Source organism: Gymnogyps californianus, chromosome 10 (genome assembly GCF_018139145.2).
Source record: "Gymnogyps californianus isolate 813 chromosome 10, ASM1813914v2, whole genome shotgun sequence".
NCBI lineage: Eukaryota > Metazoa > Chordata > Aves > Accipitriformes > Cathartidae > Gymnogyps > Gymnogyps californianus.
In genome coordinates this window covers 4,225,230-4,297,318 of record NC_059480.1, presented here as the reverse complement: position 1 = coordinate 4,297,318, position 72,089 = coordinate 4,225,230, and the positions used below count along the sequence as shown (strand labels likewise).

General features: G+C 42.1%; 1 long non-coding RNA gene across 4 annotated transcripts; it reads right to left on the bottom strand.

The window, feature by feature from the left end:
• Positions 1 to 12,796: 12,796 nt before the first annotated feature.
• LOC127020110 (uncharacterized) lies at positions 12,797 to 66,541 on the bottom strand. 4 transcript variants are annotated; one of them, XR_007767013.1, is made up of 4 exons: positions 66,259 to 66,541; positions 61,072 to 61,195; positions 60,357 to 60,536; positions 58,949 to 59,895 (listed from the first exon to the last, which is right to left on the bottom strand). It is a non-coding gene; the product is annotated as an uncharacterized LOC127020110 (long non-coding RNA). The 4 variants fall into 4 exon arrangements; XR_007767014.1 differs by having other exon boundaries at positions 61,080 to 61,195; XR_007767012.1 differs by lacking the exons at positions 58,949 to 59,895; positions 60,357 to 60,536 and adding an exon at positions 12,797 to 13,304.
• Between the last annotated feature and the right edge of the window lie 5,548 nt (positions 66,542 to 72,089).

Genomic DNA, 72,089 nt, shown 5'->3' with positions numbered 1-72,089 from the left:
TAACAACCTCTGACTAGTGGAGATTCATTGCACAGCAATCACTGAAGAGAAAGGGGACCTCGCTGACGCAGTATATTGCAAGGACAATAGAAGGAGGTCTCAAGTGTGAGCCTCACTGAGTGACAAAGTACTCTGGAATTAAAAATGAAGGAACCTTATCCAGGAAAAAAAAAATCCAGTGCACATTAGTCAGCCCTAAAAAAAAAATAAATGGAAGTACTCATGTGTTTAAGGTTAAACGAAATGTGTTCTTAGTCACTTTGCTGGTTTTTGGAACCACAATTCAGAGAAGCATCTAATCTTTGTTAGAGCTTCTTTGTCATAAAATAAAGACTAGTTGCTATTTAGATTTTCCATTTTCCCCAAATTCTTTGCTTCTCATAGCCAGTCTGTCACTCCTCACAGTGGCCTTGGAGAGTTGAGACCTCTGCTGCTGATGGGCTTATTCTGACAGCACTGCAGGGATTTACCAGCCATCCTTACTATTCACACTGATACTTGCTGACAGAAGTATATGGTGCTTCGAAGCAGTACTTACTTTTTAATCACTTTTGCCATCTTCTCTGTGTTGGCTCCAGGGAACAGTGTAATCACCCCTTATTAAGACCCACACAGGGCAGCTAAAAAATATTATAAATGAAAGAAGGAGGAGATCTTTATCCCCGCTAAAGTCCTTGCAATGCCATATAACCCCATTCAGAGCTCACTCGTAAGCTAGAAGCTCCAAAGTTTCTGGGATCAAAGCCCACTACTGAACCTCAACGTTTCCCACAGACCACTGCAGACAAATATCACCAAATATAAAACTAGAAATGCTGTAAATGTGATATGATTCTACATATCAGCTGTAGGGCACATACTGTGGCCCTGTGGATGGCAAGTTTTGGAAGCCAGGTCAGAGAAAATTAAACAAAACCTATTTATTAGACAGGGCTAGGAGGACTGTGCTGCACATGGAACTAAACACAGCTCTGTCTGAGCCTCAAGGTAGGAGTTTCTTCAGGTATTACAGCAAGTCTCAAAAAAATTCATCATCAGAAACAGTTCTAACTATTTCCAGCCAAATGCCTGTAACCTTGGCAAAAAACAATTACTGAGCAGGCTATTGATCTAGTCAGTAAATAAATACACTTATGTCATCAGTAAGCTAGAACCCTCCTGGGTATAAAACCAAAATCTTAAGGACTACTAGTTATCTGACATATGATTTTAATTAGGATTTATTGATTAAAGGTTTTTAAAAACAAATGGACTTTCTTGATAAAAGGCCTAGCGCAGGATTTCTGCAAAGTTAAATAATGTCTGACTTGCTATATAAAAACCTGTGACCCACATCCTAATCACTTCACTAAGGAAGTTTGCTTTTTATTTCAACAGAACAATGCATGCAACATTTATTCTAAATACCATGAATGTTTAACGCGGAGGGACAAGGCCTCAGCTAACGGAACCATACAGGGAGGTGATTCTCAATGCCTGGTCTCGGCCATCTAACCATGGTTATCGCAGTGAAATTAAAAAGAAAGAAAGAAAAAAGCACAAGATCTTCTTAAATGCTAATTCTTCTAACAATCTAGACAGAAGATTAACTGTAACATCTCCTTGGAGCCTACTATAGTTTAGTGCCTGCCTACAGTGGGGCTTCGGCACAAGCTTAAGCGCTCTCTAGAAAGAATCCCACAATTACCAGGAGGTCAAGGTCACAGGGCATACAGGTTGTTTATGTCTCTGGGCTGCTTCAGCTCTGAGCTGAAGTCAGACTGAGATTGTTTCTCCATGCTCACGGTCAACCTCAGCCATTGAGCAGACTCATTTTAGTCTGTGGATAAGAAAGAAGCCCTTTGGGTACTGCAGATGGCAATGAGAACTGCCTATGGACAAGAAGCCCCATCAGAACAAGCTCCCCACCATTTACATTATTTTCCATAAAGTGATTGTTCAAATCAAACTTCAACTCAAGGCCAACTAAATGCAAGCATATTTCTCCTGCTGTAAATTGTAACCACCCACTTTTACGTAGCCAAGAATCTGGCCCTACTTCACTAGCAGCCTGGGCAATTTTCCATGCAACAGGTGAAAGCCACAGCATCTGCTGCTCCCCCTTCCCAATTACCTGAGCAACATATAACATGATATATGTTATACATATATCATATATATATATAACATACAGATCTCCCAATCTAAGTAACAGATTGTTAATCTGTTAGTATTACATGATAGGTAAGAAGAAAAAAAAATTACCCTCTGGGGAGGAGATATTTCCTTTAAATGTAACCATTTGTGTCAATCTTTTATCCACCTGAGTTAGGAAGAATTAGCATTTCCTGAGATGCCTGTGGGGAGCTTCGTGACTCTGCCTTTCAAGTAAAACTAATCCTCTTTCTTTGTTGCACACAAAAAGCATATGACCACCCAAATCTCTCTGTGCAGCTCTATTAGAACTACTTACTCCAGAAAATGTCATTGATATTTGATTTGTTTGAAGTATTTCAGGCAAAAAAAGAACAAAACCCCAAACCCCTCCAGAGGTCTCCTGGTACTTGAGTGACATAAATGTTCACCAGACCATAGGAGAGTCTAGTCTAGTTTGTTTAAATTCAATTATGTCATTGTCTGCAACAGAATTCACAAGGGACTAATAAAATGAATGGCATACCTGTATAAGGGAGAAGAGGGACTGAATGGCCCACTGGCAATGCTTTGCAACAAGAAATGGGGCTGTATGAGGTTTTGTACTTGGCTGATTACTTTGCCTTTGCCAAGTGTGACCCCATGTCTAAATGTCACCAGGAGAGAGCGAAAACTTAAATACTGTCATTTTAATTTCCTTCCCACTGGGTAATTACAAATGAGACTGGAGGCTGTTTTATTGTCTGTCTCTCAGTTCAGCTAAAACTGCGTAAACATTCATGACAGTCTCTCACATGGGTAGCTCTGCTGCAGCAGCAAAGGGGCTCTGCCCCTCTATACCAGGGAGCAGAACTGCAGGGCAGCTTCGGAGTTGGGGGCAGTGACCCCACTACAGCTCCAGAGAGTAACAGCCAACTGGCTGAACGCAGGTATGTCTGTTCAGTGTGAAGTCCAAAACTGCTTTAAAAGTAGAAAAATGATTCTCTTTCAGAACAAAACAGAAGCTTTGATGTCTCCCACAGCAGAGAAAACCCAATAAATTTCACATACAAACCACTTCGTTCTTTTTTCAATTTTGAAGATGAAAGCACATCCCAAGACTTACCTGAGACCTGGTTTCTGGATGTCAAAATCTGAGACAAGCCCAGTAAAATAGGGGCTCCAATGCTTAATGGAGGTTAGACAACCCAAGGCTGGGCTTGGGATTTCAGAGGTTTGGCCTCCATCCATCTGCTTCTCCCAGTGCAGCACCATGCCCAGCTATTGTGGTATGACCCTACAAGTTCAGACGGGAGAGCCAGGGCAGTCCTGTTCTGGGGTCAGGAGTGCTACAGCCTCGAGGAACACCAGGTCCTGGGGCCAGGCAGGCATGTGGGGACCAGCAAGAGTCTGTCACAAGCTCCATAGCCTCCTAGAAATTCACTGAAAGGCATGTATTCCTACAAAACAATTTCAGTTTTGACAAACAGGCACTTTCTAGTTAAAAAGCTGTTTCATCGAACAACACCCATCTGGCCGTACCCACTGCAACATGCAGGCAGGCAGGCTTCAACTTCGGCTCAAGGCATACAGGCTGACTTGAAAATACCAGCAGTGATAACAAGTCACTGAGAGATAAACCCAGCCAGAGACTTCCAAGATAAACAATCTCTGCATAGCAGCGGGCAATTCCCAGCCTGCCCCAGAGCCTGCTGGCCGGGCATGCTGGCAATCAGCTGCCTTTCCAGGAGAGCACTGTAATCACAAGCAGCTGCATAGTTTAAAAATGACAATAATCCTGTTGATGCCAATAATATCTTCTTAATTGCTAGAAGCTGGTGTTTGGGTGCCTGGATGCTTTTCTCTTGCACAGGTTTGCCCTTTTAAACAATTTAAATCTATTTGCTTCAGAGGGAAAACAAACAGCAAATTATAGTGCTGGGGTAATGTTTGCTAATTAGCCGTGCCAATGAAATACACCTTTGAATGGTGTAGGCTTCCAAACTGTTATATAAACCAGCAGCTAACTTATTTATTAGCTCTGAAAAGGAGCCGAGGATCAAAACACAATGATTATTCTCTTCAGTCCCCAGGGGCCAACTGCTGTGCAGTTGCTGAAAGATAATAAACACAGCCCTGAACTAGAAATGGGAATGGGATTGGGAAGGAGTGGCCTCAAACCCAGCCCTAACAGACTAAATTTAGCCCCATGAATTTGCACAAATAGCTTTTCAACTTCCTTGCAAACCATAGCAGCTGCCACTGTCTTCCTCAAATCTATCCTGTAGGAAATGTTGGGGCATAATTATTTCAGCAGAATCTCCTGGACCTGCTGCTCTCACATCTATTAATTCTGGGCCTTGCTCAGATACAACGGTGCTCCTTTTGGCTTGTAACCACAACTGATAACAGAATATAAAAAACGGTAATGAACAAACCCAGGGCAAATACTTGCATGCCCAAGCAAAATGAACTGCCCTGCTCCACGCAGGAAGTGCAGGAGCATAGCTCACTGTGGCTCCAGGGTGGGCCCTCTCACTCCCTGCAGGAAGATGCAGAGGAGGCCAAGCAGCCATAGAAGATGCCTTCTGCTCTGCACATCTCCCTCCCCTCCTTAGCTACATCTGATCCCCTTGGTCCTCCGCAGATTATGCCTTCTCCCACTTCCTCCTAGCCCCCTCCCTGGCTCTCCGACTGGCCAAACTCCTACAGGTACACGCACACCTCTTGGCCTCTCCCACAGCTCTCGCACTGAGGACCTGGACCCACGTCCATCCCCTCCCTCTTCCACAAGAGCTCCAGCCTGACCCAGTCCCCTATGCACACTGTAAGACCCTGTGAATGCCCAGTCAGAGGCCGGGCCAAGCCCGTGTCCCCAGAGGCAAGGAGCGGGGTGCAGCTGGGGGACACTCCCTCCTGGCCTGTGCCGCATTTTTGTTCCCACTGCCCAGGTGCCCCCAGACAGCTGCTGCCCACCTTGGGAAAATGCAATGAAATTTATTCATAGATTTATTTGTCATAAAAAAGGTAACATGGAAAGCAGCTGGACTCACAGCCCCACCACAGAGCAAGAGTGTTTTGGGACAAACCTGGCTCTGACCCATGGAGCAGGGGTAGCCAGGCAGGGCAGCAGCACGCTGCTGGCAGAGGGGACAGCAGCGCTGGGAATGGCAGGACACTTGATAGCACAGACATGCCAGGGCTTGGGGAAGGGAGAGGTACATCTGCTGCACCTGAGCATGGTGGGAAGCATAAAGGACCTTTGGGACACAGACTGGAGTAGATGGAGTTTAGAGAATTAGAGCCTGTGAAGGAAACGAGGGGAAAAAAAAGCAGGGAAGATGAAGTTTGCAAATGGTTACGTAAACACCTGTATTTTAGGGGCTGCCCTGAGGTTCTTCCTAATACCAATATTTGGGGAACGTAGAACATGGAAACTAAGACGTAAGCCTGTGTGCTGATGACATGAGCAGACACCTAGAGTCCATTCTCCTATTTGGCTTCTGTTTACCCCAGAAAGTCACGAATACTTTAGATTATCTTGCAAAGAAAACCTAAATGAGGTGTGACATTCCAATTAAAAAATCACTAAGCAGTGTGATTTTGGGTGTGAGAAGTGGGACAGAAGACAGGCAAAAAAAGAGTTGGCTGAGGAACGTGAGTCACGACAAAACACAGAGCAGCCTTGGTAGGCTGGGTGGCAACAACCCAGCCAAGCCCAGCAGAGCAACCTTGTGATATTCCCACAGCGATTCTCTGCTGCTGGCAGAGGAAGATAAAACATTGCTGCTGGCTTAAACTGGCTGTGAGACTCCTGTCCTTCTCGGTGTGCATCCCATGAGCGCAGAAGGGGGAACTCCTGCTCCCCCCTGCAATCAATCACCTAAATCATGATCTACCCCAAAATGAACAAGAACATAAGAGGTGACCATAATGCATTACATTAAGAGCAGAGAACAGGGAAAAAAAGAACAATGATTTTTTTACTTGATTCTGAAATAAGAACAGAATAGTTCTTTGATTATTACTAGTGGTGGGATTTCTATTTGAATGATTTCCCTCCTCTCTGTTATGGGCAAGAGGCAGGGGGGGAAAGAGGAAAAAAGATAATAATAATAAAAAAACCCAGCACAGGCTGATCTAGCCATCTCAAAAGCTCTAAGTAATCAGATGGCCATCTTTCTGTACAGATGTGATCAGTGAGGAGAAATCAAATGTCTTTACCTTTCTTTTTCTCTTTAAATTGTAGGGCTTTTTTCCTTTGTTGTATATGAGTGGTTTCCCCCCCTTTAAATCACATATTTATGGGTTTTGCCAAATACCTAAAAGACCCAGTCTTAAAAAAGAAAGTTTGGATATTCAGGGTGATTAATAACACAAAGTTCCACAGGCTTTGCTACAGAACAGTTGCATTACAAAAAGCTATTAAAAAGAAAAATTTTCCCTGAAGTACTAGAGCATCTTTAGAACAAACCTTTTTTCATCAGTCTTTCTGTAAGTTACACAACATCTTTACTATTTTCTCCCCTTGTTAGTCTCTGTGTTGAACTAGAGGGTAGAAGCTCAGTTAGACAGATTTTAGTATGAGTGAAAGAGCACGAAGATGCCTGGGTAACATCAAGGGGAAGTCTGATGCTGTATGCAAATAATGAGCTTTCTTCTATTTTAGCTTGCAATAAAGAGAATGTTACAGAATTTCTGTTCACACTTAGAATGGTAAATGTGAAGACTATGGACTCAAATTCACCCCTGGGCAAAGGAGACAAGCACAGAGTCTGTGCCCACATGAGCCTAAGTTTAGGGGCATGGGTGACATTCGAATCATGTAGAAGCCAGAAACAGCCCTATGTGAGTTGCATTTTTGTTCAACCTTTGATTTTTAAAGTTTTCATTTATTCTCTATCAACATCATCCTGTTTCCAATAATATACTAATTAGGCAACGTGACTGACAGCGGTCCTTGCATTGCCTTCTAATGGAAATAGGCTGAATATGGGGGCACAATGCCTGACTGAGGCACACTTTCAGGGTAATCCAATGGCTGCAGCCGTTTGCCTGAGCAACACATTCATGTCCCCAGCTCCCTAAATGACAGGATTTTACAGAAAAGGTGGAACCTGGGTGCAGAAATGATGTCCAAGGAGACAGATGTCACTGCAGACCTACCCACCCAAACAAGGAGTTAAACAAAACCTTCCTCTCTATGGCACCAGTCTTGCTCCCAGGCAGGTCTGACGGAGGCTGCAAAAGACCTGAAGAAATATTTAGTCCCAGCTTTTTTTTTTTTTTGCCCTTTTTTTTTTTTGAAAGTACAAATTAAACACCAAACCACACTTTGATGTTGAGTGAACTTTCCATTTGTTTAATGATTTGAAAGTTTGTTCAATCCCCCCATTTGCTGCTTGTTAACCAAGAGCAGCACTACTATTTACTTTTACAGCTGCCAGCCAAACTGGCCTTAATAACTACCTGCCATGGTCCTGTCTCCCTCCCTCCCATCAGAGGCTGTTCCTTATCAAGAACACTCTTTCATCAAGTGCATTATTGGCTAAAAATAACAAACATACTTAACAGCCTGTTTTCTACAAAACAGACATCTTTTTTCAATATATGAATTTTTCCATCTGTCTGTTTTAAGTGGCATCTTTTTTCCTTCCACCCTCTTTACTTTGTATCCCTCACAAATTTCCTGCCAGCATTTAGTGGCTGAGGAACACATGTTGCACCAGTGAATGGGAAGGACACAAAGTCCAGTTTATTCCTTAAATGACATAGTCTGTTCAGAACTGATTCTGCCGACGTACCCACTTGCCAAATCCAGGCGCTCCAGCTAAGCGATCAGACTGAGGGACCCACATGCATTCAGCCAGATTGTGGATGAAAGTTCATTACATTCTACCACCACAAAATCCAGGGTTAAGGTATATTTTCATTATCTGCTTGGTTTCCTATATTAGCCTTAATGTGAATGTGCTTCATTGCAAGCACAGGTGAAAAAAGACTTGGAGTCTGAAAGGTTTGAGCCCTGCCTTCCAGTGTTACCAGCTTTTTTACTCTTATCAGGATGATTTAAAGAAACCTAAGGATGAATGGATGGTCATCCAGACCTGCAAGGTCCCAGCTGTGCCATCAGGTGATATAAACACTCCCCAAAAGACCTATTTTAAGAGCTGTTGGGAGGTTTGCCATATTCTAATCAAACTGCTTCTTTATTCCTTTAGAAAACTCCAGCTTCCTTCTAGCCTCAAATTACAAAATTGCTGCAGCAGCCTGCAGAGGCTTTAAAAAGAAAATTGTACCTTTGGATGGAGGAGGAGGAGATAAAGGAAGAAACTGTTTCCATGGGATAGCTTGGCCTTAAACACTTATCAAATGTTTTGGTTAGGCTGGGACATCGTTCTTTTCTTTTAAAAAGCAAGGATGAAATCCTGGCTTTGCCAAGGTCACTGAGTGGTTTACCATTAGGATTCAGAGGGGCTTGGACTCAGCCAGTCACGAGATCTTTTCAAAGAGATCACTACATGAAGTTTGATTGAAAAAAGAAAAATGAAACTTAAAACTTAGCTGGAAGGTATGGGCCTCCCTGACAACCCTTGCACACAATCAGCCGTGCCTCCATCGCTATCCCTGCCCTTCAGTTTTCAATGAAGAGAACTTTCAGCACTGTTCACCAATACCATAACTGTAAGTCAACCTCCTTTATTTTCAGGTATTTTGTATTTGTTTTGTCGCAAAAAAAAGTAAAAGGTGTCTTTTCACCCAGATGAGCATTCACTTCACAGATTACTTGAGTTCAAAATGAGATTTAAAATAGCTCTCAGCTGTAGAACCTATATAAAATTCTCCCATCTTAGGGATCTCAGGGAAGGGAAATACCCTGCTGGAGCAGTTTTACATTTTTATTCAAAGGAATCTGAAATACATTTTTCAGCTTTCCAGAAGTATTTTCTGCCGCTGCTGCCAATGCTTTCCACGACTCAATGCAATTACTTGTTAATAAAAACATGTTTTAAAATGCTGGCAGAAAAATTGATACCATTTCCATTCTCTGCCTTAAAACAAATGAAACGTAGGAAGGAATTGAGCTGTCTCATTTCTGAAATGGGAAGCAGATATTTTTTAAAGTTCAGATCATTACCAAGTGTAATTTTCATATAACAAGTTTAACTCTGACCTTGTGCTATTACTTCTCTGGTGCTAACTTTGTAGGGAATGTATTACTTACAAAACCTAAAAAAGGGAATACCGTTTCAAAATCTTCTGGCCTTCTCACTGATCAAAGTGAACAATATCTCTAGTTTGTCATCATGGAATCAATTTGTGTGAAAACAATAAGTTGTGCCTACTGCAATGAGGCTCTGTAATAAGAGAATATGAACCACATGAGCTGACTCCAGCCATTTGTGTTTAACCAGCTACAAGCCCTCTTAACAAATGCCTGCATTGTTCCACCCTATGAATGTTGAAGCTGTGTTTCACCTTCGTTCACACCCATTTATCTGTACTTAATGGGATCAAGCAGCCTGCAAGTGAGCAAAAAGTCAGTCTTCCCCAGTGGCTGTTAGGGGGCAAACTGCTAGGGAAGCAGCACTGGTCATTCTTCTCTTTCCCACCTTTTTTCCCCCCCAGTGCATCAGGCCTAACTGAAGTTAAACAAAAAACAGACCAGACTGATCTGAAGCTTTCAATTTTCAGTTATTCTTGATGCCATTAAACCTAGAAAAAGCTGTTTACTTTGATGCGGCATCTGTCTTTTCCTTGGAATAGGGAGAGCCGGGTTAAGTTCCTGCCTCTGCTTGAGGGAAAAGGAGGACACATCTACCAGGAACCTCTCCAGACGGTTTCAGGATTGATGTCATGCAGGGACGAGAGGCAAGGCCCTCCTCAGTTATGATAGTACTGACGCAGGAAAGTAAAGAGAATGACTTTCTAGCCTAATGCTTAAGACTCTCAGCAGTGCTATGGGATAGTGCTGCTCCATTTTAACATTTAATTTCTTCTAGTGAATGAAATAGTATCTACAAATGATTGAAAATATAACCAGGTCAGAATACCTTATGGTTTGGTCTCTAGTTTATGTGAAATAACCGTTGAGATTCACTCGGAGAAGGGAACTGAACTTGGATCTCTCACTTCTGAAGGGAGTGCCTGGATAAGAAGTCATCTGAAACACCATTTCTGGGCCTGATCACCCCAACTGGGGAAAGACTTATTCAATCTGCAACAGATGTGGAGAAGGGCTCTTAGAATAACATGGGCTGTGGAGAGGTTAGCTGATAAGTACATGAATAAGGCTCATGTAACCTTGCAAAGCCAAGACTGAAATTGCTGCCAGTAAATTCAACAGAGGGGCTGGGAAAGAAGGAGGGTAAACATAAGGGAAGGACAAGAGCTATCTATGCTAAAGGACAAAACTGACAAAGAATAAATAAGTGTGAATAAACCACAGATAAATTCAAGCTTGAAACTAGATTCTTCTTTAATCACCTCCGAGATAACAGAAGGAGGAGAAAATGGTAACAGCTTTGCCACTAGGAACCTATTTAGTTTTAAGATGAGGCCTGATAAGCTTATAGATGGGATTAGAGGGGATTGATGGCAGTAGCAGAGGGCTAGACACGATGACCCAGAAGATCCACCATAGATGCCTGTTTCTGGGTCACAGCAGCACCACTGGAGAGATTTTAGAGGTGTAAGCTCTGGCAAGAGAGTTCGCTTGTTTGTTTTCCTACAGAGAGCCTGGTTGACATTAGATATGGGCCAGCATTTAAAGAAAACCTTTGAATCTAGTACCCGCAGTACAACACCTATGCCCAGATTTTCAAAAGGAGAGAACTAATTTGAAAATTTGATCCCTTTTCAAGGCCTATAAAGATCTGTACCATTTCTGTACCAGAAATCTGAGTCCTTATGTTTGCTTTGCATCAATTTCCCTAAAAATAGGGACAGAAATGATTTTTTTGTCTGTCTTCATAGAGTTGTCAACTCTGTGGTACAGCGACTAATTCCTGCTCAATCTAGAGTCTACATATAGTGGGACTCTGACCTCTCATGGGTCTGTTAGCTACTACTGTTATTCTAATATAAAACATATATATGTGCATATGCATTTAACTATATATACTAATAACTATTTCCCTTTCATAGGTACTCTTCTCATAGGGACAGAGTACTTCCAAAACAATTAAAAAGTAAATTCAAATAAATTGTGTAAGTCATAGAAGAAATGAAAAGGTTTTTCTTGAGCAGAGAATACATGGTGGGTCCCCTTGTTCAGTTCCACCTCTATGTGTAGTCTAAGTATTGTAATAATGTCAGCACATAGACCTGCATGATTACCAGCTGCTGCACTGGCCTCCAGCTCGCCCTCCTGCCACATTAGCCTTCAGCTGATGTCAGGAAGTGGTTTTATGATGGTCAAGAGAATTCTGGCCACTGCAGTTAAAATGTTTTTGTCTCAGTGATATTTTTTTTTTCCCCAGTGTGCTCTGCCAGGTTTGATCTGTCATTTTTTTTTTTTGCTTTACCTTGTAAGCTTTCAATTATTAATGTGCAGAGCTTAAATTAGGAATCGGAAAAACCTCTTAATATTAAGCATTTCCAGGAAAGAATTTATAAAAACCTGCAATGCTCTACATGGATGGTTCAGAAGAGAAGTAATCAACCAACTCCGTAAATGTCAAGGGGAGGATTAGCCTTTACTTCTGATGAATCCAATTCAGCAGCCACATTAAAAGGTGCCTTTGCATGTGGAACTAAAAGGACTATTTCCTGCTCTAACAAAGTCTTTGACTTTCCTGTTAGTAGCTGCAAGTTTACCTCATGCAAAGATCTGACTAAGTATTGTAAAACAAAACAACAACAAGCCTTCCCCCGCCCCACACCCAACCCAAAAGCAAAACCAAACCTACCTTGATCTAAAATGTTGAAACATCTTTGAAGACCATCTACCCCCTTGCTGAAGTTGATAGAAGAGGGTTTTGGCTGAGTATTTCAGATTACCAATTACAGAAAGAGGATTTTTACTTTGATTATTTGTTTGGATTACAAGATTAGAACACTGACTTTGAAAAGTTATTCAGACAGAGCCTAACTCTGAACATCACTTAACTTGGTGTGGATATTTTTTGCTGTTCAGTAACGTGAAGGGCTAAAGCAAAGCTTGATTACCTTAGATGATCCACGGAAGTACGAGTAGTAAGCAAATACAGACAATAAGCCACATTTGGTCAAAAGCCTCCCTAGTACGTCTACACTAACCTGTCTGGTAAGGGTTTGACAAAGGAACTGAAGTCAACCAAAGGACGTCCCTGGAGCAGTAGGCACTGAAATACTGTCTTGGTTCAAGAGCACAATACAGTACATAAGTTACTGTAGTAAATGCGGTCTGTAGGACTGCTCACAGATAATCCACAAGACATTTCTAATTATTTCAGTGGACTTTGGAGCCAGCCGTAAGTCTGGTAAGATTCACTGTACCCCTTTAAAGATAGCAGCCTGCACATTTGGCTTTGTGGCCACATGAGCCAACTTCATAGGCAGAAGACAGTAAGAAGCAGTGCAGTCGGTAGCTGGCTACCCTTGCATGCACTAGCATGTGCACTGTAGAAAAAAAGCTCCTTTGTAGGTTGAAGTACTTGATTTACCACTTCTTTCAGATATGGATTTAATGCACAGAGCAAATTTTTTAAAATATTAGAGAATTTCTTGAGAAAAATATTAGTCTATTTGAGTATAATTACACAATCTTACCACGTGTCAGTGGGCTGATCTGCAAAGATGAGCTGGGAGCCACAGGCATCAACAAAGCAGCAGAGCAGTGCCATCCCCAACCTGGTGCAGTCCTGTTGTGCCCAAGCAAGAAGGGCAGAGTGGGTTGGATGCTGGTAACAAGGGTCAGCCAAGAGTCCCATGAGCATCAGATAAGTCCATAGTGATGAGGTAGGTCCAAAGTCACCTGCACCACATCAGAGCTGATCTTGCAGACAAGTAGCCAAAACCCAGGGCAGCAGAAGAGGACGCAGAGCCTAGCGGTGCACTCAGTGTGTATTTGCAACATGACAGCAGGGCAGTAAAGGCCTTCAGATGCTTTTTCTCAGGATGGTGAGTATATTAGTGCTTTCCTTATTTCAGCCTTCTGGTGGCATCCATGGTGGAAATTAATTGAACTTCAGCAGAAAGGCTTGGGCATTCTGGAAAAAAAAACCCAACAAGTGTATGAACTTAAAATGGCTTTGTTTCCTTTTTAAACATAATTTCTTTTTAAAAACACCAGTAAGTTAATATTACAGCATCTTTTTTCAGTCAGGATGATACAACAGCTCTGGCATTTACAGGAAGCAGAGACACAAGAAACAAGCTCCTGTTTCCTGTTCACATGTAAAACCAAAGGAAAGGAAAATATGCAATTATGAGAGACGTATAAACTACTTCAGAGACATTTCCATGGGAAGCTCTTGAAAACCCAATCTTCTTTTGTAGTGCAGATATTTCAACACATGCAAACAGTATTAAGCCCTTCATTTGCCCTATAAACAGTGAGACAGTAATTTTACACTCTGTCAAATGTAGGAGCAAACAAAACCGAACTGCTCGTTGAACCAATAGAGGAATGGATTTGCAAGCATCACCACTGATTTTTGGCCTCTTTTTTGTGTCCTCAAGCGATCCAAAACTGTCAGACATTAATACAAGATAATTTCTTGCCAAGCTATTGAAGTAAAACATAAGGAAATCAGAGCTTTTGTTCTTGTATCTGTGGGATAGCAGAAACATGTGCAAGATTCTTTGGAAGACTAAAACTGCAGTTTATTGAAGTTAATGGGCACCATTAACCTGGGCTCCACAAAAGCCAACACACTACAGAAATCCCTAACTCCAGGAACAGGGAAGCACATATGAGAAATAAGCATGGAAGCACATTCACATGCATCTACAGCGGATGCACCGACACCAATTGCTACTTCATTTTTAACACAGTTCTGAACTGTTCCATTCTCTGGTTCGGTAAATGCCTCTCCTCCAGATCCTCCACCAATCTTGACTACTGTGTGGGAAGATTGTTTAAGCAAATTAAACATGATGTGGGTTAGTTTTCCCAACAATTGATTAGCCTTTTTATTTACAGCCATTACTACTTTTTTGCACCACCTGTGTGAGCCCTGAAAAGTGAGGACTGCTTTCTCCTGGCAGCATGACTCCCATGAAAAGCTTCATTCCTTTCCTAGCATTAGCTACCATTTACCCACAAGACAGAGGCTTAGCAAAGAAGGGGTTAATTTTCCAGGACTATTTTTGTTTAAAGCAAGTCAGTCAAATGTAGAACTAACCTCTGACAGAATCTGAGTAGACTCGTAATGCATGAAATTTAAATAGAGAAATTTCTCTTTAAAAAAAATCCCTTGAATCAAGAGAGATCATTGTCAGAAACCATAACTAACGTAGCAAAATGGAAGAGCATCATAGAGAGTGAATAGTCCTTGGCAGCTGTTTAATGGTGCTCCTCTGCTGTAGCACTCAAGGCTGACCAGCACTGATTTTGCTCCTGATGTATCACTCCCTTTGGTCGGTCAGGGCTCAGCCACTGAGCCCCCTTAGCCTGAGGCAGAGCTAATTGTGAGTCATTCACTGGCTCCCAGAAAACAGGCCAGAAAGTTAAATTTTGTTAAAATATTCAGCCTTAGCATGGAAGATCCTTTGAGGTAAAGTTCCTCCTTTTCTGCCCCTCTCATTCCCCCTTTCAAAATGAAAGCCACAGAGAAACAGAAGGCTAAATGTACTTTAGGACACCCAGATCTAAATATGGTTAAATTAACTCTGGAGCACAGCAGGCAGCGACGCGCAGCCGCAGTAGGCCTAAACGGGGAGTTTGCAGCCTGTCGTGCAACACCTTGCCTGCGTCCTGCACACCCTCAGTCCCCATCCCTGTTCCAGGACAGTGTCCATGTGGCTTCTATGTCTGGAAGGGTGGTGAATGGAAAGAAGTTTCTTTTCTCTGGACTCTTCCTTTTAATTTATATCTTTATAACCTGTTTCTAACGTTTCCAGCCCCACTGGTTTCTCAGCCCAGATCCTGTGAGCAGGATCTAATGTTTTATTCTACATGTGCCGGGTGACTGCAACCCCAGAATGCATGAGTGTTTCCCCACTCAAGACTTGCTTTGTTAGAATAGTTTCCTCCCAGGGTTCTAACACCTTTCTTGGATTTTTTTTTTTTTTTTTTTTTTTTTTTTAAAATTCATCAGGAGGATGGCTGAAACATGAGTCCTCTACCCCCTCCCTGCTCCCAGCCATCAGGTCACAGACCTCCCTTCCCATCTTGCAACAAACAGGCCCCAGTCCCTGAGGGGAAAGGACCTGTGTTTAGGAAGCATTGGTGGTAGAGGGAATAGGTGTTTCCCCACCACTTTTGTCCTCTACTGCAAATCTCAGAGCCGACAAATGGGCCAACTCGCCACCAAGGTGAAGGAGCTTTTAGGCTACCTGAGGTCTTGCTGGTTCTCAATGCGCAGGCGCCTGTTTAGGTGGATCCACAGCAGGGGCATGGCCCACTTCTGCTGGGTGTTCTCATATCCCCATCACCGCTGCGCTGGAGAGGAGTAAGGTTTCGGCAGCGTCTAAGATTCGTTTCCAACTCACTGTTTGGACTTTCCCATGTATATCCTGGGCTTAAGTCCACTAATAATCTGTTCAACGCCTTCCTCTTGTCTCTCTCTCCCTCTGTATCCCTCCTTCTCTCTCTTTTAACCTTTATCAGAAGTTGCCTTGCTAGCCTTCATGCAACATAAAAACTTCATACATCTTATCTAATGAAGTGAATTCCATGGCACTCGTCAGACCAGCTGCAGCAGGAGCCCTGATCCTGAACAGAGAAACGGCTCTGAGCAGCACCGCACAGAATCACAAACCAAGGCCCAGGGCTGCAGCAGCCTCTGCTCACTCACACCCATCACAGCAATACTCAGCTCTGAAATGGAGAGTGGCTGCCTGGAATGACACCGCACTCGGCTGTGGTCCACTTGTGGAGGACCCAGAGTAGAGACTGCGCCAACCTCCCACTTCGGTGAGTAAGAGTTAAATGCTCCGAGGACATTGCAAACTTGTTCCATCCTCTACGGATATTAACAACCACAGTGGTTAATCCTAACTGCCAAAGGAGTTAGGCTGTCAGTACTTTGGGGATTTAGAAGGGACTGGGTGCCAAAATTCTTCAGGCTCCCTCAAAACAGTGAGTCAGTGTAAGTTACACATCCTACAGAGCATAGTTCAGGCAGACAGACGTGGAGCCAGTGGCAGTTCATGGAGCACGTCTGCTTTGCAGGGCTGTCTCCCTTCACCCCTTTACTCTGCTCCTGTTTTCACAGGTGAAGCCAGCCTGTGCACTGGGAATACTGGCAACAACAAAGGCATTTGGGAGAGCAAGGTGGCTTGCTTAGTCAAAAAGACAATTTGAGTTCACAATGTTTTAGAGGCCAGCCAAAAAATGCCCTTTTTTCCCTCATCTGTTTTTTAAGGAGGAATTTCTATTTGCTGGTAAGGTTTTTTATATCACCTCATAGAACATGAGAAAGAGGAGTGCTTCTGGGTAGCATCTGGTATAAAAAGAAAGAAATCGGCAAAAGACGGCACTGAGGCTGCCACCATGGGCAGAATGGAGGGAATGCAAGAGAGTAAGAGAACAAAAAGAGAACATAGTAAGAAATGCAGATGAGAAATTTAAGTTTGATGCTATGTAAAAGGAGGAGATATGAGAGAAATCCATTGAAAGGAGGGGGTGGGATGATGTGGTCTGTTTGGTAGCTACTGGAAGATGCAAGAAGAGGAGAGGGAATTGGGACAAGCAGGAACTCTAGCTTTCAGCAACTGCTGTAGAGGAAGAAAAAACATCAATGGAGAAAAAGGAGACGCAGCTGCACTGGCATCATATTTCCTTCCCAGACTGGAAGAGCAGCCTTCAAAGTTATTGAGTAAATTTATATTAATAAAAACGTCATAAGCTTTTCTATTTTTATATTGCCAGTTATATTTTCGACTCATGACATCAAAGATTTTTTCAAAGGCAATGAAGAAAGTTATTAAAGAAATATTTAAAGACAATGAATTAACAGTAAAAGACATTTTCAAAAACTGCCTATGGGAAGTAGTCAAATTTGAATCAGAGCAGCCTTTCAGCTGAGTTTGGATTACAGCAAGCAATTTCTTAGAGCTGCTTTTTGTCCAATACATTCAAAGACTGTATGTGAATCAGGCATTTGCCAGCTCAGACCTGGGCTTTGCTTTGCAAAAGAGAACACACCTTGCCAGCACCACTTTTGCAAGGAGTTAGGCACCTAGCCACAGTACAAGAATCTGAGAACAAAATCACTCCTTGCGTACTGTTATATTTTAGCTTTTATCACCACTACAAAAGCTTATGAGTTTAACTACCCTTTATCAGCAAACACCAGTCTTTCCGATCAAGAATTGTACCTTAACCGACAGACTTTGTCACTCTCGTTTGTTGGTACCTTAATATAAAAGTATCCCACTGATTCCCACATTGGACATCTCCCCGAGTTCTTTTACTTAATGTAAGTATCGGCATCTGGTCCTAAATCAGATGACAGCACACCATAGCCTACAAATTGTAACTGTCACTGCTCAGTCAACTGCTTTTATTTATTTTCATAAGTTGTGCTTTAAAACCTAGATGCCATGAGTTATTCTCATGTCTTCATTGCTTCATTGAAAATTGAGGTTTCATACTTAGAGTATTAGATCTGTACTCCTTTGCTCCATTCTTAGCCTTATATATCTGCACAACCTGAAAATGACCATCTGTGTCAACCTGCTTTGTGGGATGTATCTTTGCTTGTCAACTCTCTAGTCTTTATGCTTGTTTATAAAGCTCAGTATAGCTCATTAAACTCAGTGGCACCTGATGTCCACTTCAAACACAATGAGGTATTCTGGTGCAACACAGTTTGTTCAGAGGCCTGCAGGAGCTGGATTAAAGAGCACGCCTGAGGTGACAGTATGGTTTTTGTTGCTAACCCCGTCCTGATTCAAATCACAGTGGCAATGTTACTGACCATACATTCATCCTTTCTTTAGCAGACTAAGCTAGAGGGCAGGGTGAAAACCAAACCTGGTGCATGTCTTGACTCAGTTCTGGGAATCCAAGATGCAAAAGGGAAGCCTGAGCTTTGCTACCTACAAATCCTAGTTGTTTTGATACCTAGGAAACTTTGCAGAAAAAAAAGCATGGTTGACTTCTTGGCCTAACATGATGCTGCCACTAAGACAGAAAGGATATACATAGGATGACATAGGATAGTAGAGCGAGCTGTTAGTCTTCTTAATCTGCACTACAGTGTGTAACAGACCTGAGTCTCCTTTCATTTGCATTAGCACATATGTATTTCTACTCAGTGAGGACACGAGATGAGTTTTAGTTTGCTCATGCACTTAGGCCTGCCTGAAAGGCAGAGCAGCTGTAGCCTCAAAGCCAAGGCTGCCACCTCAGGCATACTTTGTTCAGCAAGCATTGGCAGTCTGCCTTCATCTCCCATTTCCCAAAAGGAGCATAAAGTCTTTGTTTTATCTTCAAGGAGGTGAAACTGCAATAAACATAACATCAGGATGAGGGACATGCCAATGGAGCCTTTTGGGCTGAAGTTGGACACTGAACAATTAGGTTCATTAGAATTTTATAAAGGAATATTAATGGAGCCAGTAGGAAAAATAAAAGGTATTTCATTGTCTCTGGCTTGATGACCCAGTCCTCATCAGTAGTGATTTCTGTGCCAGAGAGGTACTTGATACCATAGTACTGACAATACCGCATGCACTTACATCTGTGTAACAGAATGAAGGTGTGTGTGTCAGGGCTATTCTGCTCATGATGCAAAGCAGCATGAGCAGCTGCACAAGCTCTGCAGCCTCTTTAGAGAGCTGGTTTCAAGCTCGCTTCTCAGGAGTGACAGATCCATGGGAGTTTCTAAGATGTGAAAAAGTAGAGATTTAACATGTCCAAAAAGTTCTGACAGAATATAGTTAAACACCTTTAAGTATCTGAATACACTAAAAATCTGCTATAAGACCTTGTAACTCAGAGACAATGTACTATGAACACAGTGGGTTTTCATGCAAATCCTTAGAACGTTACTTCTCAGTTTATGCATCATTACAGACAGCTTAAAAAGGTTTTACAGAAATATATTTCAGTCTTGAGATGCTAGTAGTCAACTATTCAAAGAATGATGAGATAGGAGAACTCTTGGCCGCTGTAGTATCATTTAGAGATGACATAAATGACACTGTGAACCTTAGAAGGTTTTGGAAGTTAGATAGTTGGCCTTACCAAGGTAGGGGAGAAATCTGCTATGATAAGCACAGGTTTTGCCAACATTTGCTTTATTTCATACAGAAAGGCAGTTGCTGCTATTTCAGATTAGACAAATCTATTTGCATTAAATGCAACAAACTACATTTTTGAGTGGGGAAAAACCCACATAGAAAATTGGGATACTATTTTTAAAGTATCAAATATATACAAATGAAGGGGGTAATCCCAGCTCTTAAGGGCCCACAGAGTAAAGATGGCATTACTGAATGAGACCAAAGGTCCCCCTAGCCCAGTACGCTGGGCAAATGCTAAGGCATGTGACAGCAGATGGGGACACTTTCCCCAGCATTTCCTCCAACCTTCCAGTCCAAGTGAGCAATAACATTGCCAATAGCCCACTCCTGCTTTCCCACTGGTGTGTTATTCTGTATGAATGGTAGCTATAAAAGCATCTGAAGGTACTAGGGCACTGAATTGTCTTAGAAAACAAGGACAGGATTAATGCACTCATGATGGATGAAGTGATTCCCCCCCCCCCCCCAGTGGTATTTCAGCAGCACCTGCCAACTGATCTGGAAGTACAGATAACTCACGTGCCAAACAGTAGCCTTCTGACAGCATCATATTTTTCTTCAAAGCTTATACAGCTTTCTAAGAACTAGCTCACTTAAGAGCAGAGTAGGGTAGTATTTAGCAGTTTCTGATTATGTGTTCTCCCTGTGGTATTCCATTATCCACACCTTCTTTACCCACTTTCGACGGAAGTGCTATTGGTTCTATTTTCCCTCCCCAGCAAGGAATACACTCTTTCTTCATATAATCAACCAGTGGTCCAAGTGCTAATGAAGCTCTCTGCCTTGGTTATGACTGTGGGGGTTCATGGTATTTTATTCCCCCCCCACTGTCACTACAGCACTTGTCCACTTCATGCTAAACCTTGTTGCTGATCTTCTGGAATATGCCTGGTCCACCACTTGTGTTTTATTCATGGCTTCTGGAAAGAACCTGATGCAGAACTTTGGTCAACAGAGTTATTAATATAGAAAGGTAGATGGTAAGATTGAAAGCCAGTCTGAATTTATCAAAATGGAAGGTGAAACAGAAAGATTTCCCAGCAAAATGACACTGACATTTATATTAAAGGGGGGAACAAAGCCCAGATCTCACATTTAAAAATAATGCCACCTGTGTAAAACCTAAAGCTCATTTTTTACAGGCAGTGGGAAAGCTTCACGGCAACTCCCCTTTTCCCTTTGTTAATTGTGCAGCCTTTCATCATAAAGGATTTACTTTTTTGCCTTTTCACATTCTTTAGAAGTGATATTGAATAGTGGCTACGCAAAAGGCAATGCAGCAAGAATTAAGTGACTTGAAGAGATCTCAACACAGGTAGCAGAGCATCACATTTAATTCCTTTGGTGCTTATTTTAATAACATTTATCACGATGAACTCTTAAGTCATTACAGAGCATGAAACATGCAGTGCCGTGCTTTGCCATTTAACATATAATTTATCTCCTCATTGCTGTGACAAAGACATTATTACTTTTTTTTTTAATAACTTCTTATCAGGCAGGTTCAGTCACATACCGTTGGTTTTATTTCAAAACTCTGCACAACAGTCATAATCAGGAACTGATGCCTAATTTTTTTTTCTTCATTAATACAAAAAAACCCCAGGCCACACGTCAGAGTCACTAATCAACAAAGTAACCTGCAGGTGAAAGGTGGGGAAAGGAGATCTCACTTATGAAAGACCTTGTTCCCAGGCTTTTTGTCTCTCCTTGTCTGGTTGAATGCTTCACAGATCTACAGGGTAAAGGAGAAGGGATATTTCTTTAGATGTTAAGGTCAGAAGGGGTACTCCTCTGACACACTATGTAAAAGACAAAGAACTTAGTATGTCATTTCTGTATCAGACCTATCCATTTGTGATTGAACTACAATGCGTTGCTCAGCTAGACATCTCATCTTGATCTGAAGTGACTGGAGTACTTATTTCATGCCTAAATAAATCACTAATTTCTCTCATTGTTGCAAGTGGTGCAAGTACTGTCTCACTTTACTTTCATTTCCAGCTACTGGACTTTGTAGGGGGGGGAACAAAGAGCCCTCAGTCAGAAATCTCCTAATGCGTAGGTACTTGCAAGCTTCCTGCCTCTAAGCCTACCCTGGCAAGTGACAAAGACTGATGTCCTTTAATGTCTCACTGAAAAGTTTCTTTGAAAGTCCTCTGCAGAGGAAAGTGGAGGGTACTGCTTAATGTTTCTTAAAACACTGTAATCCCAAGATCACTGTTTTTTAATATTGCTTTTACTGTGACTCACCCAGAGTAAGCACCAAATATGCTAGAAAAAGATCTGTACCTCAGCAGGTTTTCAATCCACTTATACAGGGGGAAACAGTGGTGGCAGCAAGAAACAATCAGACCAGAAAATGAAAGATGAGCAGGAGTCACAGCTCATCAGCTGCTTAGACTTCAAGCATTTTGTAGGCATTGTAAGACAGGTGAGATTTGAGGAGCATAACAAATACAAACACAAGTTCGGAGTGCTGTTATTATTACTAGCATGCTTGTTCACAGATTGCCTCTTTCCTAATTTTGATGATCACGTTTGCAACAAAGTACAGGCTGAAAAGAACAACATGAACTACATGAGCATACTGACATGTCCTAAAACCAGTGGTAATGGTTCAGGAAAACGAGTCAGGTGGCCAGTTCAGCAATGTGCTCAGTGAGCAGTGGCATTCATAAAAACATACCATGCACATAAAAAATAATCAAGAAACAACAGTCAAAATGGTCACCATGCACTTCATGTAATTTAACTGCCCAGCTGCAACCCAGAACGTCTATTCACATGATGGAAAGTTTGCAAGTGCCTTAAGGACAAGGAGCCAGAGTCTGACTGCAAAGCAGGGTGGATTAGGATAACTGGGGCTAGACTAGACTAGACAGAATGGGGTTCCTCTCTACATCCTCATGAAGTTTTAAAGTATTTTGAAAATAATGAGAAAGCTCTTCTTGATATCAGCTGCCCTGATTTTAGCCCTAGGTAGTGTAAAAGCATCTAGATTTTGATAACACGAAGTAGACAATTTGTTAGATAAACCAAAAGACATCACCTTGCTGTTCTCTATAGCTAATTTGGTGAAATGCAACTTAAAGGGCTTACTCCATGTATCAGTTTTGGATTTGCATCAGAGCTGAATTACAAGGCCTACAGAACTTCATTAATCTATTGGCTCACTCACTCATTTAGGAACTGAGTTATTAATGATCAGTTCACAGATTAATTTGCTGAGACAGTTATCTTGACACAATAGTTATGAATGTAGGGCAACTATTACACTGCCTTTCTTCTGAGGAACCTCTAGCACCCAAAATGCACAACTGGCCTTGCACTGTCTCTGCCCTATGGCAAGGGGCACACCAGCGGGGCTCAGCTGCTCTCCGGGGGTCTGCAGTGGGGAGAGCCCTTTCTGTTCTGCCCCTGTTCCCTGTGCAGACTGAGATGTCCTGTACACACAGACTCCTCTCTCCTGCTTGGATCCCTGCAGCGGGTACATGGTGGTTCCCACTGCCTCCAGCCCAGGGCAGACCAGCTGGCTCTGCGGCAGGGAACAGGAGTGCACACTGCGGATGGCTTTGAACAACACCTGCCCCTACCTGGCCTGAGACACAGGGACTTGGGAACTCCTGCTCAGCTGCCAACAGCTCTACAGATATCAGCCCCAAATCCAGCAATCTTACCCCCTTTAGGTAAATCTCAGAAAACAAGGGAGCCATCAGGAGTGTCAGTGGGAGGGAAAAGCATAAATTCTGGATTGAAACTGGTCTGAAATAATTTGCTCAGACAATACATCAAGTCTTTGACAAAGCCAAGCCAAATGCTCTCTCTTTCTGATGTGAAAGACCTGAAACAGGACCTCTCATTTACCCCTGCCCCTACTTCTGCCCTCAGCATATGCATGTTCTAGATACAGGACCCAGGATGCTGCAGTTGTATAGCCCATATGGGACAGGGCTGCTTTCAATGAGCCATGTATTATCCATCTTTCAGCCACTGAGTAGAATGCTGGAAACAGCACCCTTTCTGGAACCACCCTGCTAGCAACAGCAGAAAAGTCATTCTTTCATGTGGTCTGCTTGCACTGGGGAAAGGAGGAGAGGCAGGTACTTCACAAACCAAGCTTTTTGCTTCTATTCCTTTTAGATAGTGCCTTACATCTAAATGCTACTTATGCAGAAGAAAGAAGAATGACAATTCTCCATGTGTGCGGCACCAGGCTTGCGCTGACGTGTGCTTCCACCGCTGCCCACACCTAGCATGAGAGTAAGAAAGCCCAGACTTGACTGGAGTGACCCTGGTAAAGGTCGGGTGTTTGCTAAGGCACAAAAAGCTGATGAACAAAAAGATCACCTGGAAGGCGAGTGACAGAAGTAACGGGCATGTTGTCATGAGTGCCCAGCAGCTGAGCTACACCATAGCACAGTGCCTGAGGCCGTGGCTACGGGACACAGCGCATGTCCTGCTCCAGGGCTCAGTGGCTGTACACAGCCCAGAAAAGCAGCAGTAGAAATAATTCTTAAAAAACATTCAATGTGTGGAAATCACATTTATTCCTCCTCCACCTTCAAACACAATAGGCTCTAAGCACCCCCTGCTTTATCAGCTTTTAACCCCCCCCACCAGACAGATATTTAAGAAATATAAATTTCTTATTTATATAATTCCTTCTATTGGCAACTAAGTGGTTGAAAAAAATAAATCTCCAATATTAGTTTCCTTTTTGCACACTTGTTCTCACTCAAGGGTACTTAGGAAACTATTCTATTTGTCACAGTACAGTAACCCAGCACTTTGGGAATCATAATGTATCATTTCACAGTTTTGGTGGATAAATAGCTATAATTTTCATTAGTCCTCCTTGAGTAAGCTTTCCTATTGAAACAAGAGATAAGGCAGAATGTGAGGTTCTCCATCACTAAAACTATGGCTTTGTATCGCTAACTGGTAAGAATGATAAAGTGACAGAAATGATAATAAAGCAAATCAATATATTACCCTGTATGCACGTATTATATACAGCAGAGGAAGGGCTTCATTTATAACAGATGCTCATGGTGACTTTGTAGCCTATTCTACCAGCTGCTCTCTGTGGAGGTCTTAAAAAGACGAGGCCCCACCTCGTGTCTGTGGGGACAGCCCTGTGGGTTGCCACCAGGAGGGGCGGCCTGCCTGTCGCAAATTTATTACAGAAGAAGGAGCTGAACTCTCCTTCCTGTGGATGTGAGTGATGTCCATGTGTCAGAGGTGCAGTTACACAAGAAACGAAGAATCCGATACTCAGCTGCAGGAAGGAGCAAAATGCTATTAAGCTTGTGTGCTGTGAACATAGGCAAATACCTCTCTGTCAAAGAAGGACCAATGTTCTTTTCTCTAAAACAGCAACAATGGTGGAAAAATTTCGGTATCTCAATGGCAGGAAAAAACTTAGAATGTCTCCATGAGCACAGTTTTTCTCAGTTAAAAAGAGCATTGAAGTACACAGAAGTGACATGGGAATTAAACATTGAGTAAAAACGTGAGGGGCTTGTAAGTTACTTTCCATTATGGTTGTTTACCATTTTAATATGATTTAGCCCTGCTTTCAGGGGGCAGGTGGATCAGGCAACCTAAGTTATTCCATCCCTCTCTGAACCAGTATTGGAGGTTTACTTATCATTTTCTATGGCATCCTTTACCAATCCAGAAAACATCCATTTATGCCTATACCATGCTGGTAACACCTATCAACCATCTGCTAGCCCTACACAAAACCACCTTGATGCTAAATGTAACCCAAACCCTACAAACGCAGCAAACGTGAAAAAAGTTGTTAAGTAAAGGCATTTTCTTTCCAGACACGTCTGAAAGCACAGAAAATGGATCCTTCCCCCAGCTGGAGCAGATTTCATCTCAAGCATTTGATATCTGATAGAACACTGAAATTGACAAATTATCATGGAATAATTTTTACCGCTAAATATATCTTTATAGATTTCTCAAGTCTCGCTGTGTTTCTAAGGGCATTAATGCGATCTCTTAATATCTCAGCTCTCTCTAAACAGAAGGCAGAAGCCCTTGATTAAGTAATTAGTTATGTCAGTAGGCAGAAATCATCAGCAAAATCATACCTTCCTTTGATATAAAAGAAACAAAAAACTCAGAGAACAGATTTGTAGTACAAATAAAAAAATCCATTTATCATTCATCAATAATTCACCTTGGCACTTTGTATCCCTCTTGTGCAGGGGGTAAATGGCTTACAGCCCTCCCAGCACAGAAAGTATTCCTAAACTGGGATAGAGGCCCATAAGCAGATGGCACCTCCACGCACAGACATGCTGCGACTTTCATTGATTCTCCTGTGGGACAGGAGACCATATGACTCTCTCTCCCTGCAGAGAGTGACAATCTAGAAACTTCGCGAGACTGTGTCATTGTGTTTACCTAATTAACTTATCCTTGGCTAGAAGGGAAGATGTGGTCTGGCCTCAAAATCTGTTATAACTTCTCACAGAACCCAGAAAATGCATTGATCTGTCAAACCACATTCACAGAAAGGGGGATCACTGAATGTTTCCTTCTGCTAAGGAATTCACTGAGAAGAAATATAGCTAACCTTTGTGGGTTTTTTCCATTCGCTTATAAAAAGCACAATAACCACATCTTAAAGGCTGAATCATTGCAAGAGCAATCTTGAGAACTAATAACATGAAAGCCAGTATTGATGAGACTGGGGTGAGCGAACAGCTATGCAGCTGCTTTTCCCGTAAATACAGGGAGTGGGAAGCCTGCTCATTTCCTTGTGGGCCAAAAAAGATGCTCAGGGGATGTAAATTCCACCAATTTCAAATCAGAGCCAGATCACATTGGTTTACAATCCCTTCCTCTGCTTTCAGAGTGATTACTGTAGCAGTATCATATCACTTTTTATGTAATGTCAGTTTTATTTCCAACTACTGTACATAATAACACTTGATAATTCATTACATACTATTTTGACTCAGTGCGTACACTCTCGCACTGTGAATATAGCACATACTTGCAGAAGCAGATCTCCACCTTCCCCTCTATGTGCTTTTCTTACTTGGCATTATATAGGCTATGACTACGTTGCTCTCTAAACACACATCATTCAGTTCCTGACCCTACACATTGATGATGGATTTGTGCTTTAACATGGCTGCTTCTAAATAAAGCTTTGGTTTGTCTGAGATAGGCTATATCTAGTAGGTAGATGATCTGTGCTTTGCCATTACTCTTTTGAAGTCAAAGAAAACCTACTTAGTATCAGGGTTACATACAGCGGGACACTGAACGGGTTTATAAATCTGATCATGTTGCTCACACAGCATCGTTAAGGAGAAAGTAATATAATAATAATAGGCAAGCATGCTGATCCAAACCTCACTGATATTTCTAAATGTGTGGCCTATTTAGTGGTTTTCAATCTTGTCTTTACTATTATCACCATCTGACAAGAGAGAATAGACCTTTCTCCTATTCAGCAAGCGAACCAGCCTGCCATGCCCTGCAGCCAGCTGATGAAACCTTAGAGCCAGTAATAAACTTCGTGGTCTAGTAAACCTCTGCGGCTCACCTTGACAAAGGAATCCTTGGTGAAGCATTATGGCCTGTGCCATAGGGGAAGTTGAAACTAAATGTTAATGACTCCATCTGGCCTTAAAACTTTGCATTGGGTGGGTTTCCTTTTCCTTTTTTTGGACTAACACTGCTCAGATGAATGGAACTCCTTCAAGCAGCCTTTTATAGAGGTCATGGTGAGATGTTCAAGAGTACCTCGGGTTCTGCAAAGACCCCTTTTTCTACTGTAAAGGTTATCAACACAGTAAAAAAAAAAAAGACTGAAATAAATGTTTGTGTAAATTCTACACATAAGGTATTTTCAGTATGGTTGTGGAATAGCTTTAGAATTGGTTTCAAAGGAACATAAAACGGCTTTGTAATTACAAAATAGATTTGGAATGATTGAAGTCAAGTACATGTTCTGAAAAGCATCCTAAAAATGTCTTGGCATTACAGAGCCTTGGATGTTTGTCTTATGTTCTATCTTGGGAGCAGATAAAATCTGCTTTTTTTCTAGACATTAATGTTTGTTATAAAGTGTAATGAGAGAGTTAGCTGGATGTAGCAGAGGAAGTGTCCTTATGCTCATAAAAAAATGTTCTGAGCAGCAGGCTACCTTCCTAGTTAAAGAGCTGCTGGGCAGGTAGTGCCACAGCAACTGAGGGGAAGCAAGTGCACAGGAATACAGCCTTGGGATTCAGGGAGGCAAAGAAGCAATCCCTTTGCTATGTAGCCCCTTGGGTTGTGCAGCAGGCCTGGGGATACGATCTCAGCCTGTGGTGCTGCTCACCAGTGCCAGGAGTGCACAGAGGCAAACACAGAGCAAGTGGGTAGCGAGGGGCTACTTACCAAGAGCAAACATGGCATGTCATGCCAGAGTGCTGCCTCTGCCTGCTCTAAGTACCTGGCGAAGCTGCCTCAGGCACACAACCTGCGACTACAAAGCGAGTCTGAAGAAAGGAGTAGATGGGAACCAGGTGAATGAAGAGCCATGAAAAGGAATGAAGAAGGTATTTGTGTCACCTAAATTCTGTGATCTGAATGGCTCTCAGGTAGTGCCTGTCCCTCCATCAACTCCAGAGGGAACATCCGCTGCTAACTGTAACTGCACCAAACTGTACTTCAGTTAGATGTCTAAAGCTAATGGTATAAACACCCTCTTCATCTCACTCCTACCCTGAGTGGCCTAAATTATGTTGCTGTAGCAAATAACAAGGCAGTTGCAATGCAATCACTTCCTCACTCCTCACAATTCTGCAGATCTACGCCTTTGCTCCTCACTAATTAATTCCTGCCCTCGTTCGGCCAACGAGTTCTTTTTTCCACTCAGGAAGAATTTGTAATATCCATGTCTTGGTCATCTGAACTGAATTACTTTAGACAGCTAATAGGACAACTGGGAAATTCCAAGCTCCACGCCATGAAATATTTCCATCTGTTTCAGGGAAGACAGCCCATTCATTGGATCTTGGTCTCAGTGATTTTATTAGTCAGACTCTGGGGGGCACTAGGATCTCATGATGAAAGACATGGGATAGAATCACTGCTGTTTCCCACACTCGTATTTGTAGCTATTTGGATTTTGAATGTAAAATCAGAGCCAACAATGATTAAGTTTCAGATGAGCCTCATCACGCTTCAGAATTCCCCTACTTCCACTTTTACAAACTCTCTCTGGACCTCTTCAGCTGGGAAACCAGCACAGAGGTCTCATGGGAAAATGCTTATCTTCAGTTCTGAAACTGAATATGCAACATGGAACTCTAATGTGTTAAATACTTTAAAAGTCCTACACCCTCGGCTGGCATCGCAGGAGTATGGACAGGGGCTGATGTACTGAATCTCAGAGCTGCTCCCTCTGTACTGCTTTCCCCTTCCCCCTGCCCTTCACAGTATATTAGTTCAGCTCTTGATCCCAAAATAAACCTAGAGAACACAGGGACATGAGCAGGTTGCTGGTTTTTTCCCCATGGCTTCTGCTCATCAGTGACTTGACTTTTCTCAGAAGCACAGGGTGGGGTTCATGTTCTCTTATAATCTTTGTCTTGCTCTTCTCTGTAATCATCTCAGCTTACAAGGACAAAACAGTATCCAAAACAATTATTAATTGCAATGAGAAAATTGCTCCTAAAGAGAACTAAAGATAATAATGGCAGGAAAAGTATGATTTGAGGTACAGCAGGGAAGCCTTCTAGGATGTTCCAGTTCCAGTTGCCTGGAACACCCACATAGTCATTCGCTCTGTTCAAACAGTTATGAGGAACCACTACCACAAAAATAGCAATAATAAATAAATCCAATTACAAAATTCACATTTCAGCCCACTACTTATATGAATTATATGATATCATCTCCTCTCCCTGCTTGTCTGATATGGTTAGCCAAAATGGCAAGAATAGCAAATATTATTATCAAACATGTGACTTGCAATTTAAGCAATAAAACCATCTCCATGTAACTCTCTATCATGTAAGGCAAAAATATCCCAGAATTTGTGGAATTTTTCTATACACTGAATATTTCAAATGACAATTGCCTGCTAGCAGTCTCCAGACCAAACAATTACACTGAAATATGTTTAAATAAACCATTCTTCTGCTTAAATGTACAGATTTTCAAAGAACACTGAAAACCTGGAAAATCTCTTCAAATTAATCACTGTGAATTATTCAGTCAGTTACAATTCTAGTCATCTGTGCTTTGGAGAATAAAAAGCATGCAATTTATTTGTCTGACGCTCACGAAGCGTCCACCCATTCCTTTAAGCTCTATTTTCACCACGCTTTATGGGGACTGTTAGACAGCTCTACAAAAGCATATTAACAACAAACTGGGCTTCCCAAAGTACACTGAGCAGAAACTAGAACTTCTAGGTGAAACCCCCAAGAGGGAATATTTTTTGGCATCTTTGATAATTGCAGTTCCTATTGTCTTTAATTTCTAGATTAAAGGCAGAAGGAGGTGGGCAAAGAAAATCCTTTTTCACAGACTAATATTTTCATCTGAGGATATTATCTAACTATAATTTATGCTTTAAAGCACTTCAAAAGGAATTGATATTTTTATAGATGCCTGAACTCTCATAATCTGTACAGCTGCCAGCTGTTAATACTCAGGAGAAATAGAAATTCAGTTAAGACCACAAAGAAACAAAACCAAAAATCCAACATACAAAGCATACAAAGAGAATTCTATTTTGACCTTTGTCTTTAATCCAAAGTCAGAAACTGTTTGCCTGAAAATGTGGTAATTGCAAGATTTAATTCAATCCCATTCGGAGGCTGAGAAAGCTGATGTATATCTGAACCTAAGCTAAGTACAGACAAACCCAGTGTACAAACACCTACCTTCACAAGCCTTATAATGACCTTTATTTTGGAAAAAGAATCAATAGCCTGTACTTCTATCACAATAGTGCAAATGAACCAGCTGGACCATATGTACGCTCATGCACATCTATACAGGCGCTGTCACCAAAGGCTTCAATGTACATTATTCAATCTTTGCTTTTGATACACAAGCAGCTGTCACTCTTATAGTTGCTTTTGCATGGCACTCTCTAGAGCTATTTTGATGGGCCTTGAACTAAACAGTCTTAGAAGCTCTATCAAGAGCCAGATTTTGCTGCCCTTCGCTTTCCTGGATAGTACAGCTCACCTCAAATTATCAGGCAAACAAAAGGGGTTTCTTAAGGGGCAACATATTAGTCAATACGGGAGAGAATGACAGTGCTTTGTCTACAGAGGGAATCCAACACTGCACCCTGTGGCTGTTGCTGTAAGAAGAAAGAAGGCTTTATCCATTGCCCACTGTGCTTTGTCAAGTGCTATGGGGTGTCCAGATGCAACTGACTTCCAAGACTTTGTCCTAAGATTTATCCATTGCTGCTGTCCTTTTTCTGAGAGCGACCTAAACTCAACTGGTCTTGAAGGAACTACCCACTAAAGGAACAAAAGCAAGCTCCTCCACCTGCAGGCCACTACACGCCTATCCCTTACCTGGTCCACATTTTTCTGAGCCTTCTTGTTTCTTCCCCAAGGATGACACAAAGGCCAAGTACCATACCTGTCTTGAAACCCCTCAGCTTGATACCTCTTTTCTCTCAAGGGTACTAGAAAAAAAAATATTTCTTACACCCAAACACCACCACTCTTTAGTAAGTCCAAGCAGTAACTGCCAAGAGAAACAACATTCTCCCAACAACTACCATTCTCCATGCTGCACCCACAGTTCAGGCATCCACTGCCAATCAATTCAGCAAGAAACCTGACTGAAACAAAGTGCTCCTGCTTTCCACGTTCAAGCACTTGCCATGCAAAGGCAGCTCACCTGAGGGGCCGTTCTACCCACCTCGCCTTTCCTCCTCCTCAGTGAGTAGTGAAAACAGTAAATCCAGAAACCTTGGCCTGATTTCCCAGGTTACCCTCTACTTCCCACTACAAGAGTATCAATTTGCTCATGAACACAGCATTTTAGAGGTAACCTGCACACAAGCAAACAGCAAGCAGGTCCTGGGCACAAAGCATCGGAGGGACCCATCAGATTAAGTTCTCCTCACCTTCCCCTGCTGCAGCTGCTGAGAAACAGCAGTCACAGAATTCCAGTTTTAATCATAGTTTTGTTCGCTCTCCACAGAGCAGTAATAAAAGGTTCAGCGGGGGGGGGGGGGGGGGAGAGAAATACCGCAACTAGTCATTCCCACCAGCCATACATCTGGCCCTTAATTACCCTATGGTATTTATATAATCAAAAAAATATTCAACTTGTATGACTGATCATGTTGCAGTAGTGGAACGCATTAGCAAATAAATAGCAAAACACACAAATTTGTCAACAGATGGATTACAACCCAATGTAATTAAATGCAAAATAGTTCTGCTTTTAAAGCAATTGCTCATAAATTAGCCTGTCAGCAAATGTATGCAACTAATTGCATGAAAAAAATTAGGCCATAAGACAATATTATCTGCACATAGTCTTTCCAAACAATGTAGAAATGATTGGGTACATTATTAATTGAAAAGAAGTCAAACTGCATTAGTTTAATTGCTCTTTTTTGTGCAAACCTATTAGAATAATTTATACCATATTTACTCCTTTTTACATTTGATGATAGGTATTTAACTCTTGTTTGTAGACTAACAATAATGATTTCACCTTTTTCTCAGCTTAATAAATGCAATAAGGATGCTATGTTTGTCCACGGCAATAGTGAACTAAGACTGTGTCCCAAGAGGATTTATGCAGGATGACAACGGAAGCTGTCCTTGGAGATACAGTCCTTTCTAAATGAACCAGAGGCCATTGTGGAAATCAAAGGTTGCAAGAAAAGCTTGTTTGCAAAGAAGAAAGACTGAAGAACTGTAAAATACATTCTGAAGAAGTGTATCCATAATGACATTGACAGCCCTGAACAAAGCCAATTCAGAGCTGTCAGCTTTCACATGCAGAGCCTGGCTCTGAGACACCTAATTAAAGGTTTAATCCCATGATTCTCAGCCCAGGATCTACCAAGGCTCTATGGGCTACTGATCAAGAACCTATGAAAGGTCATGCAGAAAAGCAAGCCTGCTCCCTCAACTTGCTGTGCAGGATTTGGCATCTCTGTTTGGGTTTGTGAACCCCTGCTATTTTCCCAAAATGGCTGAAAAACCACTTGCGGCCCAAGGCTGACAGTCACGAACACAAAGATCGCACTGATTTCAGGAAGCTTTGCTTAAGTTCTGTAATCAAAAGAGATATATCTTGAGCTTAATTCAGGTCCACTGCTGATATAAATGGGGAGAGCCTCTGACATCAGAGAAACTACCCTGAAAGAAAGATCACAGCTGTGATGCATTTCATGTACCTAATCAAAACATCTGCAATTTGAGTATGGGTAATGAACTGCTCACAGACAATTGGTGAACTAAGAATCATCCATGTAAATTATTCAGTGACTAATTTCGACTAATGAATACATTTGAGAAAAAATGAAAGCTATTTACTTTACATATCTTAAGCTTTTTTCTCCTTTCTCTACGTGAATTAAAACTGGCAGAGAAGTGAGAAGAAAAAGAACTGCATGCAGAAATTATCAGTTTGGTGGCAGAAACGCACATCACTCCAAAAAGCTCACAAATGAGCACACTTGTCAACTGAACCAAAACGAAAATACTGATGATCCAACAGCAGTTCCCACCCACCTGTGTTGGACGTTTTTCCCAAAGCAACGGATACAAGGGGCTCCCGAAGCAGAGCCTTGTCTGTCAGTGAGCAGCCTGGCAGTCAGAGAACTGCCTGGGGACACGGAGAATCTGGATGTAAATTCATCGCCTTGTTCCGTATCGAGAATGAAGTCTTAATCATTAGGCCACAGAATATCCACAGTAGAGTTCATCATCTCTCTTATTGGAGTAACTGTAAATTCATTGGATAAGAAAAGAAGAGAAAGCAAGAAAGGTTCTGTTGTAACCTGGGGTTCAGTCACCTGGGACATGCATGCTGCAGACTCCAGACCAGTGGATATTTAATAACAGTACATGAAGAAGAACAGCTTCTTTACATCAGCCTGAGAGCTCCTCCAGTCTGAGCCCCTGGCCCACAGAGTGGGTCTTAGCTCCTTACAGCAAAGTGTTGTTACTTAAAAGGGCAGAATGACACCCTTCATCTTAATATCTCACCCTGAATATAAATATATTTTTATTATTTAAAAATCTATTGTAAAAATATTATAAAAATATTATTTAAAAAAACCCCAAATATAAAATAACTTCTTTGGTCAGTATTTGCAGGTAGTTTCAGGGTGCCACAAGCCACATTCTGGATGCAGGGACAGGTCTTCCCAACCTCAAGAGAATAAAATTTGGTTCTTGATTGAGTGTTTTAGTAGATGAAATCCAATGAAGTCTGACATTAGTTTGTAATGAAGAAGTTTCTTTAGCATATATTAAAAAGCTAACGTTTATGGATAACCCTCCAGAAGAGACTGATAAAATAATCACAGGGGAAAGAGGCTTGTTATTCTTTGTGTTTCTGATCTGGGACTCTTCTTTGAGATCTGTTTTTGCATTTGAGGAAGGAGAGTACACATGAAATGAGGAAGCTTATTGGTGTCTTCACTGTAAGGTTTGGTACATGAGCACACAAGTATTTAAGCTTATATACAAACGAGCAATAGCGTGGCTCGTGAAATGGGTGGAGGAGAATGTGCCATTTCATCCATACTAAGGTGAACTTCCTGTTTTAAAAATTGAAAGTGATTTATCAGCAGAGAGTAAAGTCACATTGGTCTCCACATCTAGGGCTCGCAATGGATCTGAAGCTATGTACCTTTATGCGCAAGGGACACTCAGTGGCCAAACCTGTGGGAATCAATTAACCTGACGGAGACTGTTGAAAATGCAGCTACTGCTTTGAATAAGTGGGCACCACAGGATCCCTGAAGACACTTTTAAGTTTCCATATCCCCATCTGGGATTTAATAGAAGCAATTCTTGTGCTGCCTATAGCAGGTTCAGGGGGCTCTGGAACTGTTACAAGCCCACTTACAACCCACCCATTTATACTCTAAAATCTTGCTAATTTGTCACAAAAGAGAGGAGAGTTCTCTCAAAATTAGCCTATTTGGACTTCCCAGGAGGAAGAAAACAGGGTTAAGATTTCCTCTGCAGGTTTGGAAGATACAGCTTGATAATGATGGATCAAGATAATGTTAATAAATAGACCAATAAATTAAACAAGTCTTTGGTATTGCAAAGATTGTTTCCACTTTTCTTACATTATGTTTCCTAAGTAGTTTTGGAAAAGGACGAAAATCAAGGCTATTAAGAAGAATTCCTTGATTCAGACAATGCAGGGGAAATAGAGAAGCTGAGCCAAAAGAAAAGTGCAAATAAGAGTAGCAAATTTAAACTCTTCACTCCTGGGCTTGTTAGTTTAGAGCATCATTCCCAGCACAGGATTCACCTTCAAAATCCTTATTTCACTCCGTTGGAATTACTAGTTGCAGTTTTTTCAAAGTGAGCGTTTGCTCCTGAGAAATTTGCATTATATGAGGCTTGGGAACATGATCAGAAATTTAATTTAGTGACTCAGCTGCTCTTTCAATCTCCTATTTCCTCCAGATCTGCAGGGTTAGGAAGAGCAGATCAGGCAGACCTGAAACAGTGTCCAGCACCTCTGCCTTCTCAGACCATTGGGGACAGTTAAGGCTACAGGGTGGTGGGTATAGGGCCATTTACATGGTGTGCGCTGGTGGAATCCCCCAGAAATGCTCTGGCTTTACACCACTACTGGCACTGCTAAGAAGGGGGGAAAAAAAAATAAAATGCACTGGAGAGAAGCTTCTGTGATCACTTACAGTACACGTAACATTTACAAAGTTTTTTGCTTAGGGCATAGCCTGTTGTGAAGTATTAAGGGTTCCTAATGTCCTGAAGGAGGCATTGGGGATCTTTCCAGAAACCTCCCAAAACCCACCCAGGTGCTGCTGAGCAAAGGAGCCTCATTGATCCTGAACCTTCAGAAAGCCTTTGCAGGGAGTTTTCCCAAAACAGAAAGAGGATTTTTTTCCTTTTCACATTAGATCCAACCAAATGGTCAGACACAAGCACAGACTTGCTTCCCAGCTAGCAACTTTTCAATTAATCTAGCAAGCATCTTAGGATGCCTGTTGATTAGAGAAAGCAAGGAACAGAACAGCAGAGACTCCAACAGCCTCGGTAAACACCTGCATCTGAGACAGAGAGGAATTTCACAACATGTAAGGTGTCTGCTGAGGCAAAGTTGGGCCCTAAAGAATTCCAATGTATTCAGCAAGGGAAAAATAAATGAACACTCAACATAGGACAGTGTTGTATTATTCCTGGATTGATAATCAACTCAGCTTTCTTCCCCGATTGCAACATTTGCTTCACTAGGCTTGCTAAACTTTTACAAGAAACGCCACAAAGCTGACAAGCATTTCCAGATGATGGTGAAAAGAACTGCTATTAATTATTTGTATTACTGTAGGGCCCAGGAGCTGTGGTGGTAGACCAGGAACACACAGAGATACACGCTGCGCAGACAGAGCAGAGACAATCTCTTCCCCCACGTGCTTACAGACCAACAGGACACCGGTGCCTGAAGGCAAAAAAAGGCAGCCAAGGAAGCAAGGAGATAACACAGCAGGTGTTATAGCAGGAGTCAGAAATTTCATAAACTTTTTAACAAAACAAGGTTTAAGCAGGGAATGGCAGAAAGGAGAATGGCACAGCCTGCGGGAGGATCCTTCCAGATATGAAGGGCCTCACAGCGACAGAGCACACAGATACATGTTTAAGGTTGAGCAAGCACAGCTGCATCCCTGGCTGCATGGAAGAGGGAGACACTGTCTTGACAGCATAGCAGAAGTGATAATGGGGACATGAAGAGATCAGGCAGGGCCTTTAAAGTAAAGGCAAGCAGTTAATGCTGGTGGTGGTAAAAAAAACAAAAGGAAGCAGCAGCAGGACACACAGAGAGAGGTTACGCAGCTGAACCAGCCAGCAAATGGCACCAGAGGAAGCACTTTAGCTAGCTGCAAGTAGGAACCTCTGTTAAAGTCAGAGAAGACAACGCTGTACAAATTCAGTTGGTGAAGCCCCAGTGAGAATCAGAGGTGTAGTGGAAAGAAGCTACACTTCAGGCTGGAGTATGAATCAGCTGTAGCATAGACATTAAGATTTAGAGAAAAGATGATCAGAGACAGTGCCCAAATTACGGACCCAAGTGTCAGGGAGAATGTTGCAACTTTCCATCTCAATTGCCAAAGGAGACACAGGAGAGTGCTTGTAATATTCTTAGTATGACCCTTCCTTTCTGTGCTTTAAGATGAGTAACGTGAATGCATGCACTCAAAAAAAAAAAATTAAAAAAACCAAAAAAACCCCCAAAACCCCAAGATTTGCCAATGTGGGTGGATAAACCTGTCATTATTAAAATGAATCCATTAACTAAGATGCTTTATAAACTCCAGGTGATCTCTTTCCTATTATCCTGTAAGGAGATTAAAACTTTTCAGTGTTGCTTTTCTGTGATTTCTTTGTAAAGGGAAATAGCTCAAGGTTAAATTGAAAAGTCTTTTCCATCCAATAAAGAAGTCATATTAATTTTCCCTCATCTTAGAGAAAAATTTGGCCTTGTGAGATATAAAGGCTGTAAGCGTGCTTCTTTCTAGGCTCCTTGCTGACCTGTTTAGCAATGGAACAGTGCCTTGGCCAGCCATCTGCTTTACTGCACTGTTCTGGTAGGGAACAAGACTGCCTACGTCACTTCCAATCACGTAAGTTCAATCCAAACAGGATAAAAGTTTGCAAAATACATTTTAAATCCCGGGAACAAGCAGTTAAGCCCTCTCTTGCAAATTAGGCATTTAGTGACTATGATCTTCCTTTTAATTTACTGCCTCCAAGAAAGGAAAGAGAAAATAAGAACAATGTTTCATTCCTGGCAGCAGTTTACAGTAAGAATATGGGGACTTACGCTAACATAGTACAATTAGCAACCATGCCAGAAAGTTAAATTTTAGCCTGTTGTGCACAAACTCTGCATTGGATTTAAGCATATATATGTATACTTACACAGACATTTGCATATATATACACACACACACATATATATAACCTCCCACCTGATGTTACAGCTGCAATAGAAATCCTGACAAGTTCCTCTGTATTAGCTAACTGGTATGGCTCTACCCTGACCTGGACAGATACACTTCATGGCTTCCCAGATTGTTTAATTAACATTTCCCTTTGGCCTTCCCAAGAGCCGATTTAAGACCAGCTTTTCTCTTATATACACTGCTGTACTCCCATACTACCGTTTATGCGTCTCTCAACTTTCTCTGCTGCCCAGTTGCTCAGTGCGTGCCCAGCTCTCCTCTGCTCATGCCCTCTCTTCAAAGGGTACAGCCAAGTCCACTACCCTGGCTAATGCTTGGTGCTATAAGACTCTTCCACAAGTAAATTGTTCAGTAAAGAATAAGCTCTATAACCAGAGTATTGATTTTCATACCAGAAATGCTAGCCAAAGATCAGCTTGGAGCACATGCAGTAGGTTTTGGAGTGAAGCAGCCATGGTGCCAGCACAGACCAGCTGTACAGCACAGGCACAGTCAAGAAGACTCACCCCAGAGGTACTGCGTCTCCCGTCTTTCCATGGAAGGATGGAGTCTTGTAAAATTTGTATGTGTGGCAGCCCTCAGCATTGGTGAGCTCAGCAGCTAAGGTGCTGCCTGGTGGCCGGCCCTTTGTGCTGAACTCTACTGGCACGTTTCAGTATGTTTTGGGATATAAATGTAAGTGAATACCCCAGGAGCAGGCATGACCTCCAAGGCAGTTTGCCTGTTTTAACTTAGAGATGGGCTCACCTCTCTCCGTGGGTAGGAGCAAACTGCTCCAGCCCCGCTGTACATTTCTGAAGTTAGCACTGTACTGCTCATGATAGCTTTGAAGTGCGTGAACAGAAGGGAGAGTACATCCACTGTGTGCAGTGCATTAATGGCCCATGGCTGTCACCAGGGAGGAATCTTTCCTGCTGCTTTCAGTGGGATGATTAGGGTTTATGTTGGAATGCAAGCTTCCATTAACAGCCAAGGTAAGTAAACATCAGGAAATTATACAAAGCCTCAGTTTTATGAGCTGAAAGATTTGTTACTTCCACCCACGCAACTAAAGGCATTATTTTAAGAAAGTGCTTAAATTCTTCTTAAACCTTATTCTTGATACATCAAAAGAAAGAATCAACTAGAAACTCCCCCCTCCCCCCACTTCTAGTATGAACTCAACTCCCCAGGGTAATTTTTAGAGGTTTTTGATGGATAGCTTAACACCTAATTGTCTGTTCAAAGCCTTTGCTGTTTCTAAAGTTTACTCTATCAGAGTTGTGGCCAGCCGTGGTGGTGTCTGGGATGAATGCCTGCCCCCAGGACTCTCAGGACACCAAGCCTCCAGGCCAGGCAGACAGAGCGAGCAGCCACCAACCTGGACCTGGCACCCTGCACCTGCCCACCACTGCTCCCAGGACCTCTGCTCCAGCTCCTGCCATTGCCCTCCACCTGATGGGAGCAGAAACAGTTCAAGAGAGTTGCTTGTGTTTTGCAGGGGATGTTCACTTCTGATGGGGAGGGTGGAGGAACTGACCAGGCAGAATTCATGAGGGCAAAAAGGAAGATAAACATGGCCCTTCCCAATTTTCCTCTTTCACCAGCAGGTGAAAGGGCACTTGAGACCTCTCCATCCTTCCCCCCGCCCCATGACTCTACCGTATACTGTTTTAAAGCAGGTTTGCTATTTATCCATGACACTACAAATAGACCATATTTGCTCTGCTCAGTTACAAAAATGTATTTTCATTTAAAAAATACAAAATTCCAAAACAAAACTGCTAAGGTCACCAAGTGAAGTAACACAGTTACATATCAAATGATTTATAAACATTAGACTCTGAAAATCAAAACTGGTTAAAACAAAAAGATTCTGACGCTTGCCATGACTCTCTGCAGAAGGCCAGGGTTATTTTACTGAACCATTCTTTTGTAAGTATTTGATCTGAAGACGTATCAGTTTGGGAAACATGAAAGAGTTACCTGTCATCTGAACTAGTGGGAAAAAAAAGCATTAGAGAAAAATGCAGTTGAAAGCTTTTGCATGAATTGCCAAGTGTCATAGAAATATTCTTTTTCACCTACAGAACAAATAAATATGGGAATCTTCTGCCTAAAGATGTCTTCCAAGACTTCTATCTCCTCAACACAGGAGCTGCCTACTCAGAAGAATTCAGAGTCCAGCTCCGCCTGCCTACAAATCAAGCAACTTCTCTGAAATTAGCAGGAATTATTTGCCACTCGGCTCTGCTTCTTGGCAGGAATCACTGGCATGCTTCTGATTCCCTGTGCATCAGTCTTGCACATATGCTGTCAACCAGAAGTTGATCTAGGATGATCTAGTACGACACACGACTTCTCTAGGCAGATGCTTGTTGATTTTGGATTTCCACACAATGCCACCTCCGAGTGCTGTTCCCCCTTAACGTCCATCAGTGAAAAGGGAGCTGGTAACTCTGTGACAGAGGGGTCTGTTTTTAAAAAAGCTGAAAAGGTCTGAACAAAATGTCCCTTGACTTGAATCTCTTATTCGTTCAAAGGTGCTCATATAAACCAACCAACTATTTACACAAATAATGGTAAACTGTTTGTTTAAATCATTCCTAACCAATGTCTAATTGATTTAGAAGCTATTTCTCCATGATCATACAGAGCTGTGGAGCAAACCTTCATTAACAAGTAAGGTAAGAACATACTGCATCTAGTCTGAGGATTAAAACTTCACCCCAAATCAAACCTAAGTCTGACTTGAATCTTTGGGATTTGAAAGAGCTTGGATAGTCCCCTTTACCTCCTGTATCTCACCTGCATGCATCCCCGGGGCTCAGGGTTTCAAAATACAAACCCAGCAAAAATCTAGTGTGTATAAAGCAAAGAAGGAATGTTGTCAGTCTAGAAAAAGAACTTAATTCTGCAACATAGCAACATGTCCTTTCCTCTCTGTAAAGTTTCAGTAAGTATTCAAATGTCTGATGCTTTTTCAAATCCAATCTTTTGAGACAGCATTCTGCAATTTCTTCTTGTGGAGTCAGAAGGAGGGGAACGAAGCTGCGCCTGGCCCGGCAGCCTGCCTGAGCACACACAGTTACAGAAGTAGGGGGTTGATGCTTGCCTGCCACAAGTAAGATTAAGTCTTCAATCTTTTTTTGCAATTTGAAACTGAAAACCTCAATCAATAATACTCACAGTCTTCTTTGAGCTACAACCAAAGAGCACAGGCCAAAAACTCTGTTACTTTTTTTTTTCCTCTTCCCCATAGCAATTCTTCTAAAAATTCAATCTAGCAGTTCAAGCTTAATTGCTCACTTTGAGACAATCCAAACCTCTAGGAGGCCTGTCTGACTGAAGGTTTTGAAGTAACTTTGATGTTTTTGTAGCATCCATGCTCAGAGGCACATTTTCAAAAATTTATCCAGACTCTGTCTGCTCATATGCAAACGACTGGACATTAATAATCTAGCAGTAAAATTTAAGACATTTACATAGTTTGGAAAGTAATGAGGCCTCCTACTATTTAAGATATCTGTTCCTATATAAGTTATTAGACTCCAAGGATCCCTGCATAAAATCAATCTTAATTGTCCAGAACCAGCTATCAGTTGGATTTAAGAATACATCATTCTAATTTATTGCAAGTAACAGACACACAGCAAGTGACAAATACCCCGACCAAAAGCACATGTTATGTTCTGCTCCCAAGCTGTTGTTTTTCTGGGATCGGACACATTCTTTTAATGAGATGCTCTGCACATGGGTTATCAGAATGTCTGTCCAACCCTAACTCAGAAAGGACTTGCTACCAACCTGATTAATGTCTGTGCTTAAGAGCAACCTTGAACTTGGAGCGGATAGAGAAGTCCCGCTGATTTCAACAGACAGGAAAACTGTAGCAATATGAAGCCATAGCATGCAGAAGTATCCCAGAGCCCACAAAGCCTAGTAAGGGAAGCACGGCTCTTCATTAATCTCTCTCAGATGTGTCTAGTGTGGATCCATTTGCACGGTGCTTTGCTCAATGATGCTACAATTGCCCTTCTCCCCCTAGGACAGCAATTCCCCAACTTCCCTCCTGGCTGTCCACTTTTGGGCTCACAATTCCCTTTCTAAGTCTAATTTCCACAGTGAATTTTTAGTGCCACTTCCTAGCCCCGTGACCCTGTTCAGGCTCGCAGTCCTTGCCGGGGGGAACCACTGCCCAGATCCACAAAAGGACAAAGGTGACCAAACCTCATGTATTGGCAAATGTTCAAGCCAGAACCACAGTCTTTAAAAAAATGCTACCAAGTTGCAGCTGACTCCTGGGCTAACAACATCTCTATCTCCTAAATATCAGCAGTGCAGACATGTCTCTGGATGGTGCTGCAAGGCAGTGCCCTGTAGGTCTAGAGCTACTTTTATTTCACCTGATGTGTTCAGACCACTGATCTGGGATGGAGTGGAAGTTCCAGTGCTATCACTAGTCATGAATGAAAGCAAGCTCTGACCTATTTTTTCACCACTCTAGTTGAATGAGTAAGGGCACAAGGAATTAATTCCAGGAAAAGATGTCAGTCCATTAATTTTTTCTGCAGAAGGAGATGCCTCAGTTGCTGGAAAAAAATGGCACTTACTCAACGTTTTCTACAATTGGCTTTATCAACTCCTCCCTTGTTTCTGTGGTACCAGTGACTTCACTGCCTAGACAGCCTAAAGTCAGGACTGGGAATTCCTCTCTGATAGCAAGGGTCCTTGAGAGAGATCATATAATACTAATCGTCAGGCTTATATCTTTTGTATATTTAGCCCAAAGTGTTTTGACAAGCAGAGAAGCGTCTTAAACATATGCTGAAAGCCAAGCACATGCTTCAGTACACTACAAATAGAGCTATTTAAGTTTGAAATAACACATTTTGTAAAGCTCTGATCCAGAAAACGTACTTCAAGGTTTTGCGCATAAATACCGCACAGATCACCAGTTGCTCTAACATTTCCCATATGCTCCTGTGCACATTTCATTCATTTCTTCTGCTATTGGTCATTTATATGCTGGCACTCCTATCTTGCAAAATCATGTGCAGAGGTTTTCATTTTCATCATCCCCTGTTGTTGGCTTTAGACAGGGGGGCTCATCAGAGAGTTGAACGTGTGGATAATGAAAGGCTTTAGGATTATTACTTTTTTTAATGGTTGAAGATCATAAGTTTCAAAACCTATGAAAGGAGAGTTCCCCTTTGGAAAACACAAGCACAGATGGTTGCTTTTACCCTGACACATCAACACCTTGTAGAGGACTATTTCTTGTTATAAATGGTACAATCTCAGATAATTTATACTTCTGCTTGCTCCTGAAAAGACGTTTTGTATCTGTCTGAATACCGTTTCCTAGAAATACATGCCACCTCGCAAAACTCCGCTTTGATGCTGAGATTAATTGTATCAGCTTTCTTCGGAGAGCGGTCAGGTTGATTTTTGAATATTGTAATGAAAACTGCTTTTTTTTCCTCTGTTCTCCTCATAGTTCATTAATTTTTAAAAAATTTTTTTTTTGAAAGTCTGATCCAAGGCTTTGCTGAATCGAGCAGAAGCAATAGTATTTGAGATTGCAGACATGGTTAATGCCAGCATCAGCTTATGCTTAACTTCTTTTCATTTTTAACAGTCCTTGCCCTGCAGGTATAAAAAGGGAATTAAAGCCATAAGGCACTGCTTCAGATTTGTTCTCTTAATTAGCTCCTGCCATGGTGGATTAATTCCATCTGCAATGTGTTGCCATCTCTGCAGAAGTTTATCATAGTGGAATGGGGGATTAATGAGGAGAGTGGATGCCTAGACATCCCAGCTGTCCGTAAACTGGCTGTAATGGGATCAGTGCAGATGGTACCAATGCTCTCCTTAAGTATCACTGAAGGTGAGGAATTCATTTCCTATAAACCTGCCACATGCAGTTACTCATCCACTGCAGAAAATAAAGTGCCAGAGCTGCAGATCTGACTTAAAAATAGCGGGCAGTGGATCTGATCATCTCAAAAGACTCTCTTGCTTTCCTGAAGAAATAGCAGGTTTATTAGCTTTAGCATTTTAAGATGAATGAGAGAGACTAACTGTATTTTCTCCTCTTGTATTTTGACTACTGCAACTAAATGTAAATACATTTAAAAACCGGAGAATTTCTTTTAAAGCTGGGAAAGCTGCTGCTGGGAACCAGGCAATCCACCAGTGAACTCTGCACTAAGGTCTTATCCCTAAATGAACGAGTCTCTGGGAGGGACTGTTAGGGCAACATGCTTCTTTTCCTTAGTGTAGTTTAAAACTGAAGTAACTCCAGTCAAGCTAGGGAACACCAGAGGCATGAAAGTGGTGAAAGGACAATTGAGGCTCTTTCTATTTTAGTTTCATGTTGCACTTTTTTACCTGTTTAAAAAGAAAAAGTCTTAATTTGCTTCTTAATGATCTGCTCCTACGGAAATAAAATGGCAACATCCCTGTGAAGTGATCTGAACATATTACCTTTCTGTCTCAATACCTGCATTACTTCATTTTACATCTTGATTACTAACGCAGTTAAATTGTTTCCAAGAAAGCAGCAGTTATTCTGTTTAAAAAACACTAGTCTGGCATTCTAGAGATAGGGGTTCAACAACCATGACTATTATAGACTGTGTATAACCATAGGAGTCTTAATTTATCCTGTGGCCTTACCTATAAATGGAGATAATAGGACTTTCAGTGCCTGTTTTGTCTATTTTAGACAGTCAGCGACTTGAGGCAGGTGCTGCCATTCTCCATGTTCATTTAGTGCCTCACATAATAGAGTTCCAATCTCTTTTGATGCCTCTGTGTGTTATTAAAATACAAAGGATGTCAAACAGAAAAAGACATTTAAGTGCTCAAGTGCCATGGGAACAATACAGGTATGCAGGCATTTTTGTTCATCCTTATAAACCTGCTGCTAAATATAAAAAGCTGTCTGTAGCTGTTCTACTACCTATACATAAAACAGAGGCACATCAGACAAAGTTACGTTACTTGGTAACGCATGCTGGGTGCCTTCCAGAAGAACTATCATGAAATGACAGCAGTAAGTCTGACTCCTAGTCGCTAAAGGACAATAGTAATTTGAAACATTACTATTTTCTTATGTAGCATCTAGTATGGTTTTGGATGCACAATACGTTCTGTTCCACTCCTGTGGATTCATTGTTTCTTATCTCCTACCAATGTCTCTTGTTTGAGCTTCAGAATCTACAACATTATTTTAAAATCTTTCTTCTAGTACAACAACTGAAAAGAGGGAGGGAGGAATCCAGAGATGCTGGAATTTTAGATGAAAACACTTCAAAAAGAAAACTCTGAGGTCCTATTACTCCACTGGCTTTGTGAAAAAGAGCTGGAGAGACAAAGTGGAGGTGACAGCCAATCATTTCAAGGAGAGTGCCCTAAGCCCAGGGGATGTAGGATGAGCACAAGAAGCAGAAACAGCACTGGGTCAGATTGAGGATGTTAGAAATAATGGGAGGAAGGTCTTCCAGCAAAGGAGACATGGCTATGGATAAATCCCTTTTGCCCCACAATCCTCTGCAGGAGGGGAGAACAGAAGAAGGAACCCAGAAAGAGTCCTTGGGAAACGGCAGCTGAAGGCTGTTCTGGCTCTTCGGAAAGCTGTCAGCTCTCCCCGGTTATGCATGGAACTGGGGGCAACAACTGCTGCCCAACAACACTCCCGCACCTCATGGATTGTCACTACACTGCCACAGCCTCTCCTCTGCTCAAGGGCCCCAGGAGGTCCCAAGCAGAGCTGTCTGGCATGTGAGCCCTAGGACATGGCTGGGGCTTTACACTCTGCCAGGGGAGCCATGAAAGCCTGTGTCTTAAGGAGCTGAACAGCGAAGGACCTTACATCAGATGCAACCTCCCACCACTCACTCCGTGTCTCACAATCCAAGGCGGTACAGAAGAGGTTAAATAAAATAGGTGGTACTCCACATGTTTGCACTCAAACCACAGCAGGTAGGACTATGCGATGCAGGGTTCTGGTATACTGCTCTGGGATCTGTATAGGGACAGAATGACAATAGATGCTCACATTTTCTTTAAAATATAGGTAGCTGAAAAAGCCTCTCTGTGCTATGGTTATGTCTTGTTTGGTCAGATCCCTGTAACTGCACAGAGAATGTCATCTCTGCTCCAGGCTTGACTGTGAAAGGCTCAGAAAGCTGGGGGTTGTCCTGTGCTGCTGTCTGTGGGGCCAGGTAGGTACAAGATATATTCCAGCATATACAGATGTACCTTCACACCTGGGAGTGGGCCCTGGGGGAAGGAAGCATGAGGGAAGTGCCGAGCTGCTTTCACATGGCATTTTCCTCCATGTTTAGTCTGTGACAAAGGAGCCAAACTACTGCGGAGGGGGATATACATGAGTCAGGCTGTGGCTGCCTGTTCCCAGGAAGCTGGGGTGACATGGACTCGTTGGCTGGGGCGGCCACATGCCCTCTGCACAGCCCCTCCCTGAGCTACCCGCTGTGTCCCGTTATGCCTCTGCTATGCATGAGTGCAAGGGGGGAAAGATACAGTAGGGTTTTTTTCCCATGGTACAGAGAATCTATAAAAATACTTACTGCAACATCCTTTTAAGTCAAACTTGCTCTTTAACTTCCTGAATTTTTTCTCTTTTCCAACATAAAAGGCAACAGTTCAACAAGACAGTGGTATTCAGCAAGTCCAAGAAAAGGAAGGTTCTAAGCAAGGGTCATCACTAGCCATAGTAGTGACAGAGTCCAATTCTGTCAGACTTTTACTTTGTATTGTCACTTTCTTTGCAAACATTCCCTTTTCTTCACTGAATAAAGGCAGTAAAATCTGGCCCTTGAGAATTTGCTCTTTCAGGGCTTGACCCCAAAGGTGGAAGCTGAGCTGAGCTTCCACAGGAGGACCCCACATTTAAAAGAGGATGCCAGCCCAAAGCTCGCTGGAGTCAGAGAAGATAGGTTAGATCCATGTTATGTCAAGCCAAGATAAGCAGACCAAAGGGACAAGGATCTCACCATGGAATTCTTCCTGCCTGAGAAACAGATACCAGGCTTTATTCTGTATACTGTGCTGTATGTCTTGTACAGCACAGTGTTTTATAATTAAAAGGATATGTTCACAGCAGAGGAGGGTGCATGGCAATAAACATTTTCTCTGGGTGATTAAGTACCAAAGCAAAGTTGAGGTGTTTGAGAACCACCGAGCTGTTTATTGTGCACGTGTCTTCCAATGCCATGAACATTGCTCCTGCTTTATGACAGAGAGAGGAAGAAACAATAAATCATAATACAAACAAAAGATTATATTCATTGCCTCATGAAATACCCTTTCTGATATTGCATCATGTCCCAATAAAGGCAGGGTTTTGCAAAATAAATATTTTGAAGAGAGCTCTAAGTGTCCAAAGTTTGAGGTTTCAATAGCAGCACTCAGCCCAAGAACTGCTGCTTTGCTGAGGGTGGCCTCTACTTTTCAAAGGGAAAGCTCTCAGGGTGATTTCAGATTTTTCCTGAAAAATTTCAATTGAGTGAAATAAACATGCTACAACTCTAAAAGATCCCACAGCCAGTGTCAGCCTAACTTCTCCATAGGGATATCCAAATTCAGAAAGCCTTGCCGAACACTTTGAGAAGGGTAAAAATCATTCCCCAGATGTCTCATTCAGGACATCCAGAGAGTTAGTCATCATTTACTATCATCAAATTATGATGTAGAAGCATTAAGGGTAAAATCCTGCTTGCAGCCTAAAAACTGGGTCTGATGGCTGTATGGCACTTGGCACACTGTGTTCAGTACAGCAGCAAGGCCACAGGAGACTATAGAAAACATCATGCACCATAATATAAGAGCATTCCTCTGTGGCAACGTATAGCCGCGCAAACGCTAAGGTAAGAGGTTCTTCATCCTGCTCCCATTCCTCCCCATCTCCTGCTCTTAACTGCCCCCTCTGTTGTGCCAAAGCAATGATTTTTGGGGCTCAGAGTTAAGTCCCAGCCTGCACACCCCCATCACAACTGAGGGGCTCCTGAACTAACTTCATATGGGGGTCAGGAACGAATGACTGGAGGAAACATGTAAACGGCTTTGAGATGAGGTGAGAGGTTGTTCATCCAGCCATACCCTGAGAATTTTTGAGTCATTTAATTTTAGTGAAATTAAGATTTCCATTTTAGTGTACTGAGGTTTTGGGATGGCTTCTTTTTAACATTTAATACTTACTGTAATAATGTAGTGAATGAAAAGGAGTAGTTTAAATAAAGTCCTGTCATTAAGGTGAAAAATAATAGTTCTCAAGTTGAGAGAGGTTAAATTCAATTTGGTCATTAAGAAAACTGACAGAAAAGTTTGATCAAGAACAATGCCCTTAATGAGGTGGTTGTAGGTAATTCATTAGAGAAAATGAAGTTGGCAATAAGGATTCTGCACTTTTCTGACACTTAATACTGTTTCCTGTGAGCAGTTCTGTAGCTGACCCTCTTCCATAAGGTTTTGAGAACTCAAGACCAATATAAAGGCACACGTTCTGATACGATTTTATATGCTGGATCTCTCCCTTAATATAACAGGCTATTTTAAAGATTAGACCAATGATTTATCCACTTTATTCTACATCTATAACAATATGTGACTATGGCTTTGAGGAAACCCAAGCCTTCTGCCTTGATCAATAGAGTCCAGAGCTGCTGGTCTGAAGCCTGTGTGAGTATCCCACTCCTCTGGGGAAATTCCAAGAGTTGCTTCAGTACCTTATTTAATTTATTTACTCTTATTTTATGAAACAAAAGCCAAAACCCAACAAGCAAAAGAACCAAAAGAAAATCCCCGAGCTACAGAACAATAAATTTGTTTGAATGTAATAATCTCTCTTTCACTCAGTTCTACAAATTGCGTGACAACAAGCTCTGCAATAATAAATTGTTTGGTTTGCTATTGTACATTAATCTTTGCTAGAATTCATAAACAAACTTTAAGTCAACAAGCGTGGGTTTAATTAAAAAAATTTCCAACTTGGTACTATTTTACTACCCTTTCCTAGATTAGGCAATAAACCATGGAGTTTATACAATTTTATGTGAAGCAATTTTATTTTTTCCCCTTTAAACAGCTCATGTGAAGGGTAAGTTCCTTGAAGCAATTGTGCTTTCCTATAGTCATCCATTTGTCAGTGCACTGCTTGAACTGCTTTCTACCCCTTAAGGTAAAACTGAAAAGGCTGGATTTGATCAGAGCTGGGAGAGGGAGAAGCAAATAAAAGTATCTATTAGCGCTTGAGGCATTATTTGAATTGTATTTAGTTCAGTGGTTCTTAATCTGTGGTTTTCAGATCCATGGAGGGCTGTTTCTAATGGTCTTGAATGGACTCAAAAACCAGCTGTGCCAATTGTCAGTGGGCTTAAAATAATTTTTAGAGGTTCCAACAGAATAAGGGAATCCTCAAGCCTGAACTGAGGTGTAACTAAAATCCACTGAAGACAGCGGAGAGACTAACGGGCTTTGGATCAAGTCCTTGCAATAAATGTTGTTCAATGTCATAAAGTTGCTCAATGTCATAAAGAATGATGAGAACAGTGAAGAAGAGACCTGACTCCCGGGGCAGCCTGTTAAACACAACCCTGAAGTTCTGGAAAAAACAGCCAAGTATCTATGACCAGGATTGGTTTCAAAATATTTATCAGTTCCTGAAGCTCAGAAAAGCTGGAAAGGATGTCTCTAGCAGAAGCACATGAAAGCATTTATGTTGTATTTACCTTGCCTGGTAGTTGATAACCAGCACAGCTAATTTTGGTGCAACTTTCACCTTAGCTCCAGCTGTGCCTTCAGCATAATGATTCAGTGAATTTAGTTTATTCAAAGGGAGCTCTGCATTTTCTTTTGAAAGCCTACAACACCAATTGCTCAATAACTAATCAGAAAACAGGTATTCTGCATTCTTGCATGTGGGCCCTTTTCGTGGTGCTACTCCCCTGGTAGTGGAGGCAGGTTTACCATCACGGCCTCCCACAGGCTTTCTGATAGGACTGCCTCAGTTCCTTCCTCCTTGCTCTACAGTCCTGCCCAGCCCTGGTTTTGGCATGTCTTCTGCAACATCCAAATAAAAAGTCTCTATTTTTCAGGTAACCAGGCAAACACATGCCAAGGAAACAGGTTCTTTGCAACAGTTCAGGACACAGGAGCCTTGCAGCAGTTCAAGCTTTGGCTGCTGCTAAGTGTGGAAGCACAGCAGCATGCGAACGTGAGTGGGCCAGCAGAAAGGGACAGAAATCCAAAATATGACTGCGATGAACTTCTGATCGTTGTGTTTCCTGGCCAGCTGACACCAGAATTTTGACTCTGCTATGACAAAGGTCCTTTTTTCCTGAAGGACTGTTTTTCCTTTTAGAGGTAATACAGTATCAAAACAGGCACTGTGATCACTACTGAAAGGACTTTTCAGGAACTGGGGAAATAGTTTTACTTGATCAGCATGTTAAAACACAATGTTTTGGGTTTGGTTTTACTGACTCACAGGGCATAAAAGTACACAAGTAACAAGTTTTACCTGGAGAGAAAGAAATCCCCTTCAGAAATCATCCTTCAGGTCTGGTCTGCAAAAGAGTTCCCTTTCAATTGACCCCTTCTTTTCTGTGGGAGAAATCCCTGTAACCGGGTGGGATGGTTGCATTTACATTTAAATAGGGATGTTCTCAGGTGACTCTTAAGAGACAAACTGTAGTATTCATGGGCTCTAATGAGAGTGTTAATTTATATAGTTTCTGATGCGCAGCCCTGATTACATCTTGCACAAGGAACATCCTTGAAATAACTCGTGAATGCAATTTCTCAAAGCAGTCTTCTGGGACTACTTTAGAAGGGAAGCAACTCTCCCCAGGAGAATTAGCCACAGCTGAGTGGCACTTCCTTGGGACGCTGCCAGTAACGGCCTTCTCTCTTCTTTACCTTCCTGGAATAGCAAACATCACTCTTCTCCTCATTTATTGTCTTCCCTTCGTCCTCCTCCCCTGCCTTTTCCCTTGTCCTCCTCCCTCCCATAAAACTAAGAGCTAAAAAATGGAAGACAAAGGCAACACGGTTTATGACATTTTTTCAAACATGAACAAAAGAGTCATCTCCAGAGAAATGCTGGTTATAGTCACACCTGCAGTCTAACAACTGTCATCCTCAAGAGAGACACATGCTGTAATTGAGCAGCACTGAAATGCCAGTGCTACATCATTATTTTTAATAGATGCCTCCCTTCTGTAAACCAACATATCAAAAGCATAAGCATTAAGAGCAATACTTAATTTCCAAATTAGTTTTCTTTCAACTAAGAGTGCAGAAAGTCATAGTTGTGTCTTTCAGGTATTTTTTAAATACCACCAGGCTAAAACCAGTGGAAGAGTCCAGCTGGGAAGAGTCCTCTTTTTTTTTTTCTTGGCTTTAGTTTTAATCTTTTATTGCACTATATGACTTCAGCTTCTATTCCTTGCCTGCACCCTCTAAAAGTTAGCAGCAGCAGCACTTCACTCAATTGCCTAATTGTGCTTCTGAAGAAATGAGCAGTCCGATACCTGCTGCATACCTTTGCAGAAGTGGTTCCCCTGACTTCCAGACTCTAGACTTACCCCACAGTACAACAGAAGCTTCTCCCACCTGCCTGGGCACTGAGAGTTTCCCTTTTCTGTGCTTCAGCCTTGTCACTTACATGTAATTTGATGTGCATTTAATGTGTGTTACCAGAAGTCCCCCTAACTTGTTTATTATAATACATGCACAGGATTTCTTCAGGCCCTCAGACAGTCTTTGGTGCTGAGGATAAAAACTGTCTTACAGAAGCTACTGTACTATTTTGGGCTCTCCCTTTGGTAAGCACCAATGTGAGATGTGATAAAAAAATGCACTGAAGTAATTCACACCATCAAATGTTCTTAAGAGTTGCTAAAATACACTTTAGTGTTTTTCTCTTTTCTTCCTCCCTGACATGTAAGCACTGTTTCCAGAGAGGTGTCTACCTGGACCTTTCCCTGCCCTCCATCCTTGTGTGCATTTCCTCACCCTGAACTGCTGAATAAACTCAGTAAATGTGTACCAATAACACAACAACGAGGACAGTCCTTTCTAAATTACTGGTGGTTTCAAACTCCTCAAGTCTCAAGCTGCCCCTGTAAAGCACCAGAGTTGAGCACTGTGGCACTCACATGCCAAAAAAGCAAGACACTGAACACCGACAGCAACAGTTAAAGTGAACTAAGTAATGCCTGCAGCACAGTGCAGTCGCAGGCCCTTTTCTATAAGGTGTTTACTTCTGTCTGTGCAGGGGTCATGTTTGCAGAATCAAAACACATGCCAGTCCCTTAAGCACAGGGAGCCTGTCAGGTCCGTCACCCCGAACACAGATGCACTTTTCTGCCGTCACTAGTGGGGAACTGTCAGCTCCTCAGCTCCTGGACAGTTGACTGTCCTACAGCAACATTTTCCCTCTATCTTGCCAGCCTTATTAAAGCCATCATTTCTAAATGCTGTGGACATGACAGAACTGGGCCTTTTGACCTCAAGCCTTCACCTGACCTATGGCTGAATATACAAACCATAGGGTAATTACAGCCTCCCGTGCATTACACTATACAACAGATGTGTGGTTTGCAGCAAAGAAACTCACACCCAGAAGGCAGCTATAAGCCCATTTAATACAACAGCAGTTCCAAATGGGCTTTTAACTCACACCAGCAAATGGTGTAAATCCAGAATACTGAAAGCACAAATGTGCTGTTAAAGAGAGTAAGAGGCAAATTAAAGTCACAGCACTACAGAGTTCTGGGAAGATAGCCAGTAAGAACAAAAAGGAAGTGAAAGCACTTCCTCCCGAGCACTTCAGGCTCATTTGTCATGAGAAGCTATAAAGTTAAGGCCTGTCAGAGAGTCAGGAATCAAAACTGTGATGAGCCTTTCCTTAGGGAAGATACCCGCATTGAAGCTCCTCTTCCATTGCATCTTTCCATCCATTCAACACAAAGGTTTAACAGTCTAAGTCTAAATGCTTTAAGGAATGGTTTAACAAATACAGGCTGGGCGGGCAGAGAATGGCTTGAGAGCAGCCCTGAGAAGGACTTGGGGGTGCTGGTCGATGAGAAGATCAACATGACCCAGCAATGTGTATTTGCAGCCCAGAAAGCAAACTGTATCCTGGACTGCATCAAAAGAAGCGTGACCGGCAGGTCGAGGGAGGTGATTCTCCCCCTCTACTCTGCTCTTGTGAGACCCCACCTGGAATACTGCATCCAGCTCTGGGGCCCCCAACATAAGAAGGACATTGACATGTTGGAGCGAGTCCAGAGGAGGGCCACGAAGATGATCAGGGGGCTGGAGCACCTCTCCTATGAGGACAGGCTGAGAGAGTTGGGGTTGTTCAGCCTGGAGAAGAGAAGGCTCTGGGGACACCTTATAGCAACCTTCCAGTACCTAAAGGGGGCCGACAAGAAAGCCGGAGAGGGACTTTTTACAAGGGCATGTAGTGATAGGACAAGGGGTAATGGCTTTAAACTGAAAGAGGGTAGATTCAGATCAGATGCAAGGAAGAAGCTCTTCACTGTGAGGGTGGTGAGGCACTGGAACAGGTTGCCCAGAGAGGTTGTGGATGCCCCCTCCCTGGAAGTGTTCAAGGCCAGGCTGGATGGGGCTTTGAGCAACCTGGTCTAGCGGAAGGTGTCCCTGGCCATGGCAGGGGGGTTGGAACTAGACGATCTTTAACATCCCTTCCAACCCAAACCATTCTATGAAGTCCCATCCATGAAGTTGTTTTTACAAAAAGAGCTTTCCTGCAGAAGAAAAGACCTACACTGTTTAATCATTAAGTGACCTTCTTCATTTAGCACTGACATTGTGGACAAAGCAAAAGGTCCAACTACATTCAGCTGCAAGCTGTGGTAAGCCTCCCTCACAGGGACAACAGGGTTGCTCAGTCTCACTTGCCTGCCTCAGGCTTCTGTATCATCGCCAGTGTGATAGCCAAGGCATATCATGTCAGGATGTATGACCAGAACTGGCTGGAATGTATCAAAGGGGAAAGTTTTCCTATCATAAATTATAGTTTAGATAGAATCAAATTGTTTTGCAGGAATATGGCAATGCTGGTCATGTTTTCACCAGGGAATTGTCAAAGTGTATTGCTTGACTCTCTCTTACTGCTTTAGTAAAATGGAAACATTTTGTTTAGACAAATCAAATGAAGTCTTTCTATATTTGTGAACAGAATTTTGGCAGAGTTTTTGCTTTATGGAAAAGTTTTGTATTCTGCTTTGCCTTAGCAGGACGCTGCTAACAGACTTTCTCCCAGGCTACCTCTTAATACAATTACTATGGTTACAAGGTTAAGCAATAAACTCTCATTTGGTCTTTCAGCAGCAGCAACTCCAAGAAGTCAGAATTCCTCCCACATTCTGCCTGTCATAGCAAGACATGACCAAGAAACCTCCTTGGGTCCCTCTTAAAACATGCAGCTGATAACAGAGACCTAAATACTTTTCTGTCTACTACCTATCTTCAATATTTCGTTTTGATAACCATGCGAGGTATTTTTACATCTGCCTTCACTAAAAGAACTATTTAATGAGTGTTGCAACTGCATCAAAGTTAAATATCCTAGTGCTTCCTCCAAAGCCTTTCTTTCTGTAACGGCCATGAACTTACTTACCAACCTCCACACCAGCCTGTCCATCCCATCCCTATGAGTTAAAACGGAGTACTAACCAGCCTGCTGCAAAGGGAAAGGAAGGGAAGGTGGGCACTTAGCTCTGCAGAGGAGCTGAAGGGGTACATCTACATTAGCATTTCAGTCTGGATGAGGAGAGTGTTGTTGCAGCAAACCTTTCAGGGTCTGTGCTTACTCTGCTCTGGTTTGCACCACACAGCTGTCTCAGACTGTGCTAAGGGGAGCACTTTAGGTAACAGTAAACTGTAAGTTGTGCTCCAGGTGTGCTTTTAATGTGCTCCAACCTCCCATGAGCATTCAGTCCATAAAAATTCTCTGAGAAAATGGGCAGTAACTTCCCTCACCCCCAGAACAAATGTGGATGGCCGCTTTTCAGTTTCAGTTGCTTCTGGGTACAGATCCACTCTTCCTGTGCTGTACTGCTTGCTGATGCAGAGCCAGTCACAGAGGAGAGGTTGGGGGTCCCTTAGGGCACAAGCAATATAATTGTGCTTTCTGTCAATAACACCAGTGAGGGAGCACCTGAAAGACACAGGAGGAACTTTATGGCATGAGAGACAGCAGAATAATTTCTGGGTTCAACACTGTCATCCAGAGAAAGAGTGAAGGAGTTGGTTCTGTCTCCAAGTCTGCCAGCCAACACAACAGGTTCACTTTGGGAAGCACAATGCAAACAGAATGTGTGGTTTTAGGAAACAAGACAGAGCTCTAACCGATTCCCAAACAAGAATGACAAAAAATACAGCGTTTGAAGCATAAGTGGACAAAAGTGCAGTCAGGAAGACATTTCTTTTAGGGGAACTAAAAAGGTTCATTTCAGACTGCACAGTGTTTGCTGAGTGGATGCCTCAGGATGTGTGTCAGGAATTGCATTCTCCCCCTTGTTCCTTCCATTTAATTTTGTCTAGAAATGCAGTTAAATGCTAAAGACTGCTCCTCTTCACTTTGCACTTATCGTCAGAAAAAAAAGACACACACTATTTTCGCTTGTCCTATAGAGCGTAGGTAAAGCTTTCTAAGTCCAAGCTCTCACTGTTACAATCAACAGGCTGTTCCTATAAAGAAAGCCAGTGGTCCTTTAAAACCAGCTTTTTGCTTTCCCTGTTTAGCTGCAATTTCAGAACTGGAATATGAAAGCTCCATTTGGGGTGACACTGCAACATTGAGCCAAGGTAGGGCAGTGCCAATTCTCTGTGGTTCCCAGCTCCTGTTGAGAAGGATGTGCACTCTTAGCTCACGGGGAGCGCATCTAATATCTCACCATCTAGCTATTTACAGCAGCATTGTTTGTCACATGAAGTTGAACAGCCTGCATAATCTGAAGTTGCTACATTGCTTTAGGGAATTAGCTGCCATTTTGCATTACGTTACTACTTTAAAATTACTTTAAAATGTCAGTTTGCTTGTAAAACCACAAAATGTAATTTTACTTTCAGTTTCCTTACAAAATTATTTGATTCCCAGAGTCTTGGGATCTGTCCTAGCCACTGCTACCTGCAGACTCTTCAAGAGACAATCTTGACAAGCTCAAGGCTGCTTCTGCATAGTAGCGCAGCAGTATTATTATTTTAGCATTGGATGGCTTTGTATATTTTATAAATTCTATTCAGATGGCAAAATTCACACAAAGAAAATCCATTTAACTGGAGACCTACATTAACAGAAATGACAATGTAAATAAGTAGTAAATAGTTCTTCGAGGAGAAGGAAGAATACTGGGCTTGTGGTTAGTAACCTGGAAGCCCTGGGACACACCCATCACAACACTGGACTCCAGAGTATTGGGGATGACTGTTCTGCTAGCAATGCTTTTACATCTGCCAAAAACCAGATGCAAAGAAAAAACCTCAACTCTTTGTGGATGAGGCCCTAAAAAGAGTCAGGGTTCAGTTACTGTCCCCCAATATTTTGCTTGTACCAAAGGAAGGGGAAGTCTAGGACTCAGATGAGAAGATTTTTTTTTTAATCAAAACTTTCGATGGAAGAGTTGGCTTACACAGTTTTGACTTATAAATTAACAAGTAGAATAGTGCTCATAAATGCACAACCTTTTGCCATTTTTGCTACCAAGAATTAGGTAGGAAGGGACAGAAAGGAGAACTGAAGTTTCACAGTTTGGATTTTCAGTGAAAAACCTAAGAAAACTTTATAGGAGAGACACTACAAGAAAAAGCACTGTTAAAAAGCTATTAACAGCCATTTTGAAGCCAGTTTTGTCAGTGGATGCTTAATTACAGAGAGACAAACCATACCAAAGAATCTAACAAGTTGAACCTATATCAGAAGGAATCCTGCATTAACCCTGAAGAAGGAAGAAAGGAAATGTGTAGCCCCGAAGGACTGACTGCAGATCTGGTTCCTTCCAACTTTGCTGCTGAACCTTCAAGACTAAAGAGAGACTTAGTAAAACCAGGGATAAGTCTAATTGGTTTTTAAGCACATGAGCTGGCTAGGCTTTGCCCAGAGGTTGTTAATGAATAATTTTACCTGCTGAAAGACCAAATGAGAGTTTATTGCTTAACCTTGTAACCATAGTAATTGTAATTAAGTGGTAGCCTGGGAGAGAGTCCATTAGCATCGTCCTGCTAAGGCAAAGCAGAAACTTAATGTTCAAACAGATGATTAACCTTGTTATAACTTTCTCATCTTGCACTCAGAGTGGTAATTTAGCAAGTACTCAAGACATTTTGCCAACTTGTTTATGTTGATTATTGGCACGGCACAATTGCTATGCACAGCAGTGAATGGACTATTGTATTACTTATGCTATGGAAGCACCTTGAGACTCTAGCCAAGATAAGACGCTATACAAATTCACAGGTCTGACAAATGTCCAGTCTAAAGACCCCAGAGTAGGGGGCAGGAGTGACTCTCTAGGCCACACAGAACATCTTGAGCAAGTATCCTACTAACTACATCACACAGCCTGCCTATTCCAATCATTGCGTTCTGCCCTGCGATGATGAGTCACTGACAGGCAGGAGGATTCCCATCTTCCCACTTGTGTTATTGTTTCCTTATAAACAAGTCTCTATTTAGAACACAGTAGTCAACACACTCATAGACAACAAGCAGTCCCTGTAGCGTACCTTTGCTAACTTGCCTTTCTGAATATTTTGGGTGCTATGACTTTTCAGAATTTGCCACAGAGCATTTCTCAGCTATATGACTGCTCCTTTTCAGGATAGGTGCTGGCTTCCACCTGCCAAATATAGCTCCTTGCCCAGCCTGGCACCAGAAATTACCAACCTCACCTCCTGTTAGTGGTCTGACAGGACCAACTCCCAAATCTTCAGTCTCTTCATCACAACTTGGATCAAACTTAGTGTTAGGGTTCAGAGCCACTGGATGACTCAGCTGTACTAACACAGAATCACCATACCATGGTTAGACACGTTACTCTCAAGGGCTGGATTGCTGTTTTTATTTTGGGCTTGATTGACCCTGCACCATATTTAAAACTTTGGGAAAGGCAATCTAGAAGGACTAATGCACACCAGTTGGAACTAGGTCTACGAGAAAGAAGAACTGTTTGGTGTAGATTTGAGGTTAGTGCAGCATACTAACTTTTAGGGGTTAGTAGGTATCAGATAAGCAGTCTCTTAAAATTAGAAGCAAAACCCAGGGTTGCAGGGGCTAGTGAGTTAGGAGAAGAAATGTGTCCAGACAGTTCATTAGAGTTTGTTTTAGAAATTATACGCTCTGGGGCTGCCTCTAGCAACTGGTTGTTCTAGGAGCTGCAGTTTTACAGATGGCACTTAATGTCCCAGTCCTAAATGGAAAGAATATAAATTACATACGGTTTTGGCCAGACAGACCAAATTCAAGTATGACTTAGATCCTACTCTACTCAACATGATTCTTCAAAAATGATGCAGTTAATCAATTTGTGTCTTCAACAATGTGAAAACAAACCAAACCAAACAAAAAAACCCGCATCCCAAAACACAGATTACTCATCATGGCTGTGTATGAGAACAATTACCCAAGCTAGCAAAGCTGCAGAGGTATAAACCAATACAAGACAACAAATAGTTTGGCACAGAAACAATTTAAGTGTTCTTTGTGATCCTCCCTATTAATCAGTATATGCATAAATGGACTTAGGCTCTCTATCCTACAGCTACACATGACATAACTAGAGATGTCCACTTTCACACTTATTCACAATAATGTGCCCTGGATTGTCCATTGGCATGTTTCATAAAAGCTGAATATAAGCAAAATAAGAAATCAATTCACCGTGTAACATTTCTGTTAAAGAAAAAAAAAAGACTGCTAGTAGATCAGCTGGGGTACAAAAAAGTTAATTCAAAAAAACAGGTGGAGAGAAAAATATAAAAGGATAGTCCTTTGAAATTATAAAAGTTTGTGTAATGCTTAATTTTAATGAATATATGGGACTAGACCAGGATCATCCTCACAAAGGATGACATAAAAGGATTAGTGACTTCCAACCAGCATAAAACTGCACAAACACACTTTTGGAATTGTTTCTTCTCCAAATAAGATTTTAAAATTGAAATGAGTTGAAAAAACAAAGAGATGTACAGGTAGAAAAGAGGGTGGATTTTATTTTTTCTACTATTTTTAAGAGGCAAAGTTAAGATGTAAATTAAGAGATTTAATTTAATAATGTTAATCCAAAGCTATAGAAAGGGTGAGACCCCACAAAAGTTACAAGATTGTCTTAATAAAGGATGATCCAATTATTTATGTTGAACAACGGAAAAAGAAAGAATTTCAAGTATTTTTTCTTTTCCTTTCAGGTTTGAGCCCTTAGCGTCCACTTTTCAAGTTTCCAACCAGGCAATGCCAGTTAGACTCTTTAAAATGAAAGCTGAGACTCATGTGATCATATGGTTCTGTGAATGGGGACTCTAAGGAAAAAGTGATCAAAAATGCAACTGAAGTGATGATATTGTCCAACATACAGGCTGCATAGCAATGAAGAAGCAACCTATAAGGTGATCAGAGACAGACAGTAATAAACCAGATGGAGAACACTTTTGGACTTGCTATGACTAGGAAAATAGGATTTGCTTCTCTTTTGGAATTTAAAATAAATAAAAGACAACTGATTTTGCTCTCAACTCTGCATTGTCATTTTCAAACCAAACCACATAAATTGATTATCTGCTTAAGGACCCCAGCTTGTCACATATCTCTAGGACCACTTTCACCAACTAAGTTCTTTTCTTCTTAGATTTCTGTCCTTGGAACTCCTTTGCTAATCCAATGCTAATTGGATCCAAATCCAATGCTAATTCCCCTGAGCTAACAGGCATTAATCAGTAACAGCCAAGAGGTTAGGCTAGACACTCAAGAACTGAATCTTTCTGGGGAGAAAGGAAAATCCAACAGCAACTTCCAGCAATCTGGAATACCTTCCAGAGCCCATCTTTCAGATATACCTGGAGTCAACAAACAAGGTAAGAAATCTCAGAAGAGTAAGGTGGACCAAATCCTTGACTTTGAAGAGGTGGCTGCTTCTGCACACAAAGCCGGGGATATTGTCCTTTGACGAGTGATTTGAAGAAAAAAAAGTTAGTCTCCATAGAGCTTTCATTTCAAAACAGGCATTGTCCATAGTTTGTTTTTTTTTTTTACCTTCTGAGAGACTAAAAGAATAAGCTATTAACATCAAGAATTGCACAAATAAGCCTCAGCAATTATGTCTAGACTTAATTACAAGAAAGGTGGATTACAATAGTTTCCTAACAAACCAGCTCTCCCTGTTGTCTTTGGTGGTGACAATGCAGATTCTCTACCTGGGAATAGCCTTATAAGGCATTTGCAGCACCTTGGGTTTTCCTGTGGGGAAGCTACAACAGGACACCTGCACAGTCAGCACACACACACACGCACACGCCCCCCAGACTACATAGATGTACCCAACTCTGCTAGCCCCCTTTCCATCATCTCTTTCCCTCTGTGGAAAGTAAAATATTTGTCTTATTTACTTCTTCATTATTTTACCTTTCTTTATGGAAAGCAGCTTCCCCAGCCTTTCTTGTGTGCTGTAATCACTTCTCTTGTTCCAACGTACTGTCTCTCATCTCCCCATCTCCTTGCTTCTTTTCAGTATTTTGATCCTCTTCCCTTCTTTCTCATTCTATCTTTCTGTTTCCTACCATCTCTGTTCCCAAGCTCCGCTCCCTGTCTCAAGCAGAAGGGTATAATTTCTCAGTTTCCTGTTCTCCTATTACTTATGCCACTGGTGAATCATCTTAATTGCAAAGAAGCACATACTCCCCTATCATTTGTGAACTTGGTTTACAAATCTGATTGAATGATAGATATTACATAAAATGAATATGTAGAAATTAGCTAGCCACTATGCACAACACTAAGGCTATTCATACAGACAGAGAATATCCGGTAGGAAATCATAGGGTAGATACCCCAGTGTACTGTTTCATAGCGTCAGTCACAGTTTACAGCCAAAATGTAATTTGTTTCTGCAGATAACTATTAAAATAGTCTGCTATTTCTACAAAGGCAGATATGAAAGTCTTAACGGATCTGTCGGGTATTTAACAGAAATAGCAATCATAACAAACGAGAGAGAACTGCTGCATTCAAGTGAGATTCTTTTATAATCACAAGTAAGGCTTGGCTAAGAAGGACAGCTCTCTCATACACCAACTCAGTAAACAAGTATCAAAGAAGCGATACATTAAATGATACATACAGATGTACCTTGGACATAAACTTGTGAAAGTCCCCAGTAAGTTGAAGATGGTGGCATAGGTGGTTCAGATTTCAACATCAGGGCCAGGAGTCGCACATCCCACTGGGCAACCTCCATTCAGTCACTGGTAAAACAGGGAAAATGCCATTTGCTGTTCCTTCCAGGGATATTGTTAATTAATTAATTCTTAATTAAGTTTGCAAAATACAAATAATCTTGATTGAAAGACACTGTAAAAGGGAAATTATTGTTAGGAGGATCAGAACTCTTGCCTGGGGAAAACCTTTGGGTGTATTTTCTCATTAATGTTAATGGAAATTAACAGCTTAATGCAAGCCAAGCTGAAAATAAGATACTTTACATTTGCATCTTAACTACATTTGCTTCATTACTTATTTAGGATCGCTGATACATGTAGGAAGGTCAGTCTCAGCACTGTGAGCTATAGTTTTTGAGTGGTCCTATATGCACAAATATATCTGAATAAAATATATGCCATTGTTATGACAGTACTTTCCTTAGAGCAACACACATGTTAGTATGCCACGTGAACATGCCTTTCTAAATGGACACATCAACCCAGCAGAGAACAAGAGAAAATAATCAGGAAAGGCCAAAGACTACATCCAGGAAAAAGACTTGGAGACTGTCAAGAAAGGAAAAAAAGGCAGAGAGGCACACGTGGCACCTACATTTAACTCCTGTCCAAAATTGCAATTTGGAGAGCTTTTGCTGCACCCTGGATACATCTGGGTAAGACCCTGGCTTTTCCCAAACACCACCAAGTTTTTGCTTTGGTCACATCCAATTGCCTGTTCAGTCTTGACAGCCCAAGCAGTTTGGCACCTGGCCTATGACCTACCAGACACAGAGTTGGCACCTCCTGCCTCACGCTCCTGTGACACCAACCCTGGTGGAGAGGGTCCCACTCACCCACAGGGACATAGAAAGCAGTTGCACTAACCACGTCAAAATACAAGCAGAAGAGGAGGACCAGTTTTTGCAGTCTCATGTGGAAGGAGCTACGTTACCTGATGGGAGCTGCTCCCAGTGGGAGAGATGTCAAGCCCACTCCTCTCAGGGGATCAGACACCTCACCCCACAAACATGTGGGTTCAGCCTGTCTTTTCCCACGCCCAGCAGAGGAGATTGGGCATGGGGAACCTTCCTGCCCCAAATCTCAGGTGAGTGTCCTGATACTAGACTATGGTGGCAGTTTCTGTCTTGGCCTTTCCTACAGCCCAAAGAATACGTAATGGCATAATATAGAAGAGCTTCAAGAGAGAGAAGTGAGATAGCCCCGTCCCAGGACACCACACAGCCCTACGTGCCTTTCAACTCCTACCTGACGACATGAGATCATATGATATGCAGATGCCTTTACTAGACAGGCATGTGGGTGACCATACCAGCAGCTGAAAGTCTGTATTCCTTGTGCTAGTCGGAGCTCTCTGTTTGTATTTTGCACATTAAGTTACTCTTATCTTTGTTAGCTAACTTCCTTTTGCCCCCTGGTCAGGGGCATTCCCTAGTTCTCGTACCACAGCAATCAGATACAACTACACCAATTAAAGAGGGGAAACCACCTTTAAATGTAAAGATACTCATTTCTCTTATGCTAAGATGTTGCTTGTGTATGATAAGACCATGAGCACTAAGAAAACTATGGAGTTTACGTGACCATTGCACTGAACACTAAGAATAAACCAAGAATCTCAAGAGAAGCCTCCAGAGCTTCCCTTCCACAAATCACACACTTTTAGAGTTACTTAGTAAAAACATTTGAGCAGGATTAGATCTTCAACCACTGACAGGGGCTTTTATTTTCCCTTCTAAAAATGTGGTAATTCACAATATATTTTTGGTTATCTGTAGTGTATTTTCCATTCTATTTTCATTCCAAAGAATGAAGGGCCAAAATTGTGCATAATAGGAATCAGGGGAATTTAGAATGATTATGTCCTCTTCGCTTAATAACTTCTGAGAGTATTCAAGGGTTAATGTCTTCTACATTTTCAGTTATGATGATGATAAAAGCTGCATAAGTCAGAGCAGCATATATATTTTACTAAGGTATAATTCCAGGAAAGTCACATTTTTGTAATAGTGATTTACCACACCAAATTATGCCTTTCCCCTTAATTAATCCATCCGAAAAAGATGTCATTTGTTTTAAGGAATATGATAATCACCAGATTTTGCAGACTAAGATAGACACTGATAATTGCAAAAAGAATCATCCTCACCCAAATGCACAGTTATCTGTTCTTCACTAAGAAAATATGTGTCAAGCAAGCTGTGTGTAAAACTGTGGAACAGAGACACTGTCAAGCACAAACTTCTTCCATGAACAATCCTCTGAAACCCCTGTGCACCATGCTGGGTCACGACAACTGCTGGAGGCAAACCTCAGGTGCTGTAGGTTGGCATGGTTGCCTGACCCTGAAGGAACAATAACACCAGTTTCTTCTAAAGCAGGGCAGAGTTTGGGACAAATCTGCAGGAGAGCTCGACGGGACACAGAGCAGGCTGAAGCATGGGCTTCCGCAAAGAATTAAGAGACCCTCTCTCCTGGCCACGTCTTTTTCATGCCTTCCTAAACCTTGGACCAGGTATAAAGACATGGCATGCAGGACAATATGCTTGCTTCTTGCCTCCCCAAAATAAGAAAGCTGGTTGGTAATGGGTAAACCTGGGGCTCTTTACCCTCATGTCAGCTCCTGGGAGGAAGTCCCCTATTACTCCCACTATCAGCCAGCTCTGTATGCCTTGTATCTCTTACACCATACAGCTACAGTCGCAATAAAGGGCTGCAAGGTGTCTCCTCCATCATGTGGCGTGGGAATCGTTTTGAACGATGGTAAAGGAGGGAGGAAGAGGGCTTTTAGCCTGTTTTGGCTTCCCTGCCTCTCCATAAATCCACACTACAATACCTGCAGCTTGGGAGAGCATAAAGCCATTGATTCCCCAGGGTTGCAGAGCCAGTGAAAGCGTTCCTGTGAGCATTGCTAGGTGCCACGTTGACACCCCTATAAGCAAGCACTTCCACATGACACACTGACATGGTCTCTTGATATACTACTACTGGGATTTGTCCTTCCCCCCATCACCCTCCTGCAACAGCAAACAGCTGCAGAACTCTAAACAGAGTGAAATAACATCTATCATCAGGCTGACCTTTTGGTGCCTGCCCTCCTTCTTGCATTAAATTATGCTCTGCAGTTTTGTCCAGATTCTTTTGGGAAACATTTTTGTTCATAAGCCTGTTTACAAATTCACTTCCCACACTGGGACAGAGGCTCATATCCTGTGATAACACCGCAGTGAAACAGAGAACAAATTTTCAAGTGAGATTTTCAAACCCTGTTGTCCATCTCTGTGCCCAAACAGGTGGAAAATACAAGCTGGATTGTGCAAACCTACTTCCATGAAGCCGTACTGACTTCTGCCACTTGAAAGTTTGTCTCTTCTTTCCTTTCTGAGGAGCACAAGAGTTGTCAGTATCCAGGTAAAGCTTCCTCCTCTTGGTTAAATAGGCCAAAGCTCTATTCAGATAACTATTACTGCTTTCCTGTTTACACCGTTCTTCATCAAAGTGTGGTTTTATAAACTGCTGTGGTATGGGTATGAAAATGCTACATTCAAACAAATATTCCCTGCTATCCTAAGTCTGCACAAGATGCGCTTATCAACTATTATTACTTTTAAAGTCTTTGGCATATTAGGCCTAGAATTGGTCTTAAGGAAATATTTGGAGACAAGAAGTTTACCATATGAGATTATGGGGGTTAAGAGACTGTTATTTGTATGAAGCCACTCAGTTTCCACTCCATATCATAAACTAATGAACAAAGAAACACCCAAAGGGCTACGTAAATAGAAGGTTAGCATTTTATAGGGATTTACTTTGCCAAGCTACAGTTTCATTTTACATGTTAAAGCAACTGTTCCTGCTATATATAAAAAAACCCAAAACAACAAACACACCAACAAAAAACCAAACTCCACAACTCTCCAAGGCCAAGGATTAACTACCTGCCTACAATCACTCCTGGGTCTAAATCACATGAGCTCATTTGGAGACATCTCCTTCCTGAAAATCTGATTAGCAATTAAGTCACTTTCCAAAACAGCATCTGTAATTAAGAGTGGTGCTTGACTTGTTTCCATGTAATACCACCCACAAAATGCAGCCCTCTCCACTGAACCTTCCAAGTGGAAAGCTGTCAAGACTGCAGAGAACAGCAGATGAGAGGAGGCAGTAGGCAGAAACCTATGCCCCATAAGAGACCCACTGCAGACTTATTGAGGCAGAGGATGCAGGCCAAGGACAGATGGAGTTGCCACTCCACCCACCAGTAGTCCCTCCTCATTGCATACACATTGCCTGCTGTGAAAAACAAAAGAGGCTGCAAAACTGCCTCTGCCTTCCTTCCTATCACCATTATAAGTGCCCCCAGCTGGGGCTGAGCCTCTTCAGGACATACTGGCTGTAGCTCACCTCTCTTTACAACAGCTCCCAGGGAAATCTGATGGATTTTCTCTTGGGCAGAGCCTGGTGCCCAGCCTGGAAAGCACTGCATTGAATCCTGAACTGGCATCCAGCAGCAGCTGAGGAACACCAACCCACACAGAGCAGCATCAAACCAGAGAAGCAGGGATTTGGAGCAATGAGCAGGTGTTACACAGCCAGTTGCCTTTATTACTACTGGCTGCACACACAGTTGCTATCAACCAACTGAGGACCACGGGAGAAACATCTCCTGCCCAAGAGGGAGCGAAGAGCAGACTCCTGAGTCTCCTCCTGGAGAGCACAGAACAGAGGTGCTTAAGTGAGAACAGCTAATTGCTTGACAGATGGTGGGACTGTCTGCTGGTGCACAAAAGACTGTTTGTTCTACAAGACTAGTCCAAAAATATCTCAGTCTTTCTCTTTTAGGAAAGAAGGAAAACAATTCAGAACAATTAGAGAGACAAAGTCCGCAACTAGCATACTTTTTTTAAAGAGAATGACTGAAGATGCAAACAGGAAGAAAAGTCATTGCATACCACAAAAGCACCTCAAAATACAATCAAGAAAATACATGGGTAGCCCTCTCCATTTCCCAGTATCTTATCACAAACCAAAGAAAGCACTTAAAATTATGGAGGTGAAAAAAGATGAAATCTCAGACAGGTTTTTCCTACCTGGATCATCTCCAAGAGCATCACGAGTGGGCTGCTCAGCAAGGGGAGGTGAGCCAAGGACAATGACAACAAGGCAGGCACAGGGCAGTATCCTCTTCAGCACAGGGAGCAGTCCCACAGCACCAAAGGGAGCAGAGTAGAGCAAAGCAGGCCCAAGCAGCAGTCAGCCTGCAGGGAGGAGGCAGGTCTAAGGCCAAGCCAGGAAGTCAATTTAGCAAGACAAAGCTGGGATCAGCAAAGTGTGAGGCTGAGCACAGGCAAGGACCTGGGCCAAGGGCCTGAGTTTAAATGCAGCTCCTGAGCTCCCACCGAGGCATGTCCCAGCTCAGTCGCACACAGCTCTGCCCCAGCAGCCTGATCCCAGGTTACAGCTGCACTGTATCAGAGCTGGCCTTAATTAGGGGCAGCCAAAGCCTGGGGGGTGGAGAAGAGTTTATGGCTCTGACAAAACATTAAGATAGCCATGAAGAGAACATGGGGCCTGATGTAAACACCACTGAGGAAGACAAAAGAGAACACACACTGGTGGAAGTCAGTGAAACCAGCATGAAGTGTTTTGATCCTAAAAAGGAAGAGAAGCAATCTCCTTCTCTCTTCCTACTCCTTTGGGAGCCAGACTTCTGAGGAGAGATAATTAGAAAGTGACTTTTATCCATGTAAACCTTTTTGCGTATTTTCTCTGACAGAAAACTGCTAGCAGGAGCAGTGGTGGAGAAGCTGCAGTGTGCCCAGATGAGCACAATCTGTCCTCAAGCATGCTGACAGCCCCTCAAGGTGTAAGTTGCAAACACAGTATTTTGGCTAATGAATCAGTATAGCTTACTCCTGTCCCTCTTTCCCCTGCCAGTACTCCAAATCTCCACACTGCTACTGCAAAGCAAAAACCACCCCATCCTCAGTCTGCCTCTAGTGGCAGCTCCGCTTGGCAGGAACCAGGGGCACGGCAGGCTGCAGCATACAAGAACCAGTGGTAAGTGGCACGTCTGTACCTTGCTCAGTATCTAGTCTTATTTCATGTGAAGGTGCTGCATAGGGTTTGTAAAGGATTCAGAAAAGGAATAGATGTTTAAAAAGAATCAGCTGTTAAGAGTCACACAGCTTGATCATAACCTCAGCAGGTAACCATCTATAACACTTTTGCCTGATAGTCTTATAATGGTCTATAAACACGCACTAGTCATGTTACAAAAACATTAGGCATTTATTTCTCATTTATTAACTTCTTATAAATGGAAATCTTGCATAAAAAGGAACTTGGTACTTATTCAAATCTGCAAGCTTGATTTTCACTTTGCTTTTTTAACCACCACTTATTTTAATAAAAGGGACATTATCTATTTTGCCTCATTTCTTTTGCACATTGAGAAATGTTCAGGTGTATCCTTCTTCCTTCCTGTGCAGCAGGGCAAAGCAGGATATAGCACAGCACAATAGGGACGGCACTTGCTGAGGGAACTGTTCTTTCTCACTGCTCTCCTTGCAGAGAGAAAACAGCTGGTCCCAGAGGTCTGTGTTGGGATACAGCTGGAAAAGGCGGGCAGAGGGCTGCAGGCAAGGGCAAGAATCTGCTGAAAAGGTAATAAAGTCCAAGGCTGTGCCTTGCAGACTACAAAATCTCCGCTCAGTGGGGATCTGGGGGCAGGTGGTGGCAGCTGAAGCCCTCAAAGTGAGTAGAGACACAGGAAGCAGCAGATTAGCATTAGTGACCCTGGTGTCTTGTAGATCCTCCAGAGTTTCCATATTTGCTGGAGGACCCACATGGGCCAAAATCACTGCTATTCTGTGAGAACGGACAAGGACTCCTCTCAGTGTTCCTGATGATATTCCGTGGTGAAATACCCTCCCTCGCCCTCTTCACTCAATTTCCACCCTTCTAACCTAGCACTTGATTAAGCACTAATTTTCCTGCTCAACAGAGGTGGCTTCCTTTGCCACCATTAACAGTAAAAGGACTTCTACAATGAAGAGATTCCTCTTCACAGGCCCTAGATCTGACTGCTCCTGAGTGGAATTTTTGGACAATAGTTCTTTCAATCACTTTCATCCCAGCCTTTTCACATTACCTCACATCTACCTTTTAAAAATCCAATATTTCTGTGCTGCTGCCTTTGAACGTTTCCTCCCAAGTACCTCAAACAAATCCAATGGTATAGTGACCATTTTCCCTCAGATGAAGGCTCTATCTTTTGTCACTTAGTGTTCATTTCCAACCACTACAGCTTCTGATCTTATTGATTGCTTAAGAAAAAGCAGCAAGAAAACAGTCCTGAAATAACCACCAGAAACATTCATCCTTCCCCAGTCATTCTGTAATTCTTATTCTAGTCAATAGCAGGGTCGTTAAAACCCTCCCATGATGACTGTGCTAGGCTCTTTATGAACCTGCAAAAACACTGGGTGCTCTGCCCTCACATTCCATCCTGCAGTTCTATTATAAGCTCCCCTTTTTCCATAATTTTTATTTTTCTCTTCCAGTTCTCTTTATTAGAGCAGCCAAGTCTGCCTAAACTGTTTTTACTGTAGACCTACTTCCAGGCTTACACATTGCTATTACCCCTCCTTTCCTATTGAATCTTCTCTTTTCCACAGGCTCCGGTTTATGGCAGTAGAAGTGCAGGAACACTTCCTGTGATGAATGTGACCTCCGCACATGTGAACGTGTATGCAATGGAATGGAAGTGCATATTTGCTGGGTTGTTTTCCCTCCAGTTGCAAACACTGAAATTACCACTGTGATCATAACAAATCCTTTATCACTGTAAGAAGGAAAATATTTTAAATGCTTTAAGAAGCAGTGTACACTGTAGAGAAGTTTAATCATGCTCAGAAAGAAGGTTGGTGGTACTTCTACAGCGTGCTTACTCATACAAAGCATCTAAGGAATATGCTGGGACCTATTCTCATATATGGCCAAAGGGAACTCACAGCGTGACCGAAACTATTTCAAGTATATCAAGTCATTTATATCTGAAGGCTGATACTTTTATACATATCAAGTAGTATACTTCCAGGAAAAGAACCTCCACTGATATCATGGAGACTACTCAAAGAGTAAATTGCTACTTCAGGTCAGTAGGCTCATCAAATTTTTGCTCATTGATCGATTTCTGAAAATGCTTGCATTGCTTTTTCTTGTGTTTAAAATATAACATAAGGAGAATAGCAAACCTTGAATATTTTTGCTCTTTGTGAGAATGATGTATGTAAATTTATAATTTCAGGTTAATGATTAAGATTCATAATTATTTTCTATTATAGCAAATCAGACTTTATTGTCTTATCTTCAGAGATGAAGTTAAAATTGCTTTAATAATGAAATCCACTTTTCATTTGTATTCTGTTTCTTCTGCACTCTCATTAATGATTCATAATTTAAGAATCAGGAGTGATTAATGCCTGGCTACACCACATAATGCTGTTAAGGAACAATGGTGCAATTCAGAAGGTTTAGAGGCTCCCCTCATTTCACATTACACATGTTAACCTGCACTGAAACTAATCCGCTTCATCCAAATTCAGGAGGCAGCAGGCTGTGGTCCAAAAACCCCGCTGGAAGTTATGTGAACTTACTAGAGGAAAAGCCCAGCAAATATCGTGAAACAAAAATTAAAAAGAAAAGCAGACACAGTGTTAAGATTTAATGGCAAGCTTAAGTATCCAGCCAGGGCCCATAGCAAAGAGTCATATGCTGCTGCAGTCCTGCCCGGGAAGGACTGGCGTGTCAGCCATCCCGGTTTCCACCTGCCCCAGAAGGAGCAGCAGGAATTGGTGCCTGCCAAATAGGGAATTATTTCCCCATGCTTTCAGCTAACCTGTGTGGGCTGAGTGAGATGGTATAAGAGTTTAAATGCTCGTCTCCTGCTTGCCTTCTCCTCCACGGCACTTCGCTGTCCACTTCTCTGACAAGAAAGTAGTAGACTTGGGGGCTAATTTTCTCTCTTCCCCTCTCACCCTTGTGATAAGGCCACTCCATGTGGGTAAGTGTCACAGGGAAGCCAAGGAATGTCTTCTCTTCCCGTATTGTCTGACTCTGCTGAATGGACGACCTATGTTTTTGCCTTCAGTTGTGCACCCTTGATGAATAAAGAAGTTTGATGGAAAGCTCGGTTTTCTGTTTTTCAACCTGTATTTTCTTGAAAGGGCAAATTAAAGGGTTCTAATATTGTTCTATCCACTTTGCCAAAAGGCCTAATCTGGTGTATGCTCTCAATATATTGCATCTAGAACTGTGCACAGAAGCTCAGCTATTGATTTTGCCTCTTCCCAGCCCTCACTTCCTAGTGGAGGGATGGGATGACAAAGGTGCTTTGTTAATGACATATGAAGGAAAGATACAGCAACTGACAGACAGCGCCTAAAGCTTTTGTCTCATGGTTTCCAGGTCTAGTTGACCTCATGTCTCTTTGCATGGTGTCTAACAGAGAAATAAACTGGAAGAAAGCAGAGAGTGCTGTGAAATACCAAGTACACAGCAGGGTACTTATCTCTTAAACATAACAGTACCCCATACTCAGCACAGCATCCTAGAGCATGCAGGAAGAAGCCTCTCCCAGCAGAATCTGACATGTACAGAAGTAGCCACAATGACCTTTCCTGGTTCATCAAGGTTATTTTGATGATGCCTTATCATTTGACCTTGGGATCAAATTATAACAACTTATAATGCAATTTACAGATGCAGGCCCTAAAATGGAGCATCAGCACATTCAAGCCTGTGCTGCTGAGGGGCTCTCTGTGTTCCTCCAACACTGCAAAAAGTCATGCATATGCTCAGCTTTTCCTAGGGGACTCGCCCTACTGCTGCAAAACCAGCCTTAAGCTCAAGCCCACTGAATTTGCAGAAGTGGGGCCTGAGACTCTGAGGACTGAATCTAATGATTCAGATCACTGAATCTACTGGGGGGGGTTAGGGTGGGGTGAGGGTGGCCAGGTCAGGGCCAGATTTTGCTGCAATACTTTTATTAAAGCTTGGTAATAAGGAAGGAAGGGCTAGGTTATTATATACATATTTATCATGCAACCAAACATACTGCAGGTTTTTCTCATTGCACTGCACACAGCTGTGTATAAGCAGTTTGAGATTCCACAGTACTTGTTTTGCTTACCTTTTTCTTTATTTCTACTGACTGTCATCCTAAGAAAACTACAGATGATTTCTTACCTCCTTACTTTCCAACACCAGTAGAAGTATTCTCCTCTCTCCCTAATACCCAGACTATATATAAACTTTCCATCAGCAAACACCAAGCTCAAGAGTTTTCCAGACACCTTTCCCATTAAAAGCTTGCCCACATGCTTTTAGGCGTGCCCACAGGCTTTTAGGGTGGAAGAAGGCAGGCCAGAGCCGAATCCAGTGTTGCATTGAAATAATGCACTGAGGAAGCTAACCTTGATTTGCAAAACAGTGGTGGTGATAGCTGGTAAAAATTGGGAGTTAGATATTTACCTTGTTAAGGATTTACAGAGCCAAGAAACACAAGCAGATTGGTAACGGCTGAGAATACTGATCGCACGGGGAGTATTGCCTCACTATTTTGGCTCTCTAGAAAATAAGAAATGACTAAGTCCTTTGCTCAGGAGACATTTTATTCAGTTTTTGTTAATTTAATTTTCTGAGAATTAAGAAAAGGATGAATTGCTTACTTAGTTTTCATTTAGCTCCCATAGGAGCTGGCATTCTACTACTACTTTTACTGGAATAGGGAAGACAACTGTCTTCAAGATCTACTGCTGCGTACTAACTGGTGACTTAAAGTGTCCCACACCACCTCCCCAAAAAATGAAGAGAAATGAGGTGTTGAAGTATTGCCTTAGTGCCTCCTTAAAAGTGC